Here is a 72,089-nt window from a genome sequence, read left to right on the forward strand (position 1 = left end):
AGGGAGATAAGTTGAAAATACGAGTTTAAAAAATATTTTTTTTCCCTCTAAAATTTGATGATGTAATCTAACCTTATTTTATTATTTCCACTATTATTTTATAATTTCCTTAGGAGACCCATTTTAGACCTCAAAATTCCCCTAATGATCATGTACTAGTTTTCATTCTAGGTGGCATACCTTTCAAAACCTTTAACACTTTTTTGTATCTCTATAAAGGATATTCGACCAAGCACTTGCATCCTTTTGTACACCCTTTCAATGATGCTTTCACAACCATAGATTTAGTTTCTTTTTGGCTCCATATCAAGAGAAGTAGATAAGTTGATAATTCTCTTAGCTTAGTGGACAGTCTGTAGAGAGATCTTTGACTTCCCCTTACATACATTAATGATAAACTATTTACCATCCTTAACTAGGCAATTCAGGTTTTTCCTTCTCATGAAGATAGCATCTCACATATATATGTAAGGACTACCAAACACTACATGCAAACATCAAATGGTGCTACATATACTTATACTTCATTAATAAAATTTTCACTAATTTAGGAAATCTAAGATTACAAAATTGAGGGACTTTTCGTTCTACATTCTTTATCACCTATCTAAAGATGATCATGTATCTCTAAACCAAGCTTTCTTACCAAATCCTCTAAAATGAGGTTTGCATATGAGCCATAATCAAATGAAGCATCTACCTTATTCTTTGTGAATTTGGTATGGTTGCTACTCGTCATTCACCTCCTCCTAAACTATTGTACAAACGCATTCCTCATTCACAATTAAGTTGCTTTCTATCTCCTCCCCCCATCCACAACTAAAAGTTTCTTCTTCTTGGACTACTGATGCTTGTGGTTCTTTGGATTCAATGTTGGATGCAACTTCCAATATTTTTCTTTAGTGTGTATGTGGTTGTCGCAATGGTCAATGGTTATTAGGGTCTTTGTACATGTGTAGTGGTCGTGATATTCTTATTTGTCCCCTTCCTCCTCTTCTTTTCTCCCTTATTGGAAGTTCCATGTTGATCTCACTAGTTCAAAATCACTTTTTGGTCCCTTTTTCCTATTATATTCTATGCATTGGACCTACACACAAGCCTCATATGTGGTATTGGGATTAAAAACTGTAACTTTCCTTCTTTTCATCACTCTGAAGGCCACCCAAATGCCTTGAAAATAACATCTAGGATTTGTTTGTTTATTCCCTACAAAATGTCTTGATTTTGGAACTTCATAGTGTATTTTGGTTCCTTTCCTCTATCAATAGTAGTGTCAATGAATCCTCTTGTCCTCTTCATACTCAATAAGGTAAAACTAGGAAATGAGAATCCTCTTGTCCTGGTTCTAATGGTTAACATGTGTTTACTCCCAAAAGGTCACAAGGAAGTGGGGTAGAATATATACACATTGGTAAACATTAGTAGTCAAATTGTTGTGCGGAGGGGCTCCTTATCCCATAAACAGGGGAGCCTCATACACCAATTTTGTGTAAGGTTTGGCTATGGCCTTAGAATTAGATGATTAAATGACTCAATGATTGGAAAACCTTCCCCTAGCCTAGCAACCTTGATGCAACTTTCCCACCAAGTCTATGACACATTCTAGCTTTTAGTATGGGAAAAAATATTTTTAATCCTTCGATACATACTAGCACATATCAATTTTAACCTTCTAATTTCAATCTCAAGATCCACAAAGTGCAACACTCCTTCAAATTAGACTTTCTAAGCCGAGGAAACATCTATTGAGTTTGTAGCACATAATTTCCCAAAGAAACCCACTTTGGATATTCTAGTGGTCGATGCACCATAACATAAATTGCAGGTGTTGGAATGAGCCTGTGCTTGACTACATGACTACTTTGGGAAAGGCATCAAGATATTAAGGATTGTGCCTTTCTTAATTAATATAGTACAAGGCAAAATATTGAACTCCTTATAGAGCTATGCTTCAATGCCTTACATAATATTGTCTCTTATGGTATGTTATCTCTCTACTCTCAATTGTTGTTCTATGAATTAATAGGAAATCACTACAATGGAAGTTGAACCCATTTCCCTCCTTTCAACAAGGGTTTTAACTTCCTTGGTAATTAGGGTTAATATTTTCGACTCTCCAATGCTTTTAGAAGTCACTATGGATTCTCATATATTACTAACCCAACATGGGTGAAATATAGTGAGATGCAGCGTCCACTTGAATCTGTAGGAGAGAATTCGGTCAATTCCTTGTTGGGGGGATAACCTTCACATTTGAGGTAAATAAACCATAAATATATCAACCCTTTGAATGTAGTAAGGACCTCAAGATCAAAGACAGAATATTTTCAGTTTTTGTTGTTAGCATGAATTTCCAAATCTAACTTAAAATGCCAATATAAATCCCAAAATTTTATCTTGCCCATTTTGAAGCATTAATGAAAATCTAAAGGATTTTCAATTTTTGTTTAGTGTGAATTTCAAAATCTAACCTAAAATTCCAAATATAAATCCCAAAATTTTATCTTCCCCATTCTCAAGCATCAATTAAAACATATACTAAATATGTAGGTCCATTTTGGATTAAATATTATTTATATGAAATAATAAGCATCTATGACACCAAATTTGAAGGTTGCTATATATTCATCATTTTTATAATCATGCAATGCATGGTTTGATATAAATTTATAATCATTTAATCATCTAATTCTAAGGCCATAGCCAAACCATACACAAAATTGATGTATGAGACTCCCGTGTTTATGGGATAAGGAACCCCTCCGCACAACAATTTGACTACTAATGTTTACCAATGTGTATATATTCTACCCCACTTCCTTGTGACCTTTTGGGAGTAAACACATGTTAACCATTAGACCTAGTCAAGCATATTTGAATTTTCACAATAAATGTTATTTGATTCCTTTTCAAACCTTCAACCAAAATCAATGACTAGAACAGGGAGCTCAATGTTGTAAAATGTGTGAAAAAATCAAGGTAAATTCATAAGATATGTAAATGAGGTTTAAAGGCCTACATCCTACACCGTGTTGGATAAAATGTTTTTTGATTGAACTTGTCGTCATATACAAATTCCACAAAGCAGTCAATGCAAACCAATCAAAATTAGCAACCCTACATAGAATGAAAAGTGTAGTGAAGAGGTAGGTAGTGATGTAGCAAGAACAAGTATTAGAAAAGAGCCTTCAATTTCCTAAATAAGGAAATTGAATTGAATCAAGCTAAGCAGGAGATAAAATTATCGAACAAGAAATAGTGCAAAAATTAACAAATTAATAAATAAAACATGAAACTAAAAGTTGATCAAAATCATCATCATCATCATCGCCAAAGAAATTGGTTTTCATTATTTAATATTTATGGAATATTACAAATACTATGAAAGATTATATATCATTAGTGTAGAAATTTGCTGCAAGTGGTTTAAAAGCCATGATCATTTGCAATTTGTAATAAACAATTAAATTATTTCAAACTTGTGTAATATGTGAATTTAGGTCCTTGAAGTGGATCATTTTGCCTTTACCTCATTAATATAAGTAGTGCATAAAGAGTGAGTGGTAGCACCATTTATAACTTCCAGTAAATAACTAAAAAATATAGCACTATAAACAGTAAATATATGGTAACTATGTAAATTCCTGTAAATTTATTGCATTCTTAAATCTAATTTTGTGTAAAATAATTTTCAATCTTTTCAAAAGAAAAATGAAGACAGGTTCAATATTAAGTTACGTGTAACGCAAAAATATTGGTGTAAAAAAATAATAATAAAAGACACAAATCCAAGCACTGTAAATCAGTACTCTCTTACATAAACCCAACCTAATATATACAAAAGAAAATGACTAGGATTTCAAAATTGGTTTTGATACAAAAATGATAACGATTTAATTTGCAAAATGATAAATCTTTCTAAAATAGTTACACTGGATTAAAAAGTCATTAAGTACAGTTAAAAATTTGTTAAGCATTAATAAAAGCATTCATAGTGGGGCACATAGTGTTTTTAATACATATTAGATAAATATACACTTCATATAAATCATGAAATTACTGGACTTCGATTTATCTTCCACTGCAATAAAGGTTCTGCCTCTTATTCCCATGTATGGCAGTGAACTTGGTCGAGTGGGAACTTGCAAGTAATCTAAACTTAGGTTGCCTCGACAATGATCTAGTTAGAGAAGAACGCAGAGTTCAAAAAGGGATATCAAAGTAAAACCACCCTTGAATCCAAAATAAGTCACCATTGACTACAATATACGTCACCATTGACTACAATAGGCACATGGCACTAACCATCTTGTAAGAGTGATAACTCTAGCCAAGAGTGCCAAGGACCCTAAAATAAACAACCAAGTGTCCATAAATTCCAAAGATCTCTTTGACAATTGCTTTAAACACAAAGCTCACTACATGAAATAAGATGCGACCAATAATTTTTCAAGTTAAACGAAATGCAATCTTAAAAGTTATATAATATACCATAGTTCATTATTTGCAATATTTATATTTGTTTATAATAAATTGGCAAATAGTGTATCCATTGAACATTTTAATAATGTATCCATAAGCCTAACATTTTAATAATATTTGGAAACAACTTCCATACTCAACATTATTTAATTAGCCCTCTTAATATTATATCAACTACATTCGAATAACATTTTAAAGTATTTGGAAACAACTTCCATAATCGTGACATTATTTAATTTGACCATTTTATATTATACCAACTACAATCGGATATCGTTATTTTCACAATGTATCCAAAACCCATTTGACCTTTCCCACTATCTACAATCCTTTCCTGTGCCATAAACCTAACATTTTAATAGTATTTGGAAACAACTTCCATACTCAACATTATTTAATTCGCCCTCTTAATATTATATCAACTACATTCGGATACATTTTAAAGTATTTGGAAACAACTTCCATAAACGTGACATTATTTAATTTGACCGTTTTATATTATACCAACTACAATCGGATATCGTTATTTTCACAATGTATCCAAACCCATTTGACCTTTCCCACTATCTACAATCCTTTCCTGCGCCATTGAAATGGAAAAAGGTTTTCTTCTTATCCTATATCCCTTTCAGACATTAAGTGATGCACACTTTCGATTTTGATTATCAAGGTCTTTCAAAACGATTCTAGATACCAACTCTCCAATTAAATCGGATATCATTATTTTCATAATGTATCCAAACCCATTTGACCTTTTCCACTATCTACAATCCTTTCCTGCGCCATTGAAAAGGGCAACAAAAAAAATTCTTCTTATCCTTTCATATCCCTTTCAGACATTAAGTGATGCACACTTTCCATTTTGATAATCAAGGTCTTTCAAAACGATTGTAGATACAAACTCTCCTCGAGCATATGGGAATAGCACTTGACGTCCACTCTTCTTGACAAGCAATAATACTGCTGATAATACAATTCTTAAAAGATTATCAAGCGTGTGGCAAAATTACTTGACCTCCACTGTTCTTGACAAGCAGCAATACTACCGATAATACAATTCTTAAAAGATTCTATATTTAATGATATATTAAGAAACTGAGGTGCCCATAATTTGATATATTGAAATCACAGCAAGTTTATCATACAGCTGCTCCCTCTTAAATATCCTATCCTTCGTAACATACACAGCTCACATGTTGGGATTATTTTTAGAATTCGAAGGGAAACAAATGGCTTTCATTAAACAGTATTCATTTTGAAATACAATTTTATGTCGTAGCATTAAAAAGGAAAAATAGAAAGCGGGATTCCGCATTTTCCAAGGCAATGCCTACAAAATCTGTGACGTATGAAAATCTGGGCATTTCCATGACAGTGGAGCATCCTCTAGTGCACACCACGCAAAGAAAAAATGCAGTATACAGACACAAATGAATGGTACAGAACAATGCCCGGGAAAATTCGGCTCAGGTTGTGAAAATTTGTTAGCCTTCATGAAGTAGAAAAGCTTAATATGAAACAATAACTAGTAGGTTATCCATGATTTATTCCGTTCTTATTTTGTTTCGAGAAGAAAGCTGAAATTAGCAGTTCTTTAAGAATTAGAAACCATCCAAATAATTAAAACAGTTCATAGAGAAAGGTTAAAAACCAGTCTAACCAGCATAACGCGCCACCAAAAAATGTAACTTGAAATGCCAGATAATTACAACAGTTAAGAAGCCACAAAAGAATCATGTGAACACAAACGAATCAACCGACAAGCTAAAACTCAAAAATATAGAAATGACTGGACTAGAATAAATCTAATGTTTTAAAACACACTCCATATACACATCGTGTTCAGTACATCAATATCTGCTCGATTAGAAAGGCATGTTATGCTCTTTAGTACAAATAAATATTTGGAAAAAAGACTTCACATCCATGTTAATCAGTCCTTCCGGAGCTACTAGAGTACAAAAAGATCCATTGTGCTTTTTAATATAAATCTTCAAATCATATAATATGCATCTGCACGTATATGCAACCATTTATGTCTAGATTGGCTTAATTTTGAAGTGCAGACCAATGAGAGAGAACACAAAGCACTTGAGGTCCTGCAAAGAAGTAAAAGCAATGGTAAGATAATTGCGGTTAGTAATGCCAAACTCTAATAGGAAACGTGTATTTGTGAAAGACTAAAAAATCACTGGTCCAGAGTCTGGATTGAGGTGTTAAGGGACACTACATAAAAATTGATTGTAGTACCTATAATGGTATCGAAATGGTAAATCTGAAACAATTAACATTGAGATATTGCTTGCCAAGAAAAATGCAATCAGATAAAATATAAAATTTAATAAAAATAAAAATAAAAAACTCCATGAGAGAGATTCACACTTGCATTGATCCGTCTTAATGCAGAATATATTAGACACCTAGAGGGATACAAAAAAACTCAGATGCAAACCTCTCTATGCATTTAAAACATACGGGGTTAAAGATACTGGGTGCATATCTCCACTTTACTGGAAACATCTAAAAGTTAACAGTGGTATGCACCTAAGAGACATGTATTCCATCTATAGCAAATCAACATTCGTATCAAGTTTCAATTTCATGATTTCATCTTTATATATGCTTTAGATAAGATCAGAAATATTTGTGCAATTTCTTATCGAGAGGAAAACATAGATAAGATGAGTAATATTTATGCAATTTCTTATTATTAGGTTGAAAAGGAAAAGGGCCACAGATTGGACTATAACCTTGCCAAAAACAAGGGGGAATGGCGCATTTAAAACAGATTCATGTTTTAAGGGGGTCTCCGGTTGCAAAGAGCCTCTAGCACCTCATTTCAAAGGGAAGTCTATGCTCTCCAGAAATGCATTGCTCATGCATCAATATTGGATTGTATAAGGTCCCCATGGAAATCTATCAAGAATGTTTGAAGTCAGCGCAAAGCTTGGGTGCTAGATTTTGCTGCGAATGGATATTTTCTAACCCAGTAAGTTGGTAACAAGGAAAATGGAAGGATAGGATCTGGGTCCTATTATGGGGTGTGGAGATCAAAATTTCTTAAATCAAATCTGAAAAACCATCTTCATGAAAAGGGCTTTATACACTTCATCAGATTGTAGACCCATTGACAACAAATGTATGGCAACAGGAATGGAAATCAACCCCATATTTGGGCATAGATGCGGCCTGGTCTGAAAATTGGCAAATGTCTCTGAATGAGATGAAAAGAATTCATGTTAGAATTTGAGATGAAGAGGACTCTCTGATGTGTGCAAATAATAAGGCTACAAGAATGTATACATCAAAAATGGGATATGAAGCTTTAATTGATCCAACTGGTCTAGATGATATGTAGTCACGGTCTATAAATCTGGAAAATAAAGGACCAATAGAAAACAATATTTTTTCTCTAGCTAGCACTTAGGAAAAAGGTCCTAACTTGGGACAGTTCAGAGAAAAGAGGGAGACAAGGCCTCAGTAATTGTATGTCGTGTACAAGGGAAACAAAATCTATTCCTCATTTATTCATCTACTGCTCATATGGCCCACATTTGTGGAAACATATCAAGAAATTGACTACAATAAATATCTGGAGGGGATTCACAATGGAAGAATGTCTTCAGAGTGGTTTCCAGAAAAGGATCTAAGAGAATATAGAGCAATTCCATGTTTAACCTTATAGGGTATATCATTGTCAAGAAATGCTCTATTTTTTTAAAGAAACCAAATTCCTACTTTCCAGATATACAATCAGCTATGTGGACTTTATCTAGGATGCAAAGTGTCTACGAAAGTCAAACATCAGCGGTGAAGATGGAATTCCACGTAGTATCTCCAAGGATCACTTCATCAAGTACAAGGCTTGCCTGGGCACTGGAACAAAAAAAATTGCAGAATTGAAAGCTCTTCACATATTATTAAAGCTGCAATGGATATCATGAGGCTGCAAATATTCAGGGATTCTTCTTTGGTCATAAAATGGATGAATGATGAGATACATATTCATTGTTAATTGGATGATTTGGCAAGGCAAATAAAGAAGGCTGCATTCAACTTTATCTCTTTCACAAATGTTTTTCATGACCATAACATGCTAGCAGATGCACACTACCAAAACAAGCAGAATGGGTTGAAGCTGGATTTGGTTTGCCAAAAGAATCAAACAATGGTCACTTGACACAGACAGGTACATCTGTTTTTAGGAGAATATATATTTCCTGAAACCATATATATATGGTCCTTTGTGGTTTTTTAGCAGTCATATGAATTCATATTTTTGTACAAGCTGATACTTGAAAGTATCAATTCTGAGGACTCTAGAATGAGAAAATATTCTGTTTTCACCGATGGATTTTTTTTTGAGAAAATACTCAAAGAAAAAGATGAGAGACACTCGAATCCCAGCGTCCCATGTTAGGTGACTTAGGTCAAAATACATTGAGACAACAAAGGTGCCCCAGGGTGGAAGGGGGCAACTAAAATCAAGTGCTCACTTTGTCCAGCTGATTCAAAAGGTAGTCAAATTTGCACTGACCAAGTTGAAAATTTGCTTGCAGCACGGGGGATCAAGAAAATGCTGGAAAAATTAGAATCCAAGAAGAAAGCCCTGTGCCATAAAGATGAACCAATACCATCTAATGCTAAAGATTTTAGTGATGAGCATTTTCCATCATAGAATTCCAAAAATATTCCAAGTTCATCGAGTAAGAGAGTTAAGACGACAGGTATTTTTATGTGTTTGATGTTAAGTGTAGGGAGGGTCTTGATCTTGCAATAGCAATATCCTTTATTAAATCTGACATCGCTTTTAATGGAGCTCGTTCATCCTAATTTGAATAAATGGTTTGTGCCATTAATGATGGAACAACAAACTATAAGCCACCTAATTATGAGAAGCTTCAAACAATTTCATTTGACAAGGTGCAAACGTGTCATGAGAAGGTGATGGCCCCACTGAAGGCAACATAGAGTGTGGATAGTTGGATGGACTGTCTGAATCATACAATGTTGAACACGGTTGTCTTTTCCATATCTGGGGCCTATTTTTTACGGGCAATGGATTGTCATGGGAAAAAGAAGAACACTAAAAGATATTGGCAAACTTGATTGGACAGTCATGCTGATTGAAAATGGCTGCAAAATTTAGAGTTTCTTATGTAATCACTACCAATCACAAGCTATATACCACAAAGTTTACCAAAGTGGCGCTGCTCAAACCAGTTAATACTAGATTCACCACATTCTAATTTTTTCTTCACCAGCTATTGGAGATTGAGGAGGCTTTATCTTCCAAAAATATCAATGACACACGAGTATCATGGAAAACTTCTTCATTGGTCACAGTCATTAAGGTAAGGCATCTAATTTTGGATGATCATTTCTGGGTAGATGTTTAATTTGCTCTTGAATTTGTCGTAATCCATAAATTATATGCTCCGGTATGCAGAAATAGACCACCCGCATTGTGGTGAGATTCATGCAAAAGTTGACTATATGTCCGAGATGATCAAATTCATAAGAGACACCCCCACCTTATACCTGCAAGTTGCAAAGGTCTATACATGGACCTTGGAATAAATTGAATGCACCTCTTCATATGGCAGTTTACATCACTATTACAAAATGTCAAGACAATGAGAGAACAAATGAGGCCTCCTTCACAAGAGGAAGAGGTGGTGAAAAAATTCTTGACCAGTCTTGACTCTTAAGAAGAATTTTAATTCTACAGAGGAGACATCCAACATGCTTAAGTCACTTGGTCCAAATTTCATGTCAGTGAGGTATGTTAGGCCCATATGATGCTTTAAAAGATACACATAAAGACAAGGATCCCACTAAGTGGTAGTGACTTCTATTGAATTTTGTAGACCTCCTCCACAAAGGCACCATTCAACCTCTCACAAGCAAGACAGTTTCTGGGCATCCAAGCGAAGGACAAGAAGAACGAAGATCATGTTTCTCTCTCTCTAGCTCACACGTGTGTGTCTGGGCAATTTTCTGGGCAGCATATCATGGGCAGGTCGAATTTCTTGGTAGATTGGCAGGCCAAATTTCTGGGTTTCTGGTCAGTTTCTAGGAGGCTGAATTTCAGCCTAGGGAAGATCAAATCAAGCCAAGTTGCAAGGCATATTGGAGGCTTGACTTGAGGGATGGAGACCAAGTTTGACCATAAACTTTGTTGGTCAATTTGACCTCATAGTTGACTAGCAGTGTTACATGTATCTCTTGTTGAACTGAAGAATTTCTCTAAGAAAAAGCTTGTTGGGGTTTTCCCCCAAATGGGTTTTCCCGCAGTAAATATTGTGTTCTCTTTGTGCATTGTGATCTCTACTGTCTTTATGGTTTTATGGTTGAATTTCTGAAGTGTAATTGCTTAATGATTAACTGGAATTGTTAAAAAAAGATCTATATCATTAGAAGTAATTACCAATATTTCAAAAACATTGTGCTTGTAGCTATTGCACTTGAAAAATTAACATGGAATGGGAGCTTTGGTGACGAAAAGGGCATTGAGATCACTCTTGAAGAAGCTTTGGTAAGAGATCACTCTTGAATCCCTATATCTATTTGCTTGTCTACGACTATGGGTTCCCATATGAAGGCAGAAAACAAATTAGGAGATACAAACTTTAGGGCTTGAAAAACAAGGATTGATCTTCTCCTTGCAAAAGAAGATCTCTTGGATATTGTGAAAGCCAAAGTCACTGAACCAGAGAAAGATGAAGAGAAATTAAGTTTTGAGAAAGATGATATTACAACTAGAAGTATCATTAAAGATTCCATTAGAAATCATTTGATCCCATATATAGCAAATCTTGACTCTTCAAAGAAAATGTATGATGGCCTAATTGGTTTGTACACTATCAAGAAAATGTATGATGCCCTAATTGGTATGTACACTATCAACAATATTGGTCAAGCTATGAGTCTGAAGAATGAACTCCATGATGTTAGAATACAAGGAATGACACACTAGCCTCATATTCCATAAGGATCTCTCAATTGAGAGATTAACTTCAAGCAATTGATGAAATCACTCCTGAAAAAGAACTAGTAACTACAACACTTAATGGTTTACCTGAATAATGGGATTCATTTGCAGCAGGAATATGTGCCAAAGTTCGATGAACTATGGACTCCATGTACTCAAGAAGAATCAAGGCTCATATCAAGAGGAAAGATACAGAGATCCAAACAAGGTGACTCTCAAGCATATGTTGCACATTTAAAGAAGTTTGGTTTCCAAAGAAGAAATGAATGAAGAAAACCTAAAGAAAAAAGATCTGCCCCTTAAGGAAAGCGAGATATATCAAAAGTTCTATGCTATCAATGTCACAAATTCAGTCACTTTAGACACGATTGTCCAGAAAGACCAAATGGTAGAAAGATAAAGGGAAAGAAGCGCAGATTCTGAAGAACTTCCAAAGAAACCTAAGAATGAAATCCAGGTAATAAAGAATTCTTCTGTTTCTTTGCTCTTACTAGTTCTGTTGCAGATAGTGAAGACTTGTGGCTAGTAGATAGTGGTGCCTCAAGGCACATGACGAGATATCCAGAAACCTCACAAGTCTAATGGAAAGAAAATTAGCACAAAAGGTGGAACTTGGAGATAATAACAGCTATGCAATCAAAGACATTGGGAAGACATCCATTGAGCTAGAATCAGGTGATAATGTTCATCTTAGCAACATATTATATGTACTAAGTTTGAAGAAGAATTTGGTTTCTATTTCATGCTTGGAAGATAAAGGAGATAGAGTAGCATTTGTTGATGGCAAAGTTCTTGTTTGGCCCAAAGGCTCTAGCATAGATTCCGCTAGAATAATTGGAGTTCGTGAAGGAAGGTTGTATAGACTTTTGAAACAACCTACTCAAGCACTTGTACATAATGATATTAATCCATGTGAGCTTTGACATAGAAGATATGTTCACCTTCACTATAGAGTTTTGCCTGCCTTAAAATAAATGGTTTCAAGTACTTCAGATTTGCAGGAAGAGCATGGAGTATGTAAAGGATGTGCACTTGGAGAGAATGTCAAGAAGCCTTTTCCAAGCAGCGAAAGTAAATCCAAGGAAATCTTGGACCTAGTCCATCCTGATGTATGTGGTCCAATGCCAGTAAAGTATCTTAGAGGCTCTTTGAGTCTTTGTACTATGTAACATTTATTGATGATTTTTCTCGCAAGACGTGGATCTACTTCATGAAAACGAAAGATGAAGTCTTTGACAAGTTCCAAGAATTCAAGGTTGAGGTCAAAAACTTGAAGGGAAAGAAGATCAAGATCCCCTAAGTTCCGATAATGGAGGAGAACATACCTCCAAGGAGCCCGTAGAATTTTGCAAAGAAGTCGGGATTAAGAGGGAATTGATAGTTCCATATAATCCACAACAAAATGGAGTTGTTGAAAGATCGAAGAATCCGTCAAGGCAATGATGCACGATCAAGACTTGCCTATGTTTCTATAGAGTGAAGCATCCATGATCGTTGTCTACATTCAAAATAGAAGTCCTCATCGAATTTTGGAAGAAAAGACTCCTGAAAAAGCGTTCCACTAGACAAAAACCTCAGGTTGGTAATTTGAGAATATTTGGTTGTCCTATTTATAGTCATGTATAAATATAACAGAAGAAAGTTAGAGCCTTCAAGAAAAAAAGGAATATTCATTGGTTCATCAAAGGCATATATAATATATGTTCCAGGACAAAAACAGGTTTAAGTTAGCAAGGATGTGACCTTTGATGAGAATGTGGATTATTCAAAATCTATGAAAGTTTCCATGGACTCTGATGAGGACAAAGAACATGATGCTCCCAAGGAAGAAGAAAGTTTTGGGCCATTAGAAGCTTTAGAATGTCTCATTGATCACCATGAAGAGCCAAAAGGGCCTAGTGATCTAATGGATCTGGTTGTTGTTCCTGAAATCCGGAAGAGGCCAGCTTGGATAAGATCCACTTTGTAGGGAGCAAAAGGACATGCAGCACCACATGGCTCCTTCAAGGAAAACAAGAGGCCAAAGAGTTATTCTGGTTAAGCAGCATTAATGGCTAACCTCATTAATGTTGAATTTTCCACCTCTGAAGAAGTAGCTAGCCAGCAAGTATGCAAGGATGCGATGTTAGTAGAATATCAATCAATATGAAGAATGACGTATGGGAGATTGTGCCTAGACCTGAGGGAAAATCAATAGTGTCCTCCAAATGGGTATACAATATCAAGCATGCAATGGATAGACATGTCGGACATGCAATGGATAGACATGAGTTGAGGCTTATTCAAAATCTATGGAAGTTTCCATGGACTCTGATGAGGACAAAGAACATGACGCTCCCAAGGAAGATGAAGGTTTTGGTCCATTAAAATCCTTAGAACGTCTCATTGATCATCATGAAGAGCCAAAAGGGCCTAGTGATCTAATGGATCTGGTTATTGTTCCCGAAATCCGGAAGAGGCCAACTTGGATAAGATCCACTTTGTAGGGAGCAAAAGGACATGCAGCACCACATGGCTCCTTCAAGGAAAACAAGAGGCCAAAGAGTTATTCTGGTTAAGCAGCATTAATGACTAACCTCATTGATGTTGAATTTTCCACCTCTGAAGAAGCAGCTAGCCAGCAAGTATGCAAGGATGTGATGTTAGTAGAATATCAATCAATATGAAGAATGATGTATGGGAGATTGTGCCTACCTGAGGGAAAATCAATGGTGTCCTCCAAATGGGTATACAATATCAAGCATGCAATGAGTAGACATGTCCGACATGCAATGGATAGACATGAGTTGAGGCTTATTCAAAATCTATGGAAGTTTCCATGGAATCTGATGAGGACAAAGAACATGACGCTCCCAAGGAAGAAGAAGGTTTTGGTCCATTAAAATCTTTAGAACGTCTCATTGATCATCATGAAGAGCCAAAAGGGCCTAGTGATCTAATGGATCTGGTTGTTGTTCCTGAAATCTGGAAGAGGCCAACTTGGATAAGATCCACTTTATAGGGAGCAAAAGGGCATGCAACACCACATGGCTCCTTCAAGGAAAACAAGAGGCCAAAGAGTTATTCTGGTTAAGCAGCATTAATGACTAACCTCATTGATGTTGAATTTTCCACCTCTGAAGAAGCAGATAACCAGCAAGTATGCAAGGATGCGATGTTAGTAGAATATCAATCAATATGAAGAATGAAGTATGGGAGATTGTGCCTAGACCTGAGGGAAAATCAATGGTGTCCTCCAAATGGGTATACAATATCAAGCATGCAATGGATAGACATGTCAAACGTGCAATGGATAGACATGTCGGATGTGCAATGGACTCTGATGAGGACAAAGAACGTGACGCTCCCAAGGAAGAAGGTGGTTTTGGTCCATTAAAATCTTTAGAACGTCTCATTGATCATCATGAAGAGCCAAAAGGGCCTAGTGATCTAATGGATCTGGTTGTTGTTCTTGAAATCTGGAAGAGGCCAACTTGGATAAAATCCACTTTGTAGGGAGCAAAAGGACATGCAGCACCACATGGCTCCTTCAGGGAAAACAAGAGGCCAAAGAGTTATTCTGGTTAAGCAACATTAATGACTAACCTCATTGATGTTGAATTTTCCACCTCTGAAGAAGCAGCTAGGCAACGAGTATGCAAGGATGCGATGTTAGTAGAATATCAATCAATATTAAGAATGATGTATGGGAGATTGTGCCTAGACTTGAGCGAAAATCAATGGTGTCCTCCAAATGGATATACAATATCAAGCATGCAATGGATGGCAGCTCACCCTCAACTCATATCGGCTTATTTTCATGGGCAACCACTATAAATAGGCAGCGCGGCCTCAATACAGACGCAAGATTTTCGGTCATGGTTTGAATGAAATAAGGAGGAGTGCGGAAATCACTAGAGAAGGAGCCATATAACCAACGAAGAGAAGGCAAGAAAAAGCGAAGTGTTTTGGGACTCTTTTTGGGTAAATATACACTTCACACGTGCGAGATTACAAAGCCCTCTGTTGCAGAAAGAGTCGAGATACTTCAGGTATTACAGTCATCATGAAGAAGGCAGATTTGGGGGAAGCCTAATAGATCCTCTAGCCGAGTTAAGGAAGGTGAGTCTCTCTCTCTCCAGCGAAGAAGGTTGAAGGTCAAAATTGCTCAAGGGTCAAATCTAAGGCTCTCTGAATTAGGGCTGAAAAGAGTTGCAGGTCTGAAGCAGTGTTAAGGAAGCCGAATTATGAAGGGTAACCAAGGAGGAAGGAGCAAAGGTTTGACTATCGTTGACCAAAGAGAAGAAGGATCTCATCAAGGAAGCTTTGTGTCTTGGTCTTGGAGTGGCAAATAGGTCAAGGGTCTTGGTCTTGGTATTCGTCAATTGAAGTCTCTATAAGAAGAAGAATTCGTTTTGGTTTTCCTCTCAAGTGGGAGAGGTTTTGGCCCTAGCTGATCGCCTATATTCTATGTCTCTTGTCTCTTTATTGTTCATGCTTTGGTAGTTGTTTGATGAAGAACACTATAATAATCTAACAAAAGAGAAGATCATAATCTATTTTAGTAAAAAGCATTCTCAAGCAGTAATCATAAGAAGAGAATTCACTTAAAGCATATGCCCTAAATTTCTCAACATGGTATCAAAGCTAAGGAGACAATCTCCAGGAAGGGCATCTTATCAAGGGACACTCAAGGATCAAACCTCGAGAAAAATATCAAAGCAAATTGAAGGATATCAAAGTGAACTTTGAAGTCAAAATCTACGAAAAAGTATCAAAACCCTAGATCGAAGTAGCCTTGGATCATCATCAAAAGAAGGTCAAGACCCTACAACTACAAAAGAGAGAAGCTTTCTTCCTTCTACATTGCAAATGATGTCTTCCAAAAGATCTTCCAAGATGCTTCTTCTTTCAAGATGTTCCAAGATGTCTTCAAAAGTTTTTTCTCAAGATGTTCTCTTGTAAACAAGAGCCTCTTAGTCTAGTAGCCTTCCTTCAAGATGAATGATTAGCCTTATTTCCTTGGAGCTTCTTCTTGCATCCTTCTTTATGTTCTTCCTTGTGACTCTCTTGTGTCCTTTCTTATGTCCTTCCAAGATGATTAGAACATGTCGTCTTTTCATATCCTTGGAGTGATCTCCAAGTTGCCTCTTCCTTCTTCATCGTAGCTCTGATACCATGTTGAGAAATCTATATGGCAGCACTTGGGGTGATTTCTCTTACTTGATAATTGCTTGTGATATTGTATTGACTTCTTCTTTTTGTTCTTATTATGTTCTTTTTCATCAAACAATTACCAAAACCATAAAACAATGAAAATCACACAAAAACAATGAACACAAGATGTAGGCTCTCAGCCAAGGCAAAACCCCTTTCTTATGGGAAAACCCAGTCAAAATTCTTCTCTTCTTATAGAAACAGCTTCAAATGAGAAATCCAAAGGCCAAAATCCCTATACCAAGACCTCCTCCAAGCACCAAGTCAGCTCTTCAACAAAAGGCCTTCCAACTAGTCAAAGTCAAACCAAGTCAACAAGGGTCAAACCCTTCTAGAACTGTTGCAAACTTAGAATTTCAGGCCCTAGCATCTAAATTTTGGACATATAGTAGGTCTACAACTTTTAACCCCTGCAACATCTCAAAATTTCGCACGTGTGAGAAAATACTCCAAAAACTAGGTCAAAACTTTGATTTTCCTTACTCCTTGCTTCATCTTCTCTCTCCTTTGACTTTATTGGCTTCTTCCTTAAATTTCGCACTTTTCTATTGCAGATTGAACTTCTTGTGAGGAGGGTTGCTAATGAAATTGAAATCACTTGTATTTATACCCTTTTTAAGGGGTCAAATAGCCTCTTCTAGGTTGACTTGGACTGCAGGGCCGACTTGGTCTTGGAGGTCAATAATGACATTTTTGACTCGAAAATAATTCTTCTTTCTTGTTACAAATTGCCTAATAGGGTCTTATACATAGGAAACCGACTCTCTTATTGACTTGAAAAACCCTAGGAGCATGAAATCCATGCTTGACCTAGATGAACACTTAAATGGAGCATGAAACCCATGCTTGAAAAATAATAAATTTCTTTCTTATTTTCCTTTCTCCTTTTGATAGATACATAAGATATACATAGTGACATGAGTACAATGACAATTATGAAGACCGAACATAGTTACATTTTCAACACATTTAGCATCAGGTCATGGAATGTGTAACTAGAGTTTGGCCTTTCGTTATTCACCATGTGTCATTGACCCAAATGATGGTGAACCCAAACTAGTCGGGATGCCATGCGTTAGGTACCGACCCTAATTATGGTGACTAGTTGTATGCTAAATGATATCCCACGTGTCTAAAGCACTGACCCAAATTATGGTGAGCACACACCATAGATCTGAAGTACTGGCCCAAATTATGGGATTAGTTGATGCAGTCGATTTACCATGTGTCTGAAGCACTGACCCCCCAAATTATGGTGAGGATACACGATAGGTTTGAAGTGTTGACCCAAATTATGGTAAATGGTTGATTCCATTGGATTACCATGTGTCACAATTGTGACCCAATTATGGTAATGATTTGTTATAACCTTTCCTTAGAGAGATTTGTTCACATCAAGACCATTTGTCTAGTCATTATGAATACCCCCCTAGCTAAGAGGGAGTGTTGAATTTTGTAGCTATGATCACTCTTCATAATTTATATTTTAGCGCTTGTAATGTATAAAGAATTTGTAAGACATGTTCATGTCCTTTTCATTATTTAACCCTAGAACAAATTTATATATGACATGTTCTTCATGTCGAATATAAAAGAGAATTTTGAAATTTGAAATTTGAAATTTAAATTTTTGGCTCCAAGTTAGTCAAGTTGGCCCTCCCTCAAGTCAAGTCGACCCCAATGAAAAAGCACTAATTCAAATTATGATGTGGATATACCATAGGTCTGAAGTGTTGACCCGAATTATGGTAAATGGTTGATGTTATTGGATTACCATGTGTCACAATTGTGACCCAATTATGGTAATGATTTGTTATAACCTTTTCTTAGAGAAATTTGTTCACATGAAGAGCATTTGTCTACGTCATTATGAATACCTCCCTAGAAAGAGGGAGTGTTGAATTTTGTAGCTATGTTCAGTCTTCATAATTTTGTTTTAACCCTTGAAATGTATAAAGAATTTGTAAGACATGTTCTTCATGTCATTTTGATTATTTAGCCGTTGAAAGAATTTATATATGACATGTTCTTCATGTCGGATTTAAAAGAGAAATTTTAAAATTTGAATTTTGAATTTTTGGCTCCAAGTTAGTCAAGTCAACCCCAGTGAAGAGACACACCCATTCGCGAAGGCAGAACACTATATAAAGGCAATCAACCTCTTCCACAAATGCACGATTCATCTTCTCACAAGCAAGACAATTTTTGGGCATCCAAGTGAAGGACAAGAAGGATGAAAAGACGAAGATCATCTCTCTCTCTCTCTCTCTCTCTCTCGCACGTGTTTCTAGGCAACATATTCTAGGCAGGCCAAATTTTTGGGTTTTTGGACAATTTCTAAGAGGCCGAATTTCAACCTAGGGCAAATCAAATCAGGCTAAGTTGCAAGGCAAATTGGAGGCTTGACTTGAGGGTTGGAGACTAGGTTTGACCATAAGCTTTGTTGGTCAGTTTGACCTCATAGTTGACTAGCAGCATTAGATGTATCTCTTGTTGAACTGAAGAATTTCTCTAAGAAAAAGGTTGTTGGGTTTTCCCCAAGTGGGTTTTCCTAGGGTAGATATTGTGTTCTCTTTGTGCATTGTGATCTCTACTTCTTTATGGTTTTATGGTTAAATTTATGAAGTGTAGTTGCTTAATGATTAACTAGAATTGTTAAAAGAAGATCTATACGATTAGAAGTAATTACCAGTATTTCAAAAATATTGTGCTTGTATCTATTGCACTTGAAAAATCAATAACTTCATGGTACATAGGCTCCAAAGTTGCAAACATTTGTTAGTTTCATAGGTCGCCAATTCCTTGCCATGTGAGAGCATTGGAATCACTTATTCTTTCACCCATTTAGTAAAGGGGAACTGACATGCATCAAAAAAACCCTATTGAAAATTTGGTAGCTTCAGTCAGTATTTTCATTGGGAAAGCGAAGGAGAAATTATGAATTTCTATGCTTGACTAGGTCGGCCTCAAATATACAAGTTGGCCCCACTCTTTGAAACGGTTTGACCCCAAGGTCAAAACCCTCCACCAAGCACGCATACAAAAAGAATCACGTTGATCCTCATTTGGCATCTCATTGCACACATCAATTTGATCTTAAACAAGGTGATTCGTCCACACGTGCGAAGGAGAAAAGAGGAAGAACAATTTTGTGTTGCTCAGCGTTCTTATCTTATGTTTCACTAGCGTTGACTTGGGATCACTTACTTCTGTTTGAACAAGATTTTGACTGTTTGTGGATGTCAAAAGTTTCAAAGGTTCGTTGACTCTGTTTGAGCAAGATTTTCACTGTTTGTGGATGTCAAAAGTTTCAAAGGTTCGTTGACTCTATTTGACTGAATTCTGATCTTGTTTTTGGCTCCTTAACTACAAGTTGACCGCAAGTCAACTTTGAGATTTGGCTGAGATTTTGACTGGGGTCGTTGACTGTGATTTGATTGAATTTCAGTCTCCTTTATTTAACTACCTCGAGCCGAAATTCAGCCCCTCTGTTGCAGACTATGACATTGACCAACGTTGACTATTTTATCTCCTTTGATTGGTTTGACTTAGCAATATTGAGGTCAAGAAATTGGCATCTTGTTTGGAATATTCTTATGTACATTTGATGAACTGAATTCCCTCTCATAAGGAAAGATTGTTGGGTTTTCCCCTTATGGGTTTTGCCCTAGCTACTACCTTAAACTTTGGTGTCTCTTGTCTCTTGTTTCATTGTTTATTGTGATCTCTATTGCTCTATTGAAGAAAGTGAATGGTTGAATTTTTTCATGTATAACTGCTTAATGATTGAATGCTCTAAAGAAGTCTAATTGTATCATTGGAAGTAGTTATCAGATTGAAAAATTGTACTAGTCTTGATTGAAATAGACAATCAAAATGGTATTAGAGCTCTGGTGAAGGGAAAGAGCCTTTAGATCACCTTGAAGAACAATGAGAGTGTTGAAAAATGTAACTAGGTTCGGTCTTCATTTAATGTATTTGAGTCATCTTGTAATGTACTTGTCAAAAGAATAAAGAAAAAAATATATATATTATTATTATTATGACTTATTAAAGCATGGGCTTCATGCTTGGGTCATCATGTTTTAGGTCAAAGTCCCCATTGAAGACTTCTAGGATTTATTTCGAGTCAACAGAGTCATTGTACTTTTAAAGAGACCCTTCTTGGGCTTTTGAATCACGCAAAAAGGTTTAGTATTGAGTGAAATGTAATTTATGTATCCTCCACACCAAGTCAACCTCGAAGAGATCAAGTCGGCCTAAGGACATCAATTCGGCCTCCTTGAAGCCTATAAATAGAAGCAAATCGAATTCATTTGGAGCATCTGTTGAAAATAATACCAAGGAGAGGTGTTACTAGGCATTTATCCCTTTTAGCCTAGTAGACACATTAATGATTTTTATCTTGGTGACATTTATGAGTTATATTAATGCCATGGATGGAAGAGATACTTAAAAGTGGTGTACCATGTATTTTTCTAATATTAAAGTCACTTGCACTTTATAAAGTGACTTTATGTGTAAAGCACTAAGTGTATTTTTCTAATATTAAAGTCACTAGCACTTTATAAAGTGACTTTATGTGTAAAGTACATAGTTCACTTTTCTAATATTAAAGAGAGTTGAGAAAATCACTTTATGAGAAATGGGGCCAATGTATGAGGGGGGTCATTTGGGAAAAGTGATCTCAACCACACATCTTGATTTTGAAATTAAATCTCAACCATTGAATCCTAGGTTTAGGGATTCAATCTTTTCTAAGAGATAAAAGGAAAATGGAGAGCTCATTCTTCATTATTCACTCATGAGATTATTGAGAGAGCAAGAGGAGAGGAGAAAAGGAGATCTTCAAAGAGGGTTTGCTGCAAGAGAAAGGAGGAACGAATTTCTAGGAGGCAGCCATTGAGAATCATGATTTTCAAGGAGGCAAGCACAGATATCGAGGGGACAGACAGCATACAGTTCAAGGAAGCAGCAACACAAAATTGAATTCGAGGATTGTTCCTCCATTGTTTGGGCCTGAATTTTGAGGCAGAAATCTCGGGTTTGCTGCTACATGCAGCACTGATTTTGAGGTAGTTTCCTGGCATGAAAATCGAGGGACAGCAGTCACCTCCAGCGCAGAAATCGAGGCACCTTCAAGCACAAATTTCGAGGCATCTACAGCACATATTTCAAGGCTGAGTTTGCACTGTTTTTGAGGCAGATTTGGCACTGATATCAAGGCAAAATTTCTGGGCATGAAATTTGTAAATTTGGAAATTATTTTCAGTGGGCACAAATTTCCAGAAATTGAATTAAATGCTTCAGCTGAAGGAGATAAGTACTGTGGTTAATTTTATGTACTTAGACTAATTTTCTCAAGCAATAAAATCATCCTTTGAAGACCGTTTTCCCCAAAAGGCTGTGGGGTTTTTCCGGGGTCACCTTGACCAAAAATAAGTGTCTCTCATGCTTGAAATGCTTGCCTAAATTTAGCTTTAATTTCAGCTGATAGGAAATGTGTTAAATAGTAGAAGCACTCATTAAATGTTTACAATGAATGCATACTGAAAATTATATCAGCATGACAAAACATGTGGGTTGGGTCAAATAAACACTTGCAAAATTGTAAACTGGGGTTGGGGTGCAGATCATTAATTTTCTACATGGTATCAGAGCTTAGTTGAGCCAAGTTGAGGTTCAGATCTACATTTTCAGTCCGCTTATAAAGAGGGCAGCAAGCTACCAAAGTCTTCAAACAGTGAAACATACCTTCAAAACTTTGCCAAAAACCCAAATATTTCAGCAGTTCAGAGGGAGAGTGGCTCTAGGTTCCAGTTTTGCTTCAATTGGTTGGTTGTGAGGTCATGGCTACTGGGTTGAGAATAGAGGACAGATTGGTGGGGGCTGAAAATTTTGGCCCATGGAAAGAGAGGATCATGCTTTTACTGGAGGAGGTGGAAGTGTGGGATATTGTACAAGAAGTTGTACAACCGCCCACTGATCCAGCTCTATTGGTAGAGTTTACTAAGAAAAATGTGAAGGCAAAGAGGATCCTTCTAGATGCCATCAAGGATCATTTGTTCCCTGATGTTTCAGGAATGACATATGCATATCAGATGTGGGAGTCCTTAGTCTCTTTGCACCAGAGTCTAATGAGAATAGGAAGATGATGTTGAAACAAAAATTACGCAACATCAAGATGACCAGGACTGACAGTGTTACATCTGTCCTCACCAAAGTCTCACAGGTGAAAGGAGAGACTATTCCAGAGGAACAGTTGGTTTGCATTGCTTTAGAGGGGTTCACCGAGAAGTGGGATAGTTTTATACACAGCTTGGTGGCTAGAGAGCATTTCCCTGGATGTGGGATGATTTCCTTTAGGAAGAGATCAGTCGAAGCATGTGCAGTGGCAGCAAGAGTGGTGGGGGAGGTGAAGAGGAGAATGTTGCTCTTGCGGTAAAGGGCAAGAGGACAAAGAAGATCAAGAAGGGGTCTTCTAGTGGAGCAGAGCAAGATAAGGGAAAGCAAAAGGCTAAGGAGAAGGACATGAGCAAAGTGAAATGCTTTGCTTGTGGGAAGATGGGTCACTATGTCGTACAATGTCCCAACAAGAAGGGTAAGAAGAAACAAGGATTTGCAGCTACAGCAGATGTGGATGAGTTTGCAACTATGTTTGACTCAGAGTGTGCTTTGGTGGTGAGTTTAGCCACTCATATCACATCTTCACGTGCACGGTTCATAGACAGTGGAGCATCTTGCCATATGATTAGAGTTAGGGAGCACTTCACGAGCCTTTTGGAGGATGATACTGACTTGGAGGTTGTGCTTGGTGACAACTCCAAAGTCAAGGCGGCAAGTATGGGGACAGTGTCATTTCAAAGGGAGTCATTACCCCCTCTAAAGGTGACAGATGTTCTTTATGTTCTAGGGTTGAAGAAGAGTTTGATATCAGTTTCCCGCTTGGAGGACAAGGGGTATGAGGTACTGTTCCGAAAGAGACAAGTGCTATTGTATCCTAGAGGATCCAGTATCAAGTATGCTCGTGTGATTGGAGCTTGCAGCGGGAGACTATTCAGACTCATGTTTCAGCCTCTTCGAGCTATGGTGGCTCAAACCAATAGTGGTGGTTTATGTGAGTTGTGGCACAGGAGGTTGACCCAGTTGCACCATGGAGCTTTCAAGATGTTGAGGGAGATGGTTACCAGGTTGCCAAACTTCAGCACTGATCATCATGATGTGTGCACGGGGTGTGCTTTGGGAAAGTACACCAAGACACATTTCCAGAGCAATGACAGTAGAGTTGCAGGTGTCCTTGATTTGATTCATTTCGATGTATGTGGTCTCATGTCCCATGTCTCATTGAGCAGATATGAGCACTATGTGACATTCATTGATGACCATTCCAGGAGGACCTAGATCTACTTTCTGAAGACCAAGGATGAGATCTTCCAACGACTCCAAAAGTTTAAGGCTCTTGTGGAGAACCAGACAGGGAGGAAGATCAGGGTGTTGAGATCAGACAATGGGGGAGAGTACACTTCAGTAGAGATGAGAGACTTTTGTGGGAGTGTTGGCATAACGAGGGAGCTCATTGTGCTTTATAACCCTCAGCAAAATGTGGTGGCAGAGAGGAAGAACAAGACCATTGTGGGTGCAGCTAGAGCGATGCTACATGATCAGAGTTTACCTTTCTTCTTGTGGGTCGAGGCGGTTAACATTGTTGTTTATTTGTAGAACTGAAGCCCACACAGAGGCTTGGGGAACAACACTCCTGAGGAGATATATACCAGCAAGAAGCCAGAAGTTGGGCACATCAGGATTTTTGGGTGTCTTACATATTCACATGTCCCTGAGGAGAAGAGGACGAAGTTGGAACCCACAATAGAGAGAGGTATATTGATGGGTTACAGCGAGACCAACAGAGCCTACCGCATATACCTTCCTGCACAGAGGAAGATTGTCTTGAGGTGGGATGTGAGATTTGAGGAGAGGGCTTTGAGGAGGTCTCAAGAGATTGATCAGATGGAGCAACAGGCTCCTCAGCAAGGGGCCACACCACAAGTTTCAAAGCATCAAGTGTACACCAGGATCAGGAGATTCACCTTCTTCAGGGGTGACAGGTTCATAGAGCATAGCTTTGCCTGGTACTGGATCACCTGGTGCAGGTTCATCGGGCATGATATCTCAAATTTCAGGATCTCCTTTGGTTAGTATAGAGCCTTCCTCGCCAGGAGGAGAGGCACCAGATGAGGATTTTCCCATACCTCCACATGAGACTACTGCAAGGAAGAGGAAGCCAAGATGGCTTCGGGAGACCCTGAAGGAGGCTCAGGAGGCAGTGGGGAGACCCAAGTGGTCAATGAGGGAGAGCAGACCGCCAGAGAGGTTGGGTGGCTTCATGGCAGACATTGTAGAGACAGAGCCAGCTTGTTTTGAGGAGGCCACTAGACAGTAGATCTAGAGGGATGCCATGATGGAGGAATATTCTTCTATCATGAAGAATGATGTCTGGGAGGTAGTGCCACGTCCTGATGGGAAGTCAGTTGTGACTTCCAGGTGGCTCTACAAGATCAAGCATGTTGCAAATGGCAGCGTTGAGAAGTTCAAAGCTCGATTTGTGGCGTGGGGGTTCTCACAAGTAGAGGAAGTTGACTATAAGGAGACCTTTGCATCGGTTACTCGTTATACTTCCATTAGAGCAGTTATATCTAAAGCAGCTGAGATGGGATGGCAGATTTACCAAATGGATGTGAAGATCGCCTTTCTCAATGGTGTTATACAGGAGGAGGTTTACATTAAGCAACCTGAGGGCTTTGAGTTGCATGGGAGTGATTCTCATGTATGTAGGCTAAAGAAAGCCTTGTATGAACTGAAGCAGGCATCGAGGGCATGGTACAAGAGGATAGATGCTTACTTGCAGCAGCTGGGTTTCCAAAAGAGTGATGCAGATCCAAACCTATACTTTATTTTGGTAGGTGATGATCCACTCATTCTAACACTATATGTGGATGACTTGTTTATTACAGGGGAGTACAATCTCATCCATCATTGCAAGAGAGATCTTGCTTCAGAGTTTGATATGACTGATATGGTGCTAATGCATTACTACTTGGGGATGGAGGTTTGGCAGGAGGATGGGGACATCTTTGTGGGCTAGGGCAAGTAGCGTTGATTTTGAGGTAGTTTCCTAAGCTATAGTCATTGATAAAGGGGAAAACCCATTATCGAATGTCTTGGGGAAACATTGGGTAAATTTGACAAAGAATTGGTAGTTGTGGCAATGGGTGTTTTGCTTGAACATAGCCTACAAGGTCAGATAGGCTATTTCGTCCTCCCTTGGGCAATTAATCAATATGGAACATTTCCACAATTTTGAACATAAACAACTGCCTTTAAAGCTTCTCCCAACGAAACATTGACAACTCTTGATCATGGAGCATGGCCTTGGTAGCTTCCATAATGGTTCTATTCTTGCTTTCAGCGATTCCATTTCGTTGAGGATAGTAGGGAACTATCAACTCCCTCTTAATTCCAGCATTCCTTTAGAAAACAATAAATTCCTTGGATACATACTCTCCTCCATTGTCATACCTTAAAGTCTTGATCCTTCTTCATGTAGCATTCTCAACTTGTGCTTTAAATTCCCGAAACTTCTCAAATACTTCATCCTTGTATTTCAAGAAATAAATCCATGTTTTACGAGAGTAATCATCAATGAAAGTGACATAGTACAGATGACCACTCAAGGACTTGTCAGACATAGGCCTACAAACATCAAAATGTAGAAGATCCAAGATTCCTTTGGATCTACTATCACTGCTAGTACATTGTCCTTTGACATTTTTCCCCAAGAGCACATCCTTTACAAACTCCATCATGCTCAATCTTGATTTCAGGTACACGTTTAACAAAATCTTTCAATCTAGACAAGGCTTTAATGAACATGAGCTTACCTTCGATGCCATAGCTCACAAAGATCAATGGTGTTGTGTAGCAAGGCTTGAATTGAGCGTCTAAGGAGATGATGTAGGCCTCCAATTCACACATCAATGACTTTGGTAGATTCAAAAGAGAAGTCCTTCCATACTAGAACATGTCCATCAACGAAAGCAATTCTATATCCTTTGTCTTCAAGAGATGAAATAAACAAGTTCTTCTTCAAATCAGGAACATATAAAATATTATTAATAGATATGGTACCTCTTGATTCCAATTGGAAAGATGATGAGCCAATGCATATGACTTTGTATTTGCCATTATCTCCAAGCTCAACCCTTTGTGCCATCCCCTTTTCAACCAATTCAAAGAGATGTTCATGACTCCCAGTCATGTGCCTAGATGCACCACTGTCCACCAACCATATCTCATCATCACATGCATTAGAACTTGTAAAAGCAAAATAAAATGAATATTCATCATCAAAATCTCTCTTTTTAGGTCTTCTGTTATAAAAGGGGAAAACCCATTATCGAATGTCTTGGGGAAACATTGGGTAAATTTGGGGTAGCTGGGCAAAAAGCCAGTATTGGGGGCTACTCTTGTAACCCCTCACATTAAATTAAGGAAAAGACCCCCCCCCCGTGAGGAATCTATAAATAAAAAAGAGATAGAATCATTTTATCATCATTGATTAGATTGGATATCTCTATTTTTTAGTTGAAGGCTCGAGGGTTTTAAGACCCTTTCTCCTTTTGATTAGTTTTGGTGGTGATGATCCCACACTAGCTAGCCTCTTCTATTTTCTTTAATATGTTTGGCATAATCTCTTTGAAACACTTCTAAACTGTTGAGGATTAGGTAGCTAAGGAGACACTCTAAGAAAGCCTATCTATCTGGATAAAGTAGGAATTCTAAGACAAAGATTTTTGGTTGATTAACAAGAGACTGCACTTATCCTGGAGCAGCTATTGAAGATATGATCAAACGATCTGAGGCTAAACCAAGGATGTTTTGTGGTTTTCAAAGGAGGTTGTAAGTCGCAGGGTCACAGGGCCGAAGTCTAGCTACAGATTGGTAATAATATAGTCAGCCACAAACTTGAGGCAACGAAAGCTGTAAATGTGGTCAATCTTGGCCGCCGAGGTTCTTTCCTAAATAGCAAGTCAATTTCCTGTGGATATCAAAGACAATGAAGCCTCTAGGGCAATTATTTGCGGTCAAATTTTTTTCCTGAACTATTTGGATAGCAAAATAGTGTATAAGTCCTCCCTAAGGTTGTAAGGCAACAATATATCATTGCATTCCTCCCTGGGATTGTTTGAGGGCAGCGAGGCAATCTTGACCGCATTCCTCAAACAACAGACCTGCAAGGAGATAGAACGAGTTCCTGGTGACGAAGTAAAACTACAGGACATTTGGGAGAGTTGCAACCTATACTCCCAAGGGCCTATCAGATAAGCATTGAACTGGGCAGTGCAGCACAATATTGTTTGAGTTTCGATTGGTTACAATGGAACCCAAGGCTATATACCACAAATCAGGACAGCAAGGAGTATCCAGTGAATATAAGTGCCAAACTTGAAGAGCCATGTCATCACAATGAAAGGCAACAACAAGTCGATAGCTCGGGAGGAGACATTACAGGAGCAACCGAAGTAACAGGTCTTGTTTGAGCAATTTTCTTAAATTAAAGTTAGTCTTGTAAATTTATTAGTGAACAAACTGGCTGAGTAAGCTTTGATTACTATTGAAATCATATCAAAACTATCACTGCTTGTATTAAAGCATCGTCACTGTTGTGACGGCTATACAGCCAGGTTTATGGTGTAATAGCCTAGGAGCAAACAATTGAATTGGAATTAATATGAACTACTGAAGTTTGTGAAAACCCATTGTTGACTATAAGATTGTATCCATTTTATTTGTTTGACAATTGTAAGAAGGTTGTGCAAAATAGTCAATTTATCTTGTGGATTTATAACCCTAAGGATGAAAAATCCCCTTGGGACACTTTTCTCGACAGTGGACAAAGGTTATTATTGAGTATGCTACATATGTTGCACAAAATGTGGAAATTGTACAAGTTTTCAAAATGGGAATACCTGGAAACATGCCCCCCTCCCAAAAAAAAAAATACATTAGGGCAATGCAATATATAAAAAATACAAAAAATATGGATATACAATTTTTTTAAATAACACATTTTATTGCAATAAAATAAGAATGATACACATGTTGAAAAATGTAACTAGTGGTGGCCTTCATAATTGTATTTGAGTCATGATGTAATGTATTTGTCAAAAGAAAGAAAAAGAAACTTTATTATAAAAGAAAAAAATATTTATCAACATGAGTTTCATGCTTTATTATTTTATTTTTAGGTCAAAGCCTCCATTGTAGGCTTCTAGGGTTTATGTCATGAGTACTAATCCTTGTCATCATTTAATAGACCCTTCTTGGGCTTTGTATAACAAGAAAGAAATTTGGTTTTGTGTCAAAAGTGTCATTTGTGCCTCCTCCACCAAGTCAGCCAAAGAAGACAAGTTGGCCTCATTAAAGACATTCGACCACCCAAAAGGACTATAAATAAGCAATTACTCGATCTCATTTGGAAGACCAATCAAGCAAGTTCAATCTGCAATTGCTAGAGAAGGAAAGAGGAGCAAAATACCTAAAGAAGGAGAAAAACCCTAGCGAAGAAAAAGGAGACAATTATTAGACAAGAAGAAGTTGAAATTCTCTCTTTTTTGCCACACGTGCGAGTTTCTAGGTTGTTGCGGGAGGGTCGAAATCACATATCTACAATAGGGCCGAAACTCTAGAAGTTGGAGGGCTGAAATTCTAAGTTGTAGTTGGGTTGAAGTTGTTTAACTAGAAGTGACTATTGAAGTTTGGTTAATCAATTTGGAAGGCTGACTTGGTGGAGAGAGGAAGGTCTTTTGGTCTGGTCTAAGGTCTTGGATTGTCTCAATTTGATTTGAATCTACTAGTGGAAGAGTTTGACTGGGTTTTCCCCTACATAGGGGTTTTAGCCCTGACTGAGTGCCTATATCTGGTGTCACAGATCTTCATGTTTTTAATTTGATGATTGCTTAATGAGAAGATAAAAGGACATAAAGAAATTTAATAAGAATACAAGAATATCTCAAGTAATTGTCAACATAAGAAAATATTTCTGCCTTTCTGATTTTCTAACAACACATAAATAATATTTTAGAAGGAAACCCATGTCTATGTTAACTCTCATTGATGATTCTATGACACAATCCCATAGCTTGGTGGTCTTGACTGATACTAATCCCATAGCTTGGTGGTCTTGACTGATACTCATCCCATGCTCTCATTCATGATAGAATCCAATAGGAATGCTACAATCTGCCAATCCTAAAATCCTGAAAACTATTAAGTCTGTTGAATTACGAACAGGAGAGCCAACGTTCACTATAAGAATTTAATAGTACAATTACAAAGGTGACAAACTCTTCAAAGCTCAATCCCTATATTTTTTTTGTCTTAAGGGTCACTAGAGCAACCAATGCAACATTTTCCAATGGGTCCCACACCCATCTCGTGCACAAAGGTGGGCCAAGAAACATTGAAACAAGTATGAACCACATCTTTCCAAATTTGGAAACACCGTACAATTTGATTGACTACATTTCCAAGACATTTCATACCTATTTTAACATAAAATTACTAGATGTTTCATGTATTGCGGCATGGCTATTCCAATATAAGGATCTAGGTGTCGACTTTCCACTCTTAATCTCCTTTGTTGTTTTATTTCGAAATGTATTGATTTGCAGCTGTTATCTTGATAAGTATTGTTGCCAATTTTCTATTTCATTGTAAAAACACCCTCATAGCAAGTTTTAAGAGATGCACCTTTGGAAGGGTCCTCCGAATAAATTTCTGTATTAATAAACAGCAAATTAGGGCTGGTTGTAGTATGCTATTGCAGCTTTGTTTTGCCCTAATCATTGATAGAAGACAGCTCTCTAAAACTGATACCTTCACTCCCCCAAGTTGGATAGGTACTAGTCTCTATCCTCCATCCACTTCAAAAGATCATCTTATATTTCTGTTTTACTACGTCTAATTCTCCATCTATATTTGAGCCTTCATTTGCATCCATTTACGGATTACCACCTTGAGCCAGAGGAAAGATGGCCTAAACAGAGTGAATGAGTTACTCTGATGAGAGTGGGTAACCGTAGCCCTTCTTCATCACCCTTAGGGTTGCACTTGTGTTTTAGGACATCATCACTTAAAGTCCAGATATGAAAAAAAAAAAATGCAAGATGTTAATGAGGCATCTACAAGTTACAGCACTGGACGGTATATAGATATGACACAGTAAATTCAACATTAATCCGTACATTGATTTGGGCCATTCAAAATATAAAACTTAGATATGTGTCACAACACTAAGAGTCTATGTACTGCCTCCAGATTAAAGGAGAAAAATGCACAACATTGAATAAATATTAGAGTGGGATTTGTTTTTGGTGAATGTTTTGTGCGAATAGTCAATCAGGGACTACATATCTGGCCAAGTGCAACGCCCATACAGCTTTTAGAGTTTATTTTATCTTGATTCTTGTGTATTGTCTGAATTAATTAAAAACCGTTAATTTCAAATCTATTTTCCAGATATTTAGTATTGACTGCCAAAGTAGGCTTAAAATAAAGTGAGAATATTTCTTTACAAATTTCAGGTTTCCATTTTCGAAATTTAGCTGGGAAATGGCCATATCTCACATTACAAACCTGTAAGGCAAACATCACTTAAACTCAACAAACGCAAGAAGCAAAGTGAGATTAGTTGCATATGCCTTCAACTATACCAAGAGCGCAACTAAGGGGAGGAAGTCCTGGCGACCATGACAGACCATGAATGCCATGTATCACAACACAGGTGGCCGTGTGCAAGTCTTGGGTGAAGTTAACAGAATAGATACACATCTGACATGGTATCTGAGCCAACAGAGGTGGCTGTGTGCAAGTCTTGGGTGAAGTCAACAGAATAGATACAGATCCGACATGGTATCTGAGCCGAAAATAGAACTCAAGTCATTAACAAATGTCCTTTTATCAACCAAAAAGACCAAAACAGGTGGCAGAAAGAAAGCAATCTCTTAAGCTCGGGTGAAATGGAAGCACCTACTTGGAGAAGGTTCATGTTGGAGGTTGGATATGGGTTTACCATATTTCTCCACTGTAACACGCAACAGGTAAAGCATGTAAGGAGTAGGAGAATACAGCATTGAAAACTGCGGCATAGCAAGAAGGCACTCTCTTGGTCTTGGGTAAAATGGAAGCGCCTATCTGAAGATGGTTCAGGTTGTAGAGGGGACATGTGTTTACCATGTTTCCACGTTGTCACACGCGTAAAGTAAGGCATCTAAGAAGGTAGAGAATGTAGCATTTTGACTATGAAAAAAGAACTGTACATACCTGAACAAGATAATAGAAAATCCGAAGGCCTTCGGGATCCTTGCTACTTTGCACATCGACAAGAGATCCTATTTTGGAAGTAGTAAAGGAAATATGCTCGTTCCCCATAACTATTTCCAGCTCCTGACGACCAACCCTATCCGGCTCAGGCCAGTTGTTATCGTCTTCCTTCATTATCTGCAATGATGCCCACCAAATTTAATCAGGGTTTTAATGTGCTAGGGTTTTCGCTCTAACGACATTGAAAATCTGAAATTGAACTTTTTGAAAAAACATGCCTCGCTTTCGGCAATTATCCGTCGGCATTCCCTGAGAACAGCCTGAGTAAGGAAAACCTCTTTGCGGATCATGGTGTCGTTCTTGTAGTTCGAATTGTTTGCATAGCGAAGCTTGCCGTCGGGACGAAATTCAAACTCGAGAAACTCGTGGCCGAATTTGCCCTTGTGACCCACGTAGTACCTAACGTAAAACTCTCCCAGATCATCTGCCATTGCCGGAATTCGATCGGTGGTCGGGGCATTTTGCGAGGGATTGGTATCGCTGCTCCTAGGGTTTTTAAATACCTCTACAGTCTCAAATCGCCGAGATGAAATTTTGATTGCGCGGACAGTGCTCCCAACGCGAGGGATTGGTATCGCTGCTCCAAGGGTTTTTAAATACCTTTAGCAGACAACACCAAGAATGCAGACAACCCGAATGCAGTGTTGAATACACTTTATTGTTTTTTTTTTTTTAATTATTGTTTTTGCTTAATTAAACAGCGCATGGAAATTGTCATCAAGTGATTTAACGATTTGTTTTGATTAATTTATATAAATATATATGGGGGTTAATTGGGTTTAGTTTAATTTTGGGGCATAGCTTAGGGGTATGTTTTATACAAAGTATCTTGTGGGTAAATCATATATTTGTTTTAATGTTTTTTTTATCATGAAAATAAATAGTATAATATTAAAATCAATTGAAATATATATATATATATATATATATATATATAACTTCAAATAGAGCGCGGAAGAATTCATAAAAAAATTACTAAAATGAAATACAAAATAGAAGCTCTTCCGATGGGGTGTTTTTCCCAACACTTATCTCTCTCGTGCGAGGCCTCTAGGGCCAGCTCCTCTTCCATGTGGCCATTGATAGAGCTTGGACACTCGCACCTGCATCCATTGCCGCAACACGATGAGTCCCTCCCCACATCTAGTTTTTAAATTCGTCGGTAGGCAACTTGTGTGTCTCAGTTCAGAAATTCAAGAGATGAATTTGGATTTGAAGGTTTGTGAAGGTGCTTGGGTTTGGGATCATGGTGTCCCGTTGGGGCATTGGTCTCGGCTGAGGAGCAAGGACATTGTGGTCTGCCTCTGAGCGCAGGTTGTATATTGCCTCTTGGTCTGCCCTTGAGACCCTGGAACTTGGACAATTGTGGTCCGCCTTCAAAGGCTTCTACAGCACCGGTGGCCATTGTTGGCTCCTCCCTCGTCCGCAGGGGCTCCTCTGGGTTCTCTCAAGTGTGCGAATGGTGTTTTAATTTCGGGAATTTGGCTTCATGGTTTTGGCATTACTCCTTTGCGTGCAGAAAGTTGGACTCTCCTCTACCCCAATCGGGGTTGCGCTCACAGCCAATGGTATGCCTTGAATTTGCCTACGAAGGCTTCTCCACCTTGTGCTCCAGTCTGGGAGGTCTTAGATTCGTTGCCTCTTTGGGTTCTGGTGGCAATTTGAAAGTTTATATTGTAGTAGGGCAGTGGCCCTGTGGTTTTGGGTTTGGTTGCATCTTTTGCAAGTGGGATATAGCGTACTCTGCGGCTTCCTCCTGTTGTTGTTCGTCGTTTATTGTTGATTTTACTATGCCTCGCCAACGGGGTCGTCCTCGCCAAGAGAGGGGTCAACCAACTCAGGTTGGTTGTCCCGAGCCTGGGCACTCTTCATCTTCTACCAATTTGGCCAGTCGAGAAACCAAGGACGTTGAGGCTATTTCTCTAGGCAACCTTATAGCCCCGGCCTCATTAGACACTATAAGTAAAGCAGCTACACCACCTCTAGCTTGATATCGATATCCTCAAGGACCACAGTTATGAGGACCACAATGAGATTGTGGCATATACGACAAAGATTGAGTACAATTAGAGTGAAATCCTGGAGCAACTAGACAACCTCTGGTGTAGTCAGCGACGTACCAATGACCATATTTGCAGCTCGAAAGCTTGAGTGGAGCACATCAACTGCCACATTCATGACCGTGTTGGGTATTTCGCAACTCCCCCTGTAATATTTCCCCACCCCACTCCCTGACATGTTGTTGTCAACTTAGTTTTATTTTTGTGTCTATGTTAGTATGCTAAGGCCTCAACACTTATCGAAAATAATGTATATAATATGTCCTCACTGGTATGCTCCGGACCCCAATCTCACAATGTTTGTTTGTCCCAAGAGAGCGGGACTATTGAGATCTTTTTGTAAGCTATGTTATTTTGAAAATCTAATGAAAGCACTTTTGAACGGGAAAACAAGAAAAACAAAATAACAATAATAGTGTATGTTTTTTATTTTTTTAAACCAACCTAGATCCATCTTAACCTCGAATCTATCAAGCGTTGAGAGGGATCAAATCTCTTGAGATGAAAACCTCTTTTTTGAGTGCAAAACTTGAGGAAAGGTTTGCACCTCGAGAGAATTGATCCCTCTCATGCTTGATAGATCTAGGGTTAAGATGGATCTAGGTTGGTTATATAATATTGTAGAATATCTATATTTGTATGTATGTGTCTCTTTCTTATTCCCTCTCTCTATCTCACCCCCCAAACATACACAATCTCTCTCTATATCTATCTCTCTCTCTCTCTCTCCCTCTTCCTCTCTCCCTCTCTCCTCATTCTCTCTCCCTCTCTCTCCCCCTTCTCTCACTCTCTCTCTCTCCTTCTCTCTCTCTTCCCCTTCTCTCACTATCTCTCTTCCTTCTCTCTCTCTCCCCTCTCTCTCTTCGCTCCCACTCTCCTCACTATCTCTCCATCTCTCCCTTGTCACTCCTTCTCTCACTCCACCTTTCTCGTTATATGTTTTTTTTCTTCCTTACCTCTCTCTCCCCATCCAACTCCGTCTCTCCCTCTCTCTCTCCTTCTCTCTCTTCCTTCCTCTCTCCCCTTTCTCTCCCACCTCCCTATATCTCTTCCCCCAATTTCTTCTTCTCTCTCTCCCTCTCTCTCTCTCCAACTCTATCGCTATCTCCCTCCCTCTCTTCTCTCTCTCACATCCATCTATGTGTCTTTGTATCTCTCTCTTCCCCTTCTCTCCCTATCTCTATCCACTCATCTTCTCTCTCTTCCCTCCTCTCATATCTCCATCACTCTCTCTCCATCTCTCCCTTGTCACTCCCTCTCTCTCTCCAACTCTATCTCTCTATGTCTCTGTTCTTTCCTCCCTCTCTCTCACCCTCCAAATCCATCTCTCTCTCTCTCTCTCTCTCTCTCTCTCTTCTCTCTCTCCCCTCCTTTATCTCTTCCTTTCTCTCTCTCCCCTCCTTTATCTCTTCCTTTCTCTCTCTCCCTCTCTCTCATCTCATCACACACTCTCTCTCTTTCTCTCTCTCTAACCCCAACTCTATTACTATCTCCCTCCCTCTCCACTCCCCCTCTCTTAAATTTGATCTCATTGTATCATGTTTAAGAAAGTGTCTAAAAAAAACTCAATTGATTGTAAAATATTAAACCTATATTTTGGATCAATCATTGTCAAAGAAAATACAATAATTAAAAACTTAAAAGAATAATGCACTATCTTTCCTCTATTATTGTTAGTCACTTTGCTTGCTCTCATCCCTTGGATCCTTAGTTAAGATGGATCTATGTTGGTTCTTTACAATATTATTTAGATTATATAAATTTCACATCTTTATCTATAAAAGTATTCTCATTTTAATTTTATTAAAACCTTGATTTAATTTATATGGGAATATTTTTAATAGTCGTGAGGATGGAGGGTTCAGATATATCTCAAAAGTAATTATAACATTTTTCCATTTAGATTTAATTTTAAAAAATGGTATAAAACTAGATTAAAATAAAATATTTATAAAATATTTTGATTGTGAAATAAATGATGGTTTTTGGGCATGTGGTATTGATAAGCCATGGTATTATAACAAACCCTATTTACAAGTTAATAATATCCATGGTAAATTGGGGGTGGATATCCATGGTTAAGAATCTTGTCATATTGTTATAAAATACTTTGATTGTGAAATACATTATGATTCTTGGGAATGTGGTTTTAATAAGCCATGGTATTGGTTCATGGTATTGTAACAAAGCCTATTCACAAGTTCAAAATATCAATGAAGTGGGGGTGAATATCCATGGTTAAGAATCTTGTCATATTGTTATAAAATATTTTGACTGTGAAATAAGTTATGTTTTTTGGGCATGTGGTATTGATAAGCCATGGTATTGTAACAAAGCCTATTTACAAATTAATAATATCCATGAAAAGGTGGGGGTGAATATCCATGGTTAAGAATCTTGGCATGTTGTTATAAAATAGTTTTATTGTGGAATAAGTTAGGGTTTTTGATCTTGTGGTATTGATAAGCCATGGTATTGTAACAAGTCCTATTGACAAGTTAATAACAAAATCAAAATATAATGAATTGGATTTTATTTTTTTATTACTTTTAACTTTTTAATATTAATTGAGCCAACATTTAAATATTTACATTCATATTACTTTTAAAAAAAAATTTATTACTTTTAAATTTTTATATGTTTACACTCATCCGTGATATCACTTTTAACTTCTTCTTCTTTTTAATTAAGCCTACATTTAAAATTGTTTAACATTTACCCTATATTGGGTTGTAGAGTGCCTCTCGAGGCGATTATGGCGAATAGGTAATTATTTGGAATTATTTGGAGCAATCTCATTAAGGCCCAACATCAAACCTATCAGTTGTCACTATCACACCAAAAGTATATCCAACAACCCGCAAGTCAAATATACCAATACTTTATGACTTAGAAAGGGTCAAGACCTCATTTAGTTGGCAATAGGGTATATTGTTAAGGCACTCCTTGAATAAAGGTCACAAGTTCAAACTGCAATTTACATGTGTATGTGGTAGAGGTGGTCATGTGCACTTGGTTATAGTGGTAGTGGTCAAAATCGACCATGTATCACATGAATACAAGCCCGACCTAGTTGTTGATTCCTATAGTTACAAAAAAAATAAAAAGAGGTTTAGTTTAAGTGGTTGAGAGAAGGATTGTTTCTTCCTCGAGGTTCAATTCTCACGATTAACATGCTAAGTTTTTAATGTATTTTGTTAACAAAGACTGGAGCTTTTATAGAATCTAGCTTATTTTGTGTACCATTCTCAAAATGGGGTAAACATATATGTGTGTATGTCTTGTCATTTCATTGTAGTGGGTTAATTTAATAATTGTCGTTGTGTTTAAGTCACCATCCATTTGGATATTTGGATTTTCCTTGAAAAAAGTAGTCATTTAATAAGATTGTTTGGATATGGAAATTACTTTTACTTGTAGATATGGATCTTTAATAGTTCGAGAATTAGCTTAACTAGTTGTCTTCAATATTGTTGGCCATTTGGCTAGTTTTCTGCCCATAGGGGCATGGATCAATTCCTTATAAACAAAGGGCACTAGTACATGTCAATAGGTTTATCAAGGATGCCATCCACAATTGTAAGGAAGCATCCTTTAAGTTTCTTTGCAATTTCCTTAGAAAGAAAAATGTATGGATTTTTAAGCAAAGCATCAAATTAGGATATAGTTGAGTTGTTAATATTTTATTCTTGGGCATGGAGATGTAATAATCACATATTGGAATTCAAGATATTTTACCTATAGACATCAATCTTTAACCAAAACCAAGGTATATGTCATGAACCTTACACATTGGAAATGATTAAAAAAAAAAATTACAATCCACTTTGAGGGGGAAACCTCCTTTTAAAATGAATATAATGCATAAGACCGTGGGGAACCTACACGTACTTGCAGATGTTGGATTATTAAACGTCGAATCTACTTTCCAACGAGCCATGGACTTTGCCTTTAGGGATCTCATAGGAAAATTCATGGAAATCTATCAGGATGACTTAATCGTTGCATCAAAAGAAAGGCATGACCATTACAAGCATCTCAAGAAAGTATTTGATAAATGTGGGCAATACAACATATCATTAAATCCCAAGAAGTTTATATTCATCGTTGACTAAGGGAAGTTGCTTGGGCATATTATTTCAAAGGATGGGATAAAAATTGATTTGGAAAGGATTGAAGCCATTAAGGGGATTTCTCTTCCAAAGGACAAAAGGGCCTTAAGATCATTATTTGGTAAGATTAACTTTGTTAGAAGATTTGTGCCAAATTTTGTTGGGATTGTCAAACAAATGAATGACTTGCTGAAAAAGGATGCTCCATATGTGTGGGATGGGACAAGAGAAAGGTATTCTGAAGAAATCAAAGAGAAAATAGTCTCATCCCCTGTCTTGATTAGCCTTGATTACTCCAAATATTTCATCATTTATTCTTTTGCATCTAAAGATACACTAGAAGTAATCCTAATGCAAAAGGGTGGTGATGGAAATGGCACATTACCTTCACAAGCAAACCACTGAGAGATGTTGAAACAAGGTACAAGCTTATGATTTAGTTAAATCTTTGAAGTATTTCCGGACTTATATTGGATACAATAGGATACACGCTTTTGTCCATTACCCATCAGTTAAGGATGTGTTGTCCCAAAGTGATTTCCTAGCGTCTAAAAGCAAGTGGGTTTCCAAATTACAGGAATATGACCTAGAAATCTAACCAAAGAAGATGTAATCGCCTCCTCCCACATTTACCCGCTTCCAGCAGCTTACCCAAGGTAAACATGAGTTGAGGGTCACTATGATAAGACTCGACCTCCTATATGACCTTAAGGAAATGGAGTCGACAACTTGAGACCTTACTGACTTCCATTATAGGTGCTATAGGACCTCCATGAGCAACCCAACCCCTCCAGGTGTCCAACCCATGAGATAACTATTTTTCATTGACCTAGAGCCTCAGTTGCTCCCTTGCCAACGCATGCAAGTGACTGTAAGCCTCCAGTCGCTCCCATAGGCCTATTTGCCAGCAACTATGGGCTTTTCCAGTCAGTTCTATGCCAGCAACCCCGAATTCTGAGCCACTTTTTCAGGGCCAGGACTCAGGCCTCTGCCCATAACTCAGTGAAACTTCCAGAAATGATAAATGACATAGAAAAAAAGCTTATAAACCAAAACTTGAACCGACACTTGACCTGACCCCACCGAGACTGACATTTGTCAAACACATGGTAAACATACAACCTACAGGTCATGAATGCAAATTTGAACATAGGGATCTAAAACTTATTTGAGGTTAAACAAGAAGGACCAATGCCTTCTCACAATAGCTATCATAACACCAATTAGGTCATGCATTCATTAACCATACATTCATTAATGGAAATGTGATAAGAGACACACTTAGATCTATCAATTAACCATGCTTGTAACCAGCATATAACCAGATAAATAACAATGATAGAACAGTCATTAAAGCCACATAATAACAAGTACAATTACTCATCAAAAGCAAGAGGAACTTGGCTCTTATTAACCATATGCAAAATCCAACCAAGTCAAGGACTTCCACATACCACTCGACTATAGATTGGGCTGAACCAAATCATTCTTTCATCCAATCACTCTCGTGCCATATTCCAAGCATGAATGTGGGATCTCATGGGATAAACAATCCATAAACAACCAAGGGAATCCAGAGGTTAAAACACCTCCACCCTAACCATATTGTGATCTCACCTAAACCGGTCCCGAGATCACCAAACCAAACCGAGCTTGGATGCCTTAGAATTCCTTCACCATCCCTTGAGGAATTTTCCTATCTCCACCCACCTGTTGAGGGCTTCATGGAGAAAACCATCTCCACCCCCAACCATTGGGATTTTCCCGAGACCACCTCACCCAGATCCAAAGCCTTCTAGAAATCCAAAGCTCAATCGAGAAAGAATCCCATCACACCATGGTTATCCGAAAATGGCAAGGCAAGGCTAACTGTCAAAACCTGACAAAATCCATGCCACAGACAGAAAAGAAACCAAAATACACACATGCATGCCCAAACCAACTATGAAATTATACATGCAATCTGTTACCTGCAAGTATTCTTGTTGAAGCTACTTGATCCAACCTTCCTTTCCTTGTCCTTCATTTTCTTGCTTACTTTTCCTTCTCCTCTTGGTGCTCTTCTCCTCTCTGAGACTAATTCCAAAACTGAACTGAAAAAAAGAAGAAGCTACCAATTGATGCTCTGATGTCTTTTTATTCTTGATGCATCTAATTTCTTCATTTTTCCATTATTTTCCTTCAATTTCCTCCTCACATGCAACCTGTGATCTTTTACCTCCCTTTTCTCCTATTTTCCTTTATTTTCGTAAATAGAATGTCAATTAATGCCTCTTGCCTTTTCAAATCCTTTGCCATTCCTTTTGCCAGATTTCCCTTAGCCATAAGCGCAACAAGTGATGCCCACTATGATATTTTGCCAAACATTTAACTTGAATAAGTGTCCCATGACCTTGGTCTTATTTCGCCTTTATTAACTTTTATTACGTGAACTTTTGACCCAGGGCTATTACATAAGATCATTAAAGTCCAAGGATTAGGCGAACTGTTAACTGAAAATAACAACAAAACTATCCAAACAGGAGAAAAGGAGCGAATTTGTGCCATTGCCCTTGAATTGGAGGATGACCAATGGTATTTTGACATCATTTATTATCTTAGGAATTTGTCTACTCCTCCAGGTCTGGCTAATCATAAAATAAGATCCCTTAGGTTAAAAGTTGCCAAAGTACTATTTAACCCAAGATGGCCTTGGTTGGATGAGCCTGGGTGGAGTAATCCTCTGATGCATGAACAAAGATGACACTGAGAAATTAGTCAAAGAATTTCAGGTCGATTTTTGTGGAAGGCACTATGTGACCAGGACCACTGCACATAAGATATTTAAGGTATGTGATTATTGGCCTACCATATTTGTTGATACCTTGAGTTTTGTGAAAACATGCCAACTGTACCAACTATGCACAAGTAAACAACAATTGCATGCCTTATTGTTCAAGAGTGTGATCATTGAGGAACCATTCCATCAATGGTGTCTTGATTTAATAAGGGATTTCAAAGTCAACTCAAGCAACGGTTATAAATGGATCCTCACCGCAACTAACTACCTCCCTAAATGGGTGGAAGCCATCCCCACCAAGAAAACCAACAACTAAGTTGTGATGGGTTTCCTTGAAGAGTGCATTATCACTAGATTTGGTGTCCCCGACAAACTTATAATTGATATTGACAATGTGTTTGACTGTATGGTGTTCGCTTCGATGTGTTGCAACTATGGAATTGTCCTGACCCATTCTTCAAATTATTACCCTCTAGGAAATGACCATGTTGAATATAGCAATAAGAACCTTCTAAGGATAATTAATAAAATCATGGACGAGGATAAGCGATGTTGGGATAATGAGATTAAATATGCCTTATGGGCTGACTGTACAACCGTAAAAGCATCCACCAATTATAGCCCATTTCAATTTGTGTACGAGGATAAGAATAAGTTACCTATCCAATTGAAACTCCATTTATTATAGTGCCTCAAAGCCTTCCTTGATCAACAAGATGTTATGCAATCTAGGATCATTTTTCCTACTCAAAAGATAGGCATTCTCAACACCTTAGCCACTCGAGCGTTGTGAATTTTTGACAAAAATCACCTTGAAGATGAGAAAACCCACCTCCTGAAAGTTCTTAATAAGAATGGTTATAGTAGGTATCAAGGTCTTAAGGCTTTTCAAAATGCTAAAAAAGGTCTTAAGAGTAGGATTGACCCCAAGGATTGGTCTTCTGGTGTTCATCTTCCATTTATTCAAGGGACCGCGGATAAAATTGCTAGGATCTTGAGGAAGCATAAGATTCATTCTTCTTTTAGACCCCTTAACACTATTTGAAGTTCTCTTTGTTCTGTTAAGGACCCCATTAACCCCAAGGATGGGAAGGGTGTTTACATCATTCCCTGTTCTTGTGGAGCTCCTTATATTGGTGAGATTAGTCGATCCATTAACCAAAGGATTTGTGAACATGGTGCCGACATCAAGCATGGAAGGTCTCGCTTCTCCGCTTTGGCAGAGCATGCAGAAAAAACCAATCATCACATCTGCATTGAAGAGGCTAAGGTCATTGTGAGGATTGACCATTTTCATCATCGTAAATTTAGGGAGGCCTCAGAAATTGAAAAAAGACCTGTTAATTTAAATAGTGATGATGGTTGGAGTATCAGCAGATGTTGGATTCCTGTGCTTTCTTCCTAGAAATTTATTTATTTATTAATTTATTTTATTTTTTTATTTAATCCCCATATTGATTAGTTTATGACTCTCTTAAATTATTTTTGGTGATATGAATATGATTAAACCTTGATATTAATATAATATTACAATATTCATTAATAAGGTTATATAGGGGGTTATAATAAATAACTTTTATTAAATCAACTTATTATTTTATCAATAATTTAAATTCTTTAATTAGTTTCCCTTAACCTTTTTGGTCAAAACCCTTTCTAATTTTTTCACTAAACATTTTTTTTATAATACTATTTGTTAATTCCCTATTACCTAATTTATGACTATCTAAAATTATTTAATATTTATTCAAATAGGATTAAACCATTAATTCTTTTTAGAATATCATATACAATAACATTCATTAATATTGTCTAATTTATGACTCTTTAAAATTATTTAATATTTATATGATTAGGATTAAGCCTTTAATATTTTTTAGAATATTATATACATTAATATAGTTATAAGGGGTTATAAAAAGCTTTAATTAATTAATTTATTAACATATTATAACTTTTTATATCATTATTTCATTAAATTATTTTTAAAATTCTGTAATTAGATTCCCTTACCCTTTTTGGTCAAAACCTTGTCTAATTTTTGCCCTTATTCAAACTAGTTGTTACCCGCTAATGGCTAGTTAGCAGCTCTCTATATCTATTTATCTTAATGCCTGGATCTGATTCCTCATCTTGTCCTGAACATGAACCACATTGGTTGGTTCGAAACGTGTCGATGAGAATATCTCTTATGTGATTTATACCGAAAGATGTTGTTATAATTATTATGGATCACATAAGTCTAAGTTCAAAAAAAAATCAATCAAATCGTTGAGATGGATGAGTCTCGTCAAAGAGCTTTCGATCAACTTGGCAAAAATTTAGAAAATATTAAGAATTCATTTGATAAGCAAGCTAGATCATGGACCTTCGAACCTAGGACCATGGTCTTCTTATGGAACAAGAGAAGGGAAAAGCCTAATAGGCACAAGAAATTTGACAACCTATGGATTGGCCCCTATAACATATTAGATATTGCATGTATGAATGCTTACCATCTCGAGACCTTATAGGGAGAACCACTCCCACTGTCGATGAATGGCCAACTCCTAGAGGAATACTACCTCAACATAACTTGACATTCACATGTTATGCATGGTAGTGTAGGTGCATTGCATATTCTTTTCACATGCTAATATCGCTCATCTCATGTTCTCATACAGATTAGATAGCATTTAGAGTATATTTTACTTGGTGTATGGATTTATTATCTTCATATAAAACATGGGCGATACCCTACGCCCAGTGCACATACTCCCAAACAAGTTTGTTGTAATGTGCAGATTACAGGTCTACGTCCCAAGAGATTGCTAGGGTTCTCGTGAACTCCCCATTCAAGTACATGGATCATGTGCTCTACGGTGAGATCATATCCCAGTTGGAGCCAGATGTTACCCACCAAAAGTGGGTGACCCCATATAAGAGATATTTATGTTATCATCTCTTCCAGTCGGCCAGCCAACAACCCCTGACAACCATGACTAGCCAATGACGACGTGTCATTCATGTCTCTGCCACCTACATTAGTCATATGTTTCCCACCCATCTAATAAGAACACATGTTGGAAGGCGGGCTTCTAATCAAAAGACACTTTATTCATTTTTCAATCAGGTGCTTATGCTTGTTTGTAATTGGGCATTTGACGTGGATTATCGGGTAACCTGAAGGAAAAGGAGTTATGACCATGATCTTGCTCATTCACCTTAAATGGGGGGTTAATCTTCGATCCTAGTCTAGTGGGACATCCCATAATGGCCCAATGGGTATAAGAGGGGCACTACTTAGGAAGCCTTGATTGAGATAGTGTAGTCTCATCTATCCCTAATCCATACTTACCACTTTCCATCTTACATTATTAGCCCTACTCCACCTCCATTATTTGGGTACAACTAACCATTTGTTCTCTAGGATTTGACACCCATACATCCTAATACCTGGGTCAGGCCTAGAAATTAGCCATGGGAGGTTGATGCAGTTGAAAGAACAAGAGAGAGCATACCATAGCAATAATATAAAACAAAATAATATCAAGATGCAAAAGTTGGTCATGATATACACATTAGCACATGGCAAAAGCCTAACATGAGCTCTACCTCACTCATATATCACTTGGTTCCTAGGCCAATGTTGCTTTATTATATCAAAAGAAAAAGAACCTTGCATGTCCCAACCCCTCGTGGGTAATGATTTGGCTCATCATTGAGGGAGTAATAATTGTTATACATCATACAAAGCAAGCTTTAACCATTTGAGATACAAGAAATAATACAAAGAAAAATCAAGAAAAAGTAAAAGGAACACAAGAGGGGCAGGAAAGAAAAAAATAAGGTTGAGTTGGTACCTTATGCATCCACAATTGCTCCCTCCTCACATATGTACATTTTGGATGAGGATACCCATCATGTTGGTCCCTTTGACCATCACTTGCACATGAAGTCTTATCCCCTTCGTTCCATTATCATTCATTGACACTATTGATTGAAGGGTGGACCAAGGACATGTCTTCTCCCATTATGAGATGGAAACACCTAATAGGGTTGTCCATTATCCACCCCTACCTAGGAAGGTAACACCATTGCAAGTTCAAAGCCCTAATTTTTGAAGGGAAGCCTTATTTGAAGCGTTAACTTGCCCATTACTTTCAAGCTTGGTCACTTAGATGCAAAAAATGATTATTGTACCTAATGGTGAAAGTTGCAGCACTAGATATTGTGTGTAATTGTCAAGTGGTTTCACATCACGACCTAGGCAACTTAACTAGGGTCCAGGTCCTTCAGAGGAATATATGGACACCCATAAGTGAAGTGTTGAGAGCCATGGCACTCTAAGCAGTGGTAGAGCATCATACACATCCTTGGGTACCTTCAACACCCACAATGCGCCAACATTTTTCCCTTCATTGATGACTTTTGGGGATGATGCACTTGGACCTAACATGTTCCCAACCGAGTTAGCACCCTTATGGGGATGGTAGTTGATCCAGGGCCTAAAGGAGGACAACCTCACACCTTGAGACATGGGAGAGCTTGCACCACCTTGGGAGCCCTCAATGTTGAGGCAAAGATAGGCATTTTTGACCACCTTGAGACCCATGAGGCCACTTTTTTGCCCCAAGATGAAAATTGCAGTCCATAGTGGAGGATTGAAATAGATAAGGGCCATCCCTTAGGAGATGATTTTAGAGGGCTTCTACTCACATATTGGCACCTTTAGCCCTCAACGCATGCCCTATAGTAGCTTACGCATGGATGACATCATCTACGTCAACCCTACGACTCACACGTGTGGGCATATTTATGAGTTTTTCTCTTGGCTACTAGGTCGGCTTGTGACCTTGCTTGTGGTTGTATCATTATTTAATTGTTTTGAGGGGCATTGGGCTAAAATTAGAAGTCGAATTCCTCATATAAGAAGAGGAATCATTCATTATAGCAAATGATCATCACAACTTGTGTAATTCATCCTCTTGAGCTAATTCAACCTTCTTTTCTTGTGGAGAATTTGGATCTATGAATGCATTTTGACATTTGGAATTGATTTGTTTGTATTTGTTGTTATTATTTGGATCAAATGGGTGGAATCTCTTTGCATGTTATCTTGTAAGTGTATGTATTGTTGAATATTTATTTTTTATATCTAATGTATGGAATGTGTTGAATCTAGGATTTACTATTGTGCCCTAATTTTTTGAAAATTTATTGCATGCATTACCCATGATTAACATGTGAATGAATATTCTAGTTATTAACTTTTAGAAGCTCTCTAATGAAAATTATATTATCCATTGCATAGATAATTGCTTGAGTTTTGGTGTTAGAGCATCAAGATTTCGACCTCCTTAGAAAATTTTTGGTTGTCCCATCAAATCATAGACTCCATAATCCCAAGGAACAAGGGACTGGTCCATTTTGTTGGTGATCAAATATTTTTCTTATCCATAAACTCTTCTCTCTTTAATTTGGCCCCTTTAAGACCAAGTTTACTAGCTTGGGCACGGTGTGAATCCCTAGGCAAGGTAGTTTTTTGGCATTGAAGAGCCTAAACATAAAGAGGACTTTATTTGCCACAAAATCTCTTCTTTTGGTGGGCATCCACTTCAATCTTATTCATAAATGTATTTGCCCTAGTTGTCTACCCCGGGTAAACCCCGGTCTAGTCTTGCTTCAACTTAGGGGCTTATTTGAGGGTTGTATGCACCTTTGTTTTGTTTAAAATAATTATTTGAAACCCTTTCTGAACATCTTAGCCCTGGGTGTCCCTACCTCTGTGCTACCTCTCAACCAATCAATTAAACCCTGGGTTCTAGATTTCCTTTTTAAGGCTTTGCAAGGAAAGTGATTTGTCTCATCCCTTGCATGGAACCTTGTACTTAAGTTGAGCCTTTCCCTTGGAATCATTAGATCACCATTCACCATAACCTTAGAATATCTATTAGGTGACTTTCTCACATACCGAGACTTGTCCCATCGGTAAAAAACTATGAAGAGCAGGGGGTTTTGGCTGTGGTGACAATGGGTCACTACCCCATTGTTGTCACTTGGTCTAGTTTTGAGACTTGTAGGGTGCCCCTCTCCAAGGCCTGCTAGATTTTGTAGCGACAATACTAATGTTGATTTTAATGTTGATGAGTTATAGCCTGAGAGATGCTTCCATCCTAATCTACAATTCTAGTATCTACTATGTTTTGCATTTGCTATTTTCCATTAGCATTCCCACATATAATATTTTTTTATTTAGTTAGTTAGTCGTCCTTTAGACTCAATATCTATGTAATACATTTTTATTTTGATGACTTTATGAGAAAACTACAATTTATGGTTAATTTCTTATGTTTTCCAATTTATCATCATTGATGTAGTAGTAAGTACTAGTTGTAAACATGTATCATTGATGAATCGTGATTGTATGCATAATGTATGATTGAATTTGTATCATTATGTACATGTTTTAGTTTATAAACTGAATGACAATATGTGTAATGTCTATTTTTTTCACATATATACATACATACATATATATATATATATATATATATATATATATATATATATATATATATATATATATATATATATATATATATATATATAAAGTGTCCTATGTGTCATGGTCCAGGGGGTCATCGTGTCACGTGTCGAATACTCGTATTTTTGCGTCGTCCATGTGTCGTGTCCTTGTGTCAAGTGATTTAGGTATGCACATTACAAAGAAGAGGTACATGTACATCGAGTACATCGGGTTAGGGAAGAAAAGAATCCAAATGAGGACTAGAGACATGGCAGATGCTCAATGGTCCTATAGTCATAAAGAGGGAGAATTCAAAGGAATGAGTCCTAGTAATGTTTAGCCATACTCAAATGGTCTTGGACAGGAAAGAGTAGAAAACAAAGAATTGGTTAAGACAATGAAAAGTTTGAAGATGGAAGGGATCAACTAGAGAGGGCAACGAGAGATTGGTCAAAAGCTCAAGAAGAGAAAAATCTCATTAAAACACAATTTCTACAAGGCTGAAATTATTTGTTGCAACAAATAAATAAAAATTATGAATCCAAGAAAGTTGAAGAATATAGAGCATATAATAGAAGAGAGGATGTCAAAAATTCAAGGCAATCTAGGAGTGCAGATGGGAATTAGTTTCACTACACAAGGCATTTACTGAGAAATACACATCCTATGAGTCTTATATTCGCCAAATCTTGTCACTAACCAGGCGTCAAGGGAGGAAGTTTGAGAAAGATGACTTGCAAAAGGAGCTCAAAAAAATCAAACCTCCCACATTCAATGGAGACAATAAGAAGGAAAAATAGGTAGAGGACTAGCTATATGGGATGATAAATATATCTGCAATTACACAACTACTCATCCAATTTATCTATCACTTGCAGGGAAAGGCATTTATGTGGTGGGGCCATCTCAAGCAACTCAAGAACTTGGATGATTAAAAGATATTTTTGAAACAATTCAAGAAGTATTTTCAAAAGAAGTATCTATCGAAGCACTATTACCATTAAAAAATGCATGATTTCTTTGAACAAAAGTTGAACATATGGCAATGGAGGAATATGAGAGGAAATTCCTTGAGTTATTGAAGTATCTTGCCTTTATTAAAGATGAGAAAGTCAAGATACAAAGATTTTTGAGTGGTTTGCCTCCATACTACAGTGATAAAATAAAGTCTAAGGAGCCGTGGACTATGGAAGAAACAATAAGGAAAGCTAAATATCTCTACTCAAAGAGAAAAAGTAAGGCAACATTCCAAAAAGCTTGGGATGAGAAGAAGGTGACTAAATGGGAGCAGAGGAAAAAGGTTTACAAGACCTCCTTTTCTCAAAATGGATCTCAAGCAAATCAACAATCTCAAACAACACATAATGAACCAAGCAAGTTTGATTCTTTGGGAAAGAGACCAAGATATCCACTTATTAGGTGTTGAGGTTGTGAGGGAGACCACATGTTTAAGGAATGCACTCAGAAGGATGCCAAAATCATAATTGTGCACAATGTTTAAGGAGCTGACACAATAGAGGACATGGGCAAGAGCATGCCCTGGGACATGGGACAAGTTGATCATCAAGCACACATAGTAGAAATTAAAGGTAATATTAACAATCAACCCATATCAATTTGAATTGATTATGGAGCTATCCATAGTTATATTGACCCAAATTTTATTGAAAGATTAAATTTGAAACATCCAAGCATGGCAGGACTTTGCCAAAGGGGCAAATCAAAGGATTAGTTAGTTGATGTAAGTACCAAAGCACATATGAATATCATTCCTTTGGGGTCATATGATTACCTCATCAAATTGAATTGGTTGGACAAGAACCATGTTGTCCTAGAATGTTATAACAAGGCCTTCACTTGCCTTGATGAAGGAAGGCATCAAAGACAAGTGCAGGGGATTCCAAGGCCATTTTCTATCCAAGAAATATCAACAATGCAAATGAAGAAAATTTTCAAAAGGGGATGCTTGATTTATGTAACCCACATGGAGGAGGCACCATAGGATAAGGTACCCAACATTGAGAATAATCTAATGTTGAAAGAGCATGAACATGTTTTTGGTGATATTTTGGGGTTGCCACTCAAAAGAGATATCAAATTTTCAATTGATTTAATGCCTAGAGTTACCTAGTTTCCAAGACACCATACAAGATGAGCACACCAAAATTTAGTTACACAAATGTAACTTAAGGCTTCTGAAAAAGGGGTACATATGCCTAAGTACATCACCTTGGGGTGCCCCAGTGCTATTTGTTAAAAACATGGATGGTACCTTAAGATTATGTATAGACTTTAGGCAATTGAACAAGGATAGATGACTTGTTTGATCAACTAAGAGGAACTAAAGGATTGTCCAAAATTTATATGGGATACCATCAATCTATAACTAAAGAAGAAAACATTAGCAAGGCAACCATCAAAACCATATATGATCACCATGAATTTGTTGTGGTGCCCTTTGGTTTATCTAATGCACTAGTTGTTTTCATGTGCCTAATGAATGGAGCTTTCAAATAATTCTTGGGGAATTTTGTCATAATATTTTTAGATGACTTCCTTGTGTATTCAAAGGTATAAGAGGAACATGAGAAACATTTGAGGATGGTGTTATGGGTACTCAAAGAGCATCAAATATATTGCCAAGATGAGTAAGTGTTCCTTCTACCAAAAGTGAATTCATTATTTAGATCATATCATCTCAAAGAAAGGAATAGTTGTAAAATCAAAGCTATCAGTGAGTGGACAACACCTAGAAATGTGATGAAGGTCAGTTTCTCTGTGGGATTAATAGACTATTGTAAAAGGTTCATTAAGGGGTTCTCAAATATAGCATATCCAATCACTTATTTTCAAAATAAGGGTGTAGAAATTGAATGGAAATAAGAGTGTAAAGAGGCCTTCCAAAATTTGAAAATGCCTTTGACAAGTGCACAAATTCTAAAGATAGCTAACCCAAATGAGGAATTCATTATGTGTACTGACAGATACAAGGGTGGGCTTGGAGGAGTCCTCATGCAAAATGGACATGTAATATGCTTTGAGTCTATAAAATAAAAGACCATGAGAGGAACTATGCTACTTTGATTTGGAGTTGGCAACCATAGTTCATGCTCTCAAGATGTGGAGATATTAACTTATGGGTAACAAATTTGAACTTGGAACAAACCACAGTGGTCTAAGGCATTTATTTGGACAATCAACTTTAAATTCCAAGAAAATTAGGTAGCTGGAATTTTTAGATGAATATGATTTCGAAATCAAGTACATAAAAGAGAAGGATAACAAGGTGGTTGATCCACTCAATAGAATAATTCATAAGTGCATGCTACAACCACCAATGTATAATTCGAATCTAGAAATCAAAATTCCAGAAGTTAGAAATAGAAATCAACATTATGTGCAAATAATATAGAGGCTACAATAGAATAATTGGCAACTGGAAAATTCAATGACTATGAGTTGAGTGATCATAAAATCATTAAGTACAAAACTAGAATTTATATACCAAATTCACAAGAGCTAAAAAAATGGTACTAAATGAGATGCACAACGAATCGTATATTGGACATTCATGGTGCCAAAAGACAATATCAACTATCAAAAATCAATAATTTTGGCCAAGTATGGAAAAAAAGTGGTTGATCATATAGCTAATGTATGGAGTGTCAGAGTTAAGATTGAACATAGGCATCCATCGGATTGCTACAACCAATAGTAATTCTTGAATGGAAGTAAGAAATTATCTCAATTGAATTTATCACCAAACTACCTAGGACTGTGAGCCAACATGATTCCAACATAGTAGTAGTGGATAAGCTCACTAAGGCTACTCATTTTGTTCTAGTCACATCAACGCATAAGGCAACCAACATTACAAATATATACATGAGAGAAATTACTAGGCTACATGGAGTGCCTAAGGAAGTCATTTCAAACAAGGGTCCTAAGTTCACTTGCAACTTCTAGAAGGGTTTTTTCAAAGGATTTGGGACCAATTTAAACTTCAACACCACACATAACCCATAATTAGATGGACAAGGTCAATCATGTGATTGAGGATACGTTTCGGATGTATGTGGCATATAAACCATACAAGGGGTAATACTATTTCATCTTGATAAATTTGCATACAACAATGGGTATCAAGCACCATTGAAGATGAGCCCATTTGACAACTATTATTGAAGGACATGTAATATGCCTATGTGTTGGAATGAGCCAACTGATAGGACCATTTTTGGGCTAGAATTGCTCAAGGAAATGGAAGAGAAAGTGATGAAGATCAAACATAATTTGAAAGATCCCCAGAATGAAAAGTCGTGCAAACAAAGGCAAGATAAACATAGAATTCAAAGGGCAACTTTCAAGTCCAACTAGTGTGTGTCTTAGACAAAAAGATCAAAATGTTTCGAGATCAAGCCATTGACCTAATAAAGGCGCATTGGATGCATTCAATTCTAAGGACACTACATAAGAGTATAATGATGTCATGAGGGAGAAGTACCCTTAGCTTTTTGAGCAATTTTTATCCCACATATGTATATGATGCAGTGAGGATAGTGCATAGATAAAAAGGGAGGGGAATACAAAACCCCTAGGATGACCTCTTATATGTATTGTACATATTCTATTAGGTTGGTGAGAGGGTATGTGTTTGGCCCACCTATCCATGTGTATGTAATCATTTTGGGGCCCATGTGCCTATGTTTATATGTTTTGAAGCCAAAGTGGCTATGTGATTAGCATTGAAGAGCTTATGTTATGGAAGGCTAACGAGCCTAGTAATGTAATATGTAATCACAATCATATTAATAATATACACCATTATTGTAGATCAAGCCAAACACGAGAAATGAGGGGATAAGACTCCATAAGAGGTAAAGTTGAGGGGGTTAAACCATAACAATGGTTCCTAAGTCAAAAATACACTAAATATTCCTAAAGCCACTTTATCAAATAAAACCAAAGTTACAGAGCATAATATAAGCCTAAGTCATAATTTAATGTTATGCCCTAATTCCAAATAGAAGTGGACAAATAGTCAAATTATTTCCTGAGTGGCGGGGTGAGTTTTTTGGGTGACACTTGGAAAAAAGACAACATGCATACGTAAGTTTTGTTTCCCATCATTCTTTCATCATTTCTTCCTAGTTCTTTCCTTGATTCATGTTGGAGGCTACAGGGGGTGTGAGCTTGGATCGACATTATAACCTAATAAACCATTGTGAATCCTAGATGGGATTCTATTACCAATCCTACTTAGGTTTTCTTAGGTAAGGCTAGAGCCCTTGAGAGGGAAATTAGTTAGGCTTTCCTGATGTAAGGCCTAAAGGGTGCCTAGAAATGCCTAAGGAAAGTTGGACTTCATAGTTGTCTCATTCTAAAATCTTGGAAGGGTAGTGACACATCGTGAAGGGATACAGAGGCAAAGAAGGAGGAACATTATCTTGGATTGTGTAAGTTAATGTGGGAAGACAAACTATAGGTTAGGGTGCTACTAATTATTACTGTTAGATTAACGACTTGTTGCACTTAAATTTGTATGGCACATATCTCATACCTATTTCAACATTTCTAGGTGTTTTAAGTATTGGAACATAGCTACTCTTACTATACTTTTTTGTTTCATTTTTGAATGTATTGATCTTGTAGTTATTATCTTGATAGACATTGTTTCCAAATTTCTACTTCATTGTAAGACACACCGTCATAACAAGTTTTAAGAGGTGCATCTTTGGAAGGGCCCTCTGAGTAATGTTTTGTATTAATAAACAACAAATTAGGGCTAGTTGTCGTATGCTATTGTAGCTTTGTTTTTCCCCTAATCATTGATAGAAGATAGCCCTCTTAAACTGATACCTTCACTCCATATGCCCAAGTTGGATATGTACTTGCCTTCATCCTCCATCCACTTCAAAAGATCATCTTATATTTCTATTTTACTATGTCTAATTTTCCATCTACATTTTAGCCTTCATTGCATGGACTTAGTAACCCTAATCTTACAGATTACCACCTTGAGCTAGAGGAGAGATGGCCTAAATAGAGTGAATGAGCTACTGTGATGAAAGTGGGTAATGATAGCCCTTCTTCATCACCCCTAGGGTTGCACTTGCATTTTAGGACTTCATCACTTAAAGTCTATATTTGAAAGGTGATGGGGGAAAATGCAGATAAGATGTTAATGAGGCATCTACAAATTACAACACTGGATGGTATATAGATATAACACAATAATTCAAAATTAATTCCTTACATTGATTTGGGCCCTTCAAAATATAATACTTAGATATGTGCCACAACATTGAAAGTATATGTAATGTCTCTGGATTAAAAATAAAATGCACAACATTGAATAAATATTAGAGTGGGATTTGTTATTGGTGAATGTTTTGTGTGCATAGTCTTTTAGGGACTGCATATCTCGCCAAGTGCAACGTCCATACTGCTTTTGGTGTTTATCTTGATTGTTGTGTATTGTTTGAATTAATTAAAAAACATCAATTCTCAACTTTTTTTCCAGATATTTAGTATTGCTCCTTCTCCTGCCAAAGTAGGCTTTATCTCTTTTTCACTTTTCACGTTTCTATTTTATAAATTTAGTTGGGAAATCAACATATGGCAGACCATGAATCCAATGTATCTCAACCAAGGTGGCTATGTACAAAACTTGGGTGAATTCAACATAATAGATACACATCTAACATGGTATTTGAGCCGAAAATAGAACTTGCATCATTAACAAATGTCTTGTTATCAACCAAAAGGACCAGAACAAGCGACATAGAAAGACGACAATCTCATTAGCTTGGGTCAACCAAAAGGACCAAAATAGGGGAGATAAAAGGACAACATAGAAAGACAACTTGGGTAAAATGGAAGTGCCTATCTGGAGAAGGTTTAGGTTGGAGATTGGACATGGGTTTTCTATATTTCTCCACTGTGGCACACAACAGGTAAAGCATGTAAGGCATGGGAGAATACAACATAGAAAAATGCAACATAGCAAGAATGTAGTCTCATGTTCATAGGTAAAATGAAAGTGCCTATCTAGAGATGGTTGAGGTTGTAGATGGGACATGTGATTACCATGTTTTTATCACACACATAAGTTAAGGCATCTAAGAAGGTAGAGAATATAACATTTTGACTATGAAAATTAGAACACACACCTGAACAAGATAATAGAAAATCCAAAGGAATTTGAGATCCTTGCTACTTTTCACATGGGAAAGAGATCATTTTTTGGAAGTAGTAAAGGAAATATGCTCATTCCCAATAACTATTTCCAACTCCTAACGCCCAACCCTATCCAGATCAGGTTAGTTGTTATTGTCTTCCTTAGTGGTGTTTTCTAAGTCTAGAGTCAATGAATATTTCCATGCTACTCATTATTAATTAAAATTCCCGCAAACAAGAATTTTCCTTGTAAAGTTTATATATAAAAAAGCGATACTAGGAGGTGTCATATGACTTGGGAGTACTCGTTTTCTAACTCGAAGCACCCACTTTGTAGAAAATTAATGATCTGCACCCTTACCCCAGTTTACAAGTTTGCATGTGTTTATTTGGCCCAACCCACATGTTTTGTCATGCTGATATAAATTTTAGAGTGCATTATTTCTAAACATTCAAAGAGTACTTCTACTATTTTTCACTTTTCCTATCAACTGAAATTAATACAAAATTTAGGCAAGCATTCAAGCATGTTAGACACTTATTTTTTGTCAAGGTGACCCCAAAAAAACCCCACAACCTCTTGGGGAAAACTGGTCTTCAAAGGAGGATTTTTTTTCTTGAGAAATTAGTCTAAGTACATAAAATTAAACACAATACTTATCTCCCTTCAGCTGAAGCACTAAATGCAATTTCTAGAAATTTGTGCCCACTGATAATTTTCATATTTACAAATTTTTCATGCCCATAATTTTTTTGCACTTGTCCACAACTCAGCTCCTAAATTTCTATGCCCAAAAATCTACCTCGAAATCTGTGTTGAAGCAACCTCGATTTTTGTGCCAAAACAACCTCAAATTTTGCTCCGAAGCTACCTCGATTTATGTGCTAGAAGTGACTAAAATGTGCCTCGAAATTCATGTTGTTCGCCTCGATTTATGTGCTAACTATCTATCAATTTTCGTGCTCCTCTCCTTGGAATTCATGCCTCCTATGGCTGCTTCCCTCCTAGAAAATTGAACCCTCCTTCTCTAGCTGCAAATTCTCCTTCAAATTCTCCTCATGCTCTCTCAAGTGTGAAGTGAAGAATGAGCCTCCCTTTTCTCTTTTTGTCTCTTAGAACATATTGAATCCCTAAACCTAGGATCCAATTGATGAGATTTTATCTCCAAATCTCAAGATGCGTGGTTGAGATTAACTCTCCTAATTGACCCCCCTCACACATTGGCCGCATTACTTAAAAGCCTCATAGTACCTTTTTCAAGTTGTGTACATTTTTTCTATTTTTCTCATAAAGTGATTTTTCAACTCACTTTAATATTAGAAAAATACACTTAGTACTTTACACATAAAGTCACTTTATAAAGTACTAGTGACTTTAATATTAGAAAAATATATGGTACAACACTTTTAAGTACCTTTTCCACCCATGATATTAATATAACTCATAAATGTCACCAAGACAAAAGTCATTAATGTGTCTACTAGGTTAAAAGGGATAAATGCCTAGTAACACCCCTCCTCGGTACTATTTCCAATGCACTTTACCTTAGTACCCCCCTTCTTGAGAAAAAAAGTCATTTTTCCTCATGAAAAGCAATTATTCACACAAAAAGGTGAATAAATTAGATCCCTACTTTTAAAGAAACACGTTTTTACTTTTCTTTAGTCTCACTATGACTCACAGTTAGTTGATAATGAGTTAGAGACAAGTTAAGGGGATTTAAGTGATAGGGTTTTACTTATCTCTAGTCTCACTAAGACTTATAGTCAGTTAACAACGAGTTGAAGACAAGTTAAGAGGAGTTAAGTGACAATTTTTTACTTGTCTCCAGTCTCATCAAGACTCACAATCAATTAATAATGAGTTGGAGACAATTAGGAGGAGTTAATTAACATGTTTTAGGGGGAGTTAAATGGGGCATATGGCAAGTTTTCCTCTTCTAAAGATTCATGCTCCTATTTGGAAACTCTTCCCTCTTCATCTATAAAATAAAGCACTCTCTTCTCTTGCGAGGGTGTAGGAGAAGAAGATTGGAAGAGAGTCTTGCTAGGGTTTGTAATTGTTCATGGTAATATTTCTTCATATTCACATATCTAAACATAGTCACATAAAAATTGTTCATAAGGTAATTGAGCAACAAGGCTTTTGTGATCTCAATGCTTCATTTGCATGACGCAGATGGAAACAGTGGCTTAATAAACCTCAACAATCACCCCACGATTTCCCTTTTCTTTACAACTCTGCCTTTTCCCTTATAACCAGAATGCCTTTGGAACAAGGCCAAAATAATGCATGTGCGCTTTATAAACAAAAATGTTCGTGATTCACCAGAGATCACGATTTAACTGAACCGACAGTCCAGATTAAATCGCCTCATCGCAAGTTGCAAGTCGCAAGGTTCTTGATCCAGAGCTTTCCTTTGTTAAAGTCCTGATGTGATTTATTGCGTCGATCGCTATCGACAATCATTGCTTTCCCCGGCTTAAGGCCTTATCGCCCCACTCAAATGTTCCGATGCGATATGTCGGCAATCGCTAATCGCAACTCGTGAAGACTCGGGATCCGCCTTCCTCTGAAACAAACTTGCGATGCGATTGAGATCCATAGACTTGATAAGTTAAAAGCCTTCGTCTATAATATTTCAAGTCCGGATTTCGAATCCGCTAAGTGTTTTGCGCTATTTCTTAGTGTAAATCGGATTTTCTCCTTCAAGACCAAAACCATGTCAATTAACTTCGTTGATCCGATATCGGTGATCCAACAGCTGGGATTTAAAGCGGCAACAACCAATGTTATTTATATAAAAGGCCTCTATCTTCTATTAATTTGGCGATTTATACCGTGAAACATAAACAAGCAAAGGGATGATCAACTCTGTCCCAAATACAAAGAGCGAAAGCAAAATGGGAATTTCTACAGGCTAGATGTATGATCACACACGGCATCAATTTATCAATATAAAAGAGTTACAGAGTCTCGGCCTTGGCCCGATTACAACATATGAAAAGACCTATGTTTCAACGAAATTCGCACACACTAATTCTTTCTCTCGCTCACGCAAATCCTCTCCTCTCATTACATTTTTCCCTTGCTTTTATCAATCGAAGATTACTCTAACTGTGCTTAACAACTCAATCTCTATTTTTAATCAATCTAACAGCAAATCTCTAATTCCTAGCTCTACCACACACCTATGCTAACAACTTATCTTTGAACCTAAAATAAGACAATTTCTAACTATTACAATAATGAAATACAACTCATTTCTTGAGAGATCCAACCCTCTCAGTAAAACTGGCTTTTGACCAATCAGGTCAATGAAATTCAACTTGTTTAGCCACAACATGTGAACAAACTTTCACATTGTTGGCTAAGTCTGGATGCTCCTGCATCAGACTCCCGGGGAAGAAAAGAATCGTCCTTCAAACTTTCAGGACTTACTCCATGTAGAAATTTTGAATAATTTAACACACATTCAATAGAGATTATCCTGATCATGTACTATTGCGGAATACATACACAATACATAAGCTCCTCTACGTTGATCATCAATATAGCAGCATCAATAACAATAAAACATCAAGAGCATTCACACATTAACACAGTATGTAACCCGGTGAAAGCATCTCGCTAAAAACCCCATACTATCTGTATATTAATGATTGAGACCATGTAGCATTACAAAGTACAATGCTTATCACAAGCAATCCAGTACCGGCTCCACCTGTTACACACAATACAACTAAGATCTGATCTCCAAATCTATTCCACTGCTTGCCTGCCTCCACTGCTCAATACCTGCTCAAGAATGAATGAGAACGGTTTACCAAACTCGTATTTCACCTACAAAGAATCACTCACACTCTGTTGGACGTGAGCACATGCTACAAACTGGGAAAATACATGAACAAACTCATTGGCATACTCAATCCCTTGATTGTGCAAGATCCGATGCACAACTATAGTCACAACTGATAGCAATCTGATCCTCTAACACCTGTCCCTGCTGAACTGAACATGCACTAACATGCAACTGAGTTAACTGATGTATTCTATAGTTGTATTATGAGTTAATAACTTGTGAATTAATTAATAACTAATTCACCCAACTCATCTCTATTCTATTTGCTAGTTAGACTAAATACAACCAGTTTAACAAAGTCAAACTGAACACAACTCCATCAACTCCACAATCAACTCCACCAAACTCAACTGATTGAGTTCTAACTGAAGTCATGCATGCAACAACTCAACTGACTCATAAGAAAAGCGTACTTCCTTCTGACAGCTGCATGGGCCACATCTGTAGCTCAAACTGAAGTGCTCCAAGAGAATAAGATCAAGTTTATAGTCCAAATATTATTATGAGACAATAATATTTGACTTTTCTATTTTTGACAGCCAGTCTAAAAATAGACTTTGATCACCCACACTGTGATCACTCACACTGTGGTCACCCACACTGTGATCACCCACACTGTGATCACTCATACTGTGATCACCCACACTATGATCATCCACACTGTGATAAAAAATAGAAGTTGCGCCATAATTTGCCTGCGGGCCCACTTAGTGAAGGCGACTCTTTTCACTAAGCTCCATCATCTTGTTGCAATCTCAACACTCCATACTTCTGCATTTCTGTTGTTGTCAACTAGCTAGCATCCTCCACTGGCTGTCCTTTCCATTTGCCTAGATATTTGAAATAAGTCTGTCCTCTGGTTCTTTTAGATACTCTTTTCTCCAAAATAACTTCCACTTCTTTCCTAGTTGTCTTTGGCATTTGTTCTTCCCAGTTCACAGTTTGAACTTCATCTCCTGTAGTTTCCTCCTGTAGCTCTGTCTCTGCCTCTTTGTATGGATACAAATCTGTAACATTGAATATAGGTGATATCCCAATCCCTTCTAGCAATTCAATTTCATAAGAATTACTTGAAAACTTTCTTTTAATTCTACATGGTCCTATCTTTTTCATTTTCAGTTTATTGTAAGTTTTAGCAGGAAATCTTTCTCTTCTCAAATACACCATCACTAAATCTCCCACTTGGGATTCTTTCTCTCTTCTTTTCATATCTACCCTCTATTTGTATTTGCCGTTGCTTTCCTGCAATCTGCCTTTGACATCTTCTTGTAGTCTCTGCATCTGCTCTGCAAACTCTTCAGCTTTTGCACTTCTTGTCTCCTGTTTACCCAAATTTCTGAGCTCATACACACCTCTTGCATTCATTCCAAAAACAATTTGGAATGGACTCATCCCAGTACTTCGATTTGGAGTATCATTATAAGCAAATTCAGCTTGAGCTAATGCTAAATCCCACTACTTAGGATTTTGATACACTAAAACTTCTCAATATGTTTCCCAAGCTCCTGTTTACTACTTCGGCCTGTCCATCTGTTTGAGGATGGTATTCTGAATTAAAATTGAGGTTAGCTCCCAGTTTCTTCCAAAGAGTTCTCCAGAAATGCCCTACAAACTTTGTATCTTGATCAGACACAATACTTATAGGTAATCCATGTACATACAATTTCCGGAAAAAAATATATTAGCTATATGCGTTGCATCACTAGTCTTCTTACAAGCAATGAAATGTGCCATCTTGGAAAATCTATCTACTACAACATAAATGGAATCATTCCCTCTCTAGGTTTTTGGTAATCCCAAAACAAAATCCATGCTAACTGCATCCCACGGTTGGTTTGGTATTAGCAATGGCTGATATAATCATGTATTCTGGCTCCTTCCTTTAGCATGCTGACATATCCTGCAATTCTCAACAAATTTCTTAACATCATTCTGCATTTTTGGCCAATAATAAAAAGCATTCACCTGAGCAAAGGTTTTATCTTGTCCAAAGTGACCAGATAATCCTCCACTATGTTTCTCCTTTATTATGTTTTCCCTCATAGAACATTTGGGAATACACAACTTGTTGCCTTTAAACAATAAGCCTCCTTGAATGAGATAGTCCAACCACTAACTTCTGTTATGAATTATTGGATTCTGAATTGTTGTATAGATATCTTTGAAATCTGCATCATCTTTGTACATTTCAATCATTTCCTCAAATCCTACAACACCCACTTTGAATTCTTGCACAATAAAACTTACCCTGCTCAATGCATCAACAACTTTATTTGACTTACCACTCTTGTGTTTTATCACAAAAGTAAAGCTTTGCAAAAATTCTACCCACTTGGCATGTTTCTGGTTCAACTTCGGCTGGTTATTGATGAACTGTAAGGCATGATTGTCCGAATACAATATGAATTCCTTTGGCAGCAAATAATGTCTCCATTTCTTCAAGGCTTGTACAATAGCGTAAAACTCTTTATCGTAAGAAGAATACTTCTTCTTCGCTTCATTCAATTTCTCACTGAAGTACGCTATCGGTCTTTGTTCTTGACTCAGAACTGCGCCAACTGCAACTCCACTAGCATCTGTTTCAACTTGAAATACTTTTTCAAAATCAGGCAAAGCTAAAATTGGTTCCTCTGTGATTTTCTTCTTCAGCAATTTAAAATTCCTGTTTGCTGCTTCTGTCCACTTAAACGGTTGATTGATATCCTTAATTGTTTCAAGAATTGGTGCACAAATCTGACTAAAACCTTGATAAACTTTCTATAAAAACTTGCAAGACCATGGAAGCTCCTTACCTCAAATATATTTCTGGTAACAGGCCAATTCCAAATCGCTTGGACTTTCTCTGGATCCATTTTCAATCCTTCTTTAGAAACTACAAATCCCAAGTAAATCAATTCTTCCTTCATGAAATTACATTTCTTCAGATGTATCAGTAGTTTCTATTTCTGCAGAGTTCTTAGAACCAACTTAAGATGCTATAGATGTTCTTCCTTACTTTTACTAAAAACTATAATATCATCAAGATAAACAATAACAAGCTTGCCTGCATATTCCTTCAAAACTTCATTCATTAATCTCATGAATGTGCTAGGTACATCAGTGAGTCCAAAAGGCATCACTAACCACTCATACAACCCATTGTTTTTTTTAAATGCAGTCTTCCATTCATCGCCTTCTTGAATTCTTATTTACTAATATCCACTCTTCAAATCTATTTTAGTAAAATATTTTGATCCACTCAAACAATCCATTAAATCATCCATGCGTGGCAAAGGAAATCTATACCTGATAGTGATCTTGTTTATGGCTCTGGAATCTATGCACATATGCCACTCTCCTCCTTTCTTTGGATTGAGTATTGTTGGTATATCACATGGACTAAGACTTTCTCTGATTAGCCCCTTATCCATTAGCTCCTGCACTTGTCTTCCAACTTCTGCGTTCTCTTGAGGAGTTAATCTGTATGCTGCTTTGTTTGGAAAACTTGCTCCTGGTATTAGATCAATATGATGACTAATACTCCTAATCGGTGGCAACGCATTTGGCAACTCATCCACAATAATATCAGCGAAATCATCTAACAAAATTTTAACCTCTTTAGGAAAATCATCCAAGTTTGTGGAAGTTAAAATTACCTTTGGTCTCCCTATGACAACAAAATGCATTTCTTCACCTTTTTCAACCTCTTGTAATAGCTCCTTACCACTCATCAACATAACACTACTTCCAGGTGTTCCTTTGTCAGCGTCGTCCTTCAATGGCAACAATGTATGTTTAGTTCCATCCTTCTCCAGAGTATAAGTGTTTCTCCTCCCATCATGAATAGCTTTTCGATCAAATTGCCACGGTCTTCCCAGTAATACATGGCATACATCCATGGGCATTACATCACATAATATCACATCTTTATACGTACCAATTTGTATCTCAACCTTGCATTGTTCTGTCACAATAATCTGATGTCCCTTCTATAACCATGACACTTTGTAAGGAGTAGGGTGTATTGTCTTCTCTAATCCGAGCTTGTCCACCATCTTAGTAGAAACAAGGTTGTCAGTGCTTCCACTATCAATTATTACTTTACAACACTTACCTTTTGATTTATAGGTAGTTCTAAATAAATTCTTCCTTTGCGCTGGTTCTTCAATCTCCTTCTCTGTCTTAAGCAAAGTCCTTCTCAATAACAGGGATTCTCCTACTTCAGGGGATTCTTCCTTTTCCATAAGTCGAGGTGGTTCTGGCTTTGCCTCAGCCACATTCACATTCCTCTGACTTGCTGGTTTATTATGAGGACAGTCCCACGACACATGTCCCCATTCTCCACATGTATAACACCAAATATCTCTTCCTCGGCCTCTTCCTCTGGGCGCAAATCTTCCTCTGTTAAATTCTCCCCTCTGTGGTGGTCTGCTACTTGAGATGCTTGCTTCATGCTAATGCTATTGTCCCCTTGGTCTGGTAGTTCCTCTACCTCTTACTGAGCTTCTTCCTATATTCCTCTGATTATGTTTTCTCAACATCTTCTCTTCTGCTTTCAAACCTGCTTGATAGGCATCTTCAATAGTCTTTAGCTTCAACAAGCCGATCTCATCCTGGATATCATACCTTAAGCCATTGATATATCTGGCTACCTTCTCCATGTCATCTCCTACATGTCCTGCTATAATACTCAATCTATAAAACTCTTCTGTGTATTCCTTAACAGACATTCCTTTTTGCCTTAAATTTTGCAATTGTTTGAAAAGATTTAACTGATAATCTTTAGGCATAAATTTGGCTTTCATTTTACTCACCATTTTGTCCCATTGCTTGATCTTGGACTTTCCTTTCCTCGTTCTGGATGTCTGTAGCTCATCCCACCAGATAGCTGCATGACCCTTTAATCTGGTAACTGCAAATTTCACCTTCTTTTTGTCGTCAGCTTCCTCTTCATAGTCAAAATATTTATCCAATGAATTGATCCAATCCATTAACTCTTTTGCATTGAGACTCCCTTCATACGTAGGAGTTACCATCTTTGGTTTTCCTCCTACTTTCGCCAACATCTTGATAACTCTGGTAGTTTCATTTTCCTCCTCTTCTTCTTCCTCGGAAGATTCTTCTTTAGTACTGTCAGCTCCTTCATCAGGTATTCTTCTCTGAGCAGTCTCAACTGTTTCCATTCTCATACGCAGACTCTGAATCTCTTCCAGTAGGACTGCATTTGCTTTAGGTCTTCCTCGACCAATGCCAACTCCTCTCCTTGGCAACGTTTTTGCTGCAATCAACCTTAACTTCTACTCTGATACCACAAATGATGCAGACGGAAACAGTGGCTTAATAAACCTCAACAATCACCCCACGGTTTCCCTTTTCTTTACAACTCTGCCTTTTCCCTTATATCTGGAATGCCTTTGGAACAAGGCCAAAACAATGCATTTACGCTTTATAAACAGAAATGTTCGCGATTCACCAGAGATCACGATCTAACTGAACCGACGGTCCAGATTAAATTGCCTCATCGCAAGTCGCAAGGGTTTTGATCTGGAGCTTCCCTTTGTTAAAGTCTCGATGCGATTTATCGTGCCGATCGCTATCGACAATCTCTGCTTTCCCCGGCTTAAGGCCTTATCGCCCCACTCAAATGTTCCGATGCGATATGTTGGCAATCGCTAATCGCAACTCGTGAAGACTCAGGATCCGCCTTCCTCTTAAACAAACTTGCGATGTGATTGAGATCCACGGATGCGATAAAGTTAAAAGCCTCCGTCTATAATATTTCAAATCCGGATTTCAAATCCCCTAAGTGTTTTGCGCTAATTCTTAGTGTAAATCGGATTTTCACCTTCAAGACCAAAACCATGTCAATTAACTTCATTGATCTGATATCGGTGATCCAACGACTTGGATTTAAAGCGGCAGCAACCAATGTTGTTTATATCAAAGGCTTGTATCTTCTATTAATCCAACGATTTATACCGTGAAACATAAACAAGCAAAGGGATGATCAACTATGTCCCAAATACAAAGAACAAAAGCAAAATGGGAATTTTTACAAGCTAGATGTATGATCACACATGACATCAATTTATCAATGTAAAAGAGTTACAAAGTCTCGGCCTTGGACCGATTACAACATATGAAAATTTTGAGAATGCAACAAGGTGATAGAGCTTAGTGGAAAGAATTCGCCTTCACTAAGTGGGCTCGCAGGCTATTTTTGGCGCAAAGTCTATTTTTAGACATATGGATCATGGTCTATGAGTTGCAGGATGCTATTTATGGATGATTGGTCATGTTGGTAAAAATAGATGGACTTCTATTTTTAGACATATGGGCGGTTTCTATTTTTAGACTGCCAGGCTAAAAATAGAACAGTCGAATATTATTGTCTCATAATAATATTTGGACTATAAACATTATCTTATCCTCTTGGAGCACTTCAGTGTGAGCTACAGATGTGGCACATGCAGCTGTCAGAAAGAAATACACTTTTCTTGTGGGTCAATTGAGCTATTGCATGCAGGACTTCAGTTAGAACTCATGTGGTTGAGTTTCGGTGGAGTTGATGGAGTTGTGTTCAGTTTGACTTGGTTGAACTAGTTGTACTTTAGTCTAACTAAAGAATACACTAGTGATGTGTTGTGTGAATTAAATATTAATTAATTCACTAATTATTAACTCATAAAGCAACTAAATAATACATCAGTTTACTCAGTGCATGTACAGTTCAGTGGAGACAGGTGTTAGAGGTTGAGATTGCTATCAGTTGTGACTATAGTTGTGCATGAGATTTACACATGCATGGATGGAGATTTCCCATGAGGCTTGCGTAGTATAACCAAGGGAATTCGAATTCACAGAGTGATTGATTCTCTTGCAGGATTGCGCAATGGAGGCAGGCAAACAATGGAGGAGATTTGAGGCATCAGATCTCAGCTAGTTTGTGTGTAACAGGTGGAGATAGTACTGAGTACTTGTGAGGAGTATTGTACTATGTATTGTTACATGTTCTCTATCATTATAATATACAGATAGTGTGGGGTTTTCAGCTGTATGCTTTCCCCGGGTTACATACTATGTTAATGTGTGCATGCGATTGATGTTTCATGGTTTTTAATGCTGCTAAATTGATGATCAACGTAGAGGAGATTATGTATTGTGCATGTATTCTGCAATAGTGTATAATCGGGATAATCTCTGTGAATAAGTGTCATATTATTCAAAATTTCTACATGGTATCAGAGCAGTTGATCATCAGATCTATTATTCAGAAAGTGTTTACATTTTATTTCTTCAGGGAGAGTTTGTAATCGGGCCAGGTAGCCTCTGGATTCATCCTTCCTTTGGAAGGTGAGATATCCAGTAAAAGCCCATACAGTCAATCTCTGTACGAGAAATACTTTGTTCTCACGAATTTTAGATTAGAGGCAGTTGAGTTTTGAGCTGGTGGAATTCGAATTTGTAGCAGTGTTTTCTTGGTGTCAACGTTGCAATGTCTTTCAACGGATTGCGATTGGAGTATGCTCTTGAGGGTAGCTCGAACTATATTGCATGGAAGGACAGGATGGAGGCGGTGTTAGATGATAATGGGCTAAAGGAGTTCATAGAGGCTGAGGTCCCAAAGCCTATTGATGCTGCTGAAGCTGAGGTTTGGCAAAAGAAGACAACAAAGTGTCGAAGGATTCTGTTGGAGGGCGTGAAGGATCACATTGTGTCTAGCCTACATGGAAAGGCTTCTCCATACTTGATGTGGAAAGCGTTGACAGATCTATTCCAAAGTAAGAGCGATCAGAGGAAGCTGGCGCTCAAGGATAAACTCAGAAACATTAAATGCGAGAAGGGAGACAGTATGCCCAAGTATCTCACGAAGTTCACTCAGTGCAGGGATGAGCTGGGAAGTGTGGGGGTGATTGTCGATGATGAGGACTTGGTGAGCTTGGCTCTCCTTGGTCTTCCAAAGAGTTGGCATTCCTATTAGGACTCTGTCAATGGTCGAGAGAAATTGCCAGGATGGGGGAGACTTTGGTCAGATCTTGTGCAGGAGGAGATCAGGTGGAATACCAGGGATGGATCTTCATCAAAGGTACCTGATGAAGAAAATTGCGCTTTGGCTGCCAAAGAAAAGAAGGGGAAGAACAAGAAAGCTTCTCATTCCGGTGCGAAAGGCAAGAAGCAAGACATGTCCAAGGTGAAGTGCTTTCACTGTCACCAACACGGACACTATGCCACTAATTGTTCGCAGAAGAAGAAGAACAAGCAAGCTACTGGATCTGCAGCAGGAGAGGCTCTAGCCTCGCAGTTTGAGCTTGATTTTTCATTGATCGCATGCTTGGTTTCAAGTGTGATGGGATCGGTGTGGTTCTTTGACAGTGGTGCGTCTTCTCACATGACAGGTGATCGAGATTTGTTTTCTGATCTGGAGGAGAAAGATCTTGGAGTGCACATCGAGATGGGCGATGATGGTAGATACAGTGCGACCGGTATCGGTACCATTTCCTTTGAGAGGGAGTCTGGTAAACCCTTCGTATTGAAGGAAGTGATGCATGTTCCAAGATTGAAGAAGAATCTTATCTCTGTGGCGATGTTAGAAGACAAGGGATATGATGTTGTTTTTAGCGAGGGAAAGGCTTTCCTGCGCAGCAAGACAACTGGAGAAACCCGGAAGATAGGGGTTCGAGTCAGGAACCTTTATTAGTTGCATGTAGATGGCTGCGCAACAATGGCATGCAAGGCAGAAGGGATTGGTGGGCCGGGATGATGGCGAGTTGTGGCACAGGAGATTGGGTCACCTTCACCATGGAGCCTTGAAGATGTTGCAGCAGATCACTACTGGGCTTCCTAAAGGCACTCTTGCGCAGTCAGATCAGTGCAAGGGGTGTACTTTGGGAAAGTTTGTGAAAGCCACCTTTCATGAGAAGGATAGTCACGCCACAACGATCCTTGAGAGAATTCACACAGACGTGTGTGGACCTTTCTCAGTAGCTTCGACAGCAAAGCACAAGTATTATGTGATTTTTGTTGATGATTTCTCTCGAAAGTGTTGGATCTTCTTCATGCAGAAGAAGAGCGAGACATACTCAAAGTTCTATGAGTTCAAAGCACTGGTCGAGAAGGAGTCAGGGAAGAAGGTGAAGGCTCTTAGGAGCAACAATGGTGGTGAATACATCTCTGGTGAGTTCAAGGATTTCTGTAGCGCAAAAGGGATTTGAAGAGAGCTCATAGCTCCCCATAACCCATAGCAGAACGGGGTTGCTGAGCGGAAGAACAGAATGATCGTGGGTGTTGCACGGGCGACGTTGCATGATCATGGCCTACCCCTTCACTTGTGGGCGGAAGCATGCAATACTGCAGTATATGTGCAGAACCGTTGTCCTCACAGGATACTTGGCATGAGTACACTAGAGGAGGCTTATTCTGGTAAGAGACCTGATATTTCTCATTTGAGGATTTTTGGTTCTAACATTTACATGCATGTGACAAAGGATGCCAAGAAGAAGCTGGAGCCGACCACAGAGGTTGGGATATTTGTGGGGTACACTGATACGCCCCACAACTATCGTGTGTATTTGCCAGAAAGTGGCAAGACTGTTGCGCGACGGGATATAAAATTTCAGAAGGAGAAAGCCATGAAGTGTTCGCTTGAGAGGGAGCCACACTTGCATGCAGATGAGGAGCTATTAGTTCCTAAAGATGAGCTTCAGGATGTGGATCAGCCACAGGACGAAGTTCATGGAGTGGAAGAGACCACTCATGCAGCACCAATCATCAGAGGGCGAAAGCGCTTGACAGAAGCTGAGCGACTGGCTCAAGATGCAGAGAAGGTTGTAGGACCACCTACAACTCAACGTAGACAGAGACAGTCACCCGATAGGTACACTGGATACATGGCTCTTGTGAGCAAATGTGTTGTGACTAAGCCATCCTCTTTCGAGGAAGCTGTGGAGGATCCCACATGGGTAGACGCCATGGTGGAAGAGTATGATTTGATTGTCAGAAACAATGCATGGGAGATTGTCCCAAGACCGGAAGGGAAATCAGTGGTGGGTTCGAGATGGATCTACAAAGTTAAGCAGGCAGCTGACGGGAGTGTGGAGAAGTACAAGGCAAGATTTGTTGCCCGAGGGTTTTGACAGATAGAGGGGATCGATTATGAGGAGACCTTTCCACCTGTCGCAAGGTATTCTTCCATACTGACGATTCTTGCTCTCTCAGTGCAGATGGGGTGGCACATTCATCAGATGGATGTGAAGACTACGTTCCTCAACGGAGTCATTGAGGAGGAGGTGTACATAGAATAGCCCGAAGGTTTCGAGATCTTCAGCAACGAGTCGCATGTGTGCAGGCTCAAGAGAGCACTGTATGGGTTGAAACAAGCACCACGTGCTTGGTACACACGAATAGACAATTATTTCACTCGACTTGGATTCTCCAAGAGTGAGGCGGATCCTAACCTATACCAGATTGTGGTGGAGGGTAAGTTGCTTATCAATGTACTTTATGTAGATGATTTGATTCTAACAGGTGATGAGTTGTTGATACTTTCATGCAAGGATGATCTTGCTAAGGAGTTTGAGATGAAGGACTTGGGCCTCCTTCATTATTTCCTGGGATTGGAAATCTGGCAGTGCAGTGATGGACTATTTGTTTCTCAGGGTAAGTATGCTCGGGAGATACTGGAGAAGTTCAACATGCATGGATGCAAGCCTGTTGATACTCCTCTTCCTGGAGGTTTGAGGAAGGAGGATGCCACTTCAGCAGAAGAAGTGGATGCCACTGTTTATCGACAGTTGGTGGGGTCGCTTATGTATCTGGTCAATACACGACCCGATATATGCTATGCTGTTAACCAGCTTTCACAAGCTATGGTTAAACCAACCAAGCTCTTCTGGAAGGCAGGCAAGCATGTATTGCGTTATCTCAGAGGCACATCAGGATATGGATTGTGGTACAGACAGGAGGATGAGGTGAAGCTATGTGGCTTCACGGATGCAGATTGGGCAGGGAGCCCAACGGACAGAAAGTGCACATCAGGAGGGGTCTTCAGTATCGGGTCGACAACAGTTTCTTAGTACAACAGGAAGCAGAGATCCGTGGCACTCAGTTCAGCAGAGGCCGAATATATGGCAGCAAGTTCGGCTGCATGCGAGGCTATATGGATGAGGAAGATCCTGGTCGGTTGTTCAGTTCATTCTTGGAGCCTACTGTGATTTACTGTGATAACCAGAGTTGCATTAAACTCTCATCTAATCCAGTATTTCATGATAGATCTAAGCACATTGACATCAGGTACCATCATATCAGAGATTGTGTGCAACGAAGAATCATGTTACTTTCATACATTCCAACGGAGGATCAGGATGCTGATATCTTGACGAAGGCGCTCACCAGGAGCAAATTCGAATACCACCGAGGCAGGATAGGGGTTGCTGATAATCCATATCTTGTTGAGAGGGAGTGTTGAGAGTGCAACAAGATGATGGAGCTTAGTGGAAAGAAGTCGCCTTCACTAAGTGGGCCCGCAGGCTATTTTTGGCGCAGAGTCTATTTTTAGACTATGTCTATTTTTAGACATATGGATCATGGTCTATGAGTTGCAAGATGCTATTTGTGGATGATTGGTAATGTTGGTAAAAATAGATGGACTTATATTTTTAGACATATGGGCGGTTTCTATTTTTAGACTACCAGGCTAAAAATAGAACAGTCGAATATTATTGTCTCATAATAATATTTGGACTATAAACATTATCTTATCCTCTTGGAGCACTCCAGTTTGAGCTATAGATGTGGCACATGCAGCTGTCAGAAGGAAATACGCTTTTCTTGTGGGTCAGTTGAACTATTGCATGCAGGACTTCAGTTAGAACTCATGTGGTTGAGTTTCGGTGGAGTTGTGTTCAGTTTGACTTGGTTGAACTAGTTGTATTTTAGTCTAACTAAAGAATACACTAGTGATGAGTTCTGTGAATTAAATATTAATTAATTCACTAATTATTAACTCATAAAGCAACTAAAGAATACATCAGTTAACTCAGTGCATGTACAGTTCAATGGAGACAGGTGTTAGAGGTTGAGATTGCTATCAATTGTGACTATAGTTGTGCATGAGATTTGCACATGCATGGATGGAGATTGCCCATGAAGCTTGCGTAGTATAACTAAGGGAATTCGAATTCACAGAGTGATTGATTCTCTTGCAGGATTGCACAGTGGAGGCAGGCAAACAGTGGAGGAGATTTGAGGCATCAGATCTGAGCTAGTTTGTGTGTAACAGGTGGAGATAGTACTGAGTACTTGTGAGGAGTATTGTACTATGTATTGTTACATGTTCTCTATCATTATAATATACAGATAGTGTGGGGTTTTCAATTGTATGCTTTCCTCGGGTTACATACTGTGTTAATGTGTGCATGCGATTGATGTTTCATGGTTTTTAATGTTGCTAAATTGATGATCTACGTAGAGGAGATTATGTATTGTGCATGTATTCCGCAATAGTGTATAATCGGGATAATCTCTGTGAATAAGTGTCATATTATTCAAAATTTCTACAGAAAGACCTCTGTTTCAATGGAATCCGCACACACTAATTCTTTCTCTCGCTCACGCCAATCCTCTCCTCTCGTTACATTTTTCCCTTCCTTTTATCAATCGAAGATTTGTTATGAAACTAGCTCAAGAAAAGATAGAAAAGATAGATCAACGCCTTAGAATTCAGCCTCTTCGAGGGGGCAACCTCCTTTACATTACATAAATGAACAATTCTTGGATGATACAAATGACAAAACCTCCTTTCTATATATAGGAGTCTAAGGAGTCACAATATAATCCAGCCGACCTAACAATAATAATATAAAGCCACAAAAATAACAATAGAGGGATTCTATGGGGCACAACAATATAAATAAGGGGTATAACTACAATAGTAATGGGGTAATCACTAGTATTATAGGGACCCAACATGCCCCTCTCCTTCAAAAAAGTGTTGTCCTCAACGCTTGAGTAGTTCTGGATACTTCTGCATAAAATTCTCATCCTCCCATGTGGAATCTTCAGCGGATAAGTTCTTCCACTTGATAAGATACTCTGAAATTGATCGATTTCGTAGCTGTCGAGTTCTTGTTTCTGTGACTGCTTCCGGTTCCAATATAATTTTTCCTTCCTCGTCAAGTTCTGGCAATATTGTTTGAACTGGGAGCTTGTCGCCTATAACCTTCTTTAAACATGAAACATGGAAAACTGGGTGCAATCGAGAAGCTGCAGGAAGCTCCAATTTGTATGCCATAGTACCAATCTTTTGCAACACCTTGTACGGACCATAATACTTTGGTGATAATTTATTATCCTTCTTAGCTTGCTTTAGGGACATTTGCTTATATGGTTGTAGCCGTAGGAATACCCAATCACCTACATCAAAACTTCTTTCACTGCGATGTTGATCTGCCTGTTGTTTCATTCTATTTTGTGCCAACACGAGGTTATCCTTTAAGAGT

General features: G+C 37.9%; 1 protein-coding gene across 1 annotated transcript; it reads right to left on the reverse strand.

The window, feature by feature from the left end:
• Positions 1 to 6,260: 6,260 nt before the first annotated feature.
• Positions 6,261 to 32,726, reverse strand: LOC149188007 (protein mago nashi homolog 2). The gene is made up of 3 exons (XM_089411536.1): positions 32,332 to 32,726; positions 32,054 to 32,230; positions 6,261 to 6,581 (listed from the first exon to the last, which is right to left on the reverse strand). The coding sequence occupies exons 1-3, from the start codon at positions 32,542 to 32,544 to the stop codon at positions 6,522 to 6,524; spliced, it is 450 nt and encodes a 149-aa protein (XP_089267662.1). The 5' UTR covers positions 32,545 to 32,726; the 3' UTR covers positions 6,261 to 6,521.
• Positions 32,727 to 72,089: the final 39,363 nt, after the last annotated feature.

Source organism: Pinus tabuliformis, chromosome 3_1 (assembly GCF_031772625.1).
Source record: "Pinus tabuliformis cultivar Carrire ecotype Pingquan chromosome 3_1, CPIR1, whole genome shotgun sequence".
Taxonomy (NCBI): domain Eukaryota; kingdom Viridiplantae; phylum Streptophyta; class Pinopsida; order Pinales; family Pinaceae; genus Pinus; species Pinus tabuliformis.

Excerpts from the sequence above, each read along its gene's own strand:
- LOC149188007 (XM_089411536.1), bottom strand. The coding sequence starts at position 32,544 with ATGGCAGATGATCTGGGAGAGTTTTACGTTAGGTACTACGTGGGTCAC. Across the intron at positions 32,231-32,331 it reads GGATAATTGCCGAAAGCGAG|ATAATGAAGGAAGACGATAA; the intron begins GCATGTTTTTTC and ends GCATCATTGCAG. Across the intron at positions 6,582-32,053 it reads TTTTCTATTATCTTGTTCAG|GACCTCAAGTGCTTTGTGTT; the intron begins GTATGTACAGTT and ends ACTTCTTTGCAG.